This window comes from Apodemus sylvaticus, chromosome 3 (genome assembly GCF_947179515.1).
Source record: "Apodemus sylvaticus chromosome 3, mApoSyl1.1, whole genome shotgun sequence".
In the NCBI taxonomy this organism is placed as follows: domain Eukaryota; kingdom Metazoa; phylum Chordata; class Mammalia; order Rodentia; family Muridae; genus Apodemus; species Apodemus sylvaticus.
The window spans coordinates 137,552,761-137,624,414 of NC_067474.1; the positions used below are offsets into that span (position 1 = coordinate 137,552,761).

The window sequence follows — 71,654 nt, forward strand, 5'->3', positions numbered from 1 at the left end:
TCCTGGGCCATCCCAAGCTGATGAATTTCCCTGTCCTGGCTTTTAGCTTGAAATGATGGAGCATTTAAGAAACCCAGCCAGGTAAAAGGCCACAAGCACCATCCACATGCAGTTGGCCAAGAAGTGTGCCTGAGGCAGAGGTGGCTGTGGGTCAGTTCCACCCACCTCTATCATTGATCACCTGAAGCCAGGCCTCCGGCAGCTGTGCGGATGGAGGCCGCTCCTGTGATGGATGGATAAGGCAGTAGCAGGGCAGCCTCACAGTGAGGGGCAGAGGAAGGATGGGATGTGGATGCTGCTTGTTCCAGGAGGAAATTTTAAATTGCCATGGCCTGGCCATAGGGTGCCTCTTTTAAACAAGTAAGTCAACTCCTAAGTCTCTTAAGAGGCTGCTTACCCTTGGGGTGGGACTGGGGTTGACCCTACTTCTTTGCCTGTTACTTGTCTATGGCTTAGTTTGGAAGGTGTACTGGATCTCACAAGCATATTTTTGTATGCAATCATTGATGGGCAATTTTTAATATTACTTGGATATAGGACACACACACACACACACACACACACACACACACACACACACGGTTTTGCCACCCTAGTTACAGAGTGTAGTGAGTACCACGTGGGTGCTGGGAATTCAATGCAGGTTCTGGTAGAACAGCCAGTGCTTTGAACCACTGAGAGTCTTTCTAGCCCCCTCCCTACCAGTTATCGCTATGCTAACATAATTTTTTTGTTTTGTGTTTTAGGGGTAATAGATTGGACACACTGATTCCAGAGCAAAACCTGGACACGGTGGCTCGGTGGCATAGCTTTCTGTATGGACCTAGTACTTGATTAGAGGGCTTTTGATGAAATCTGCTTATACCCAGTCCTGAAATTTGTAGTCAGAAATTTATAATCAGATGTATAAAAATAATTTTCAGAATTTTTAATAAATAATTTTGAGTGTTAGTATGTAACAGTTTTGTCCTAGTATCAATTTCTTAGTGTTTAAAGGATAATTATTTTTCTGCTAACTCTTTTTTTTTTTCATTTTGATTCCTCTGTTAATTCTTTCTTCATGACAGGGTTCTATATAGCTTAGCCTGGCCTTGAACAGGATGTGTGTCCATGTAGCTGTAGATTACCCTCCTGCCTCTACCTAGTAAGCACTGAGACCCTAAGGTAAGCCACCCCGGCCACTTTCTCTGTGGTTCAGGGGATGGGACCCATATATGCCTGTACTCTTCCCACTAAGACACAGGCCTAGCCTCTTGTTTGGTAATTCTTGACTTTGCATTTACATGGTCACTAGGGGAAGAGCCTGGTTCCTGGCACCCTTAATCAACCAATCTACCAGGCCAACCTCAAACTCACAGAGATCTTGTAGATCTGCCTCTGCAGTCAAGTGCTGGGATTAGAGGTGTATGCCACCATTGCTTGGCTTGGACTGGTCACTTTTGAGCACATCCTGAAGATAGCCAATGTATGCTCCCTGGGTACAATCAGAGAGGCGACCATGCTTTGCTCATTGGAAATAAATAAATAAATAAATAAATAAATAAATAAATAAATAAAGGCAGAGAAACGAACGAAAGAGAAGAGAGCCATGCTCACAGGCTGACAAGCATCTTACAACTTACTCCCGTTGTCTAGCTATCTCCTGTCTAAGACTCCGCTCTTGAAAGAATTCCTATAGGATGTGGGTGATGACCCATCTAACTCCTTCCTGCTGGCTGGGGATGGTGGAAAAGGCTGGGAGTTGAGAATATCCCCTGGAACACTGTCTGGAGGCCCATGGAAGAAACTGGGAGGAATTTCTCTCTCTGGTTCCATCTGTCAAGCCTTCTACGATAGACAAAGCTAGTCCTCAGGTTGAACACAAACATATTCACCAGCAGGTCTAGGAAAGACAGGAACCCAAGTTTAGGGGTCAGTTGAGCTAGCAGCCTTTTCCTGGTTGAACATGTGTCTTTTATTGTAATATGAAGGGTCACCTATGAAGTTATTGCCTCAGTTTTAAATGTAATAAGGGAGAAGCCTTATCAGAGGGAGCTGGGAGGTCACATCAGAGCAACTATTCTAGAAAATCCACAAGATAAGCCACAAGTAACATCTCCAGGTGAAGACATCTCCTTAATCCTGTTTGAGGTAGGTATCCACACTAGAGGTAGGGAAAGAGAATAAAGAAATGTCAATATACTTGGGGCTGGAGTTATGAGTCAGTGGTTAAGAGTACTTGTTCTTATGGAAGACTTGGGGTTGATTCCTGGCACCTACATGGTAGCTCACACTGTTTATAGTTCAGTTCCAGGGGATCCTTCCTCATTGGAACCAGGCATGCACATGGTGCACATACATGCATGCACACAGAACATCCATATACATAGAATAAATACATTTTTTAAAAGAGTGACACTCAAACAAGGCCTTTCTATGCTTTCTGTGTAAGATATGGACACTTATCTTCTTGAAGAGGAATTTAATCCCTGGATAGGCTCAACAATTCTTGGTTATCTGGTTTGATATCTGTCTCTGGGTCTGGGACAACTAATTGACTCTGGGATGATGAATCGGGGAGTCATGTCTGTTGATCTTAATGAAGATGGGGTGGACAGGGCCACTGTGTATAACCCTCCAAGTCTGATTTCTAGAGATGGGGGTGATGAAGGAATAGGCTTTGCCAATATCAGATCCTAAGGTGAAGGGGCCTTTCAAACTTACATAGCCATGCCTCCCAGAGATGGTAGAGGGACTGCTGAGGTGAGGGGCAGTGAGGTCATCTGTTTTATCAGAGCTGAAGTCCGTGCATATAACAAGAGTCATTAGGGGAAGGGCCTTCCACGTGGCAATTCAAAGGGGCTCAAATCACTTACTGAGAGGGTTCTGAACGTGGAGCAAAGCCTGGGATGACAATGCAGTCTGTAGTAACTGACCACCAAGTATGTGTTTAGAGGTCTCCACAGGCACAGTGGAAGTGAGGTGCTACTTAACACCTGACACATTTGAGACTCTGTTTGTGGCAGTGTAGGCTTGTAGGAGTCTGACCCTTGCATAATAGCCATCATCTCATGAAGTAGACCTCTGATTACCTCTTGTGCCTCTTTGCTCTCTAAGACAAAACTTCTGTTTCTTCTAGAGGTTGAGCTTCCCTGTCCTGTAGTTGGTATGGTGGTCATGCCCTAGAACAGAAGAGCCAGTCACTATGGGATCACATCAGTTTCAATTTTATTTCTTAGGTTAATTTATGAATGTTTTGTCTGCATGTATATATGTGTACCACGTGTGTGCCTGGAACTCTCAGAGGCCAGAACAACATATTATATCCCCTGGAATTGGAAATACAGTTGTGAACTGACATGTGGCTGTTAGGAACTCAACTTGGGTCCTTTGCAAGAGCAGCAAGTGCTCATAACTACTGAGCCTATCTCTTCAGTCACAACCTGGTTCCAAAACAACAACCATAACCACAACAAAACCAATAAAAATCCAACCCCATATTTACATTTCTCCCCTCTCCCTTCCATTGTGAGTACACCACTCTGAGGAGACAGTTCTCCCCTCCTACCATAGGCGCCCAGGGACCTGTTCTTGGCCATGCTTGAGAAGAGATTGAGTGTTACTTATCCCTGGCCACATGGGCTCTATCACAATGATCCCTGGCTTCCTGCGGGGAGCTAACTCATGTCGTCTTTGTTCTGTTGGTGTTCAAATCGAGTTCTGGGAAACTTCCAGAGAAGAAAACATAGCACACGTAGAGACCCTGACACATTCAATTTGTAAGGAAGCCTTTGTCTGTCTTATCCATGCAAACTATTTCTAGAGTCCAGAATACATTATTAAAAAGAAATCATGAGAAAGGGAAGTGGGGACTGAAGTATGAATATTTTTAATAAATCCTGGTGTGGGATTACTACCTGTCTCAGTAGTTTATGTTCCTCACAGTAGTTTATGTTCCTGAGTGACAGACACACATACAGCCTTTATATTTAATATGCTGGGCAACCTGCTGTTAGAATCTACCTTCTATCCATAACCCTGTTACTACTTCATATTTTCTTTATTTTTTATTTTTTTTAAAGATTTATTATATGTTAGTACACTGTAGCTGTCTTCAGATATACCAAAAGAGGGTATCAGATCTCATTACGGATGGTTGTGAGCCACCATGTGGTTGCTATGGATTTGAACTCAGGACCTTCAGAAAAGTAGTTAGTGCTCTTACCCGCTGAGCCATCTCTCCAGCCCTGCTTACTAATTTCTATGTTCCATCTTGGTTGCTTTTGACTCAGTTGAGCAGCCTCTGGGCCAAGTACTTTGGTCCCTTTACCTGATGGCTCTGGTTCTCTCCCTCCTGCACTTCCTTCTTCCGTGACTGCTCTCCTTCCTCCACTCCTGCATGCTCTGTCCAGGGCTGAAGGCACTTCCCTTCCTCTCCTTCCTCCTTGAGGTCCCAAGCCCAGGAAACTTAAAACCCTTCTCTCTCTCTCTCTCTCTCTCTCTCTCTCTCTCTCTCTCTCTTCTCACCAGCTATTAGCTACTGGCATCTTTATTTGCCAATCAGAATTAATGAGGGGCAGGTTCCCTAAAACTAAGTGCAAATAGTTTGGGGGGACTCAAATAGTCATTAGAACATAAGCAGCTACAGGGGATTTACAGCTGTTTCCAGGTCTACTCCATATCCACTTTAAAAGGGACAAGTGAAAAAAAATTTTTTTTGACAGGGTTTCTCTTTGTGGCCCTGTCTGTCCTGGAACTTATTCTGTACCAGGCTGGCTTCGAACATACAGAGATCCACTTACCTTTGCCTCTCAAGTCTTACAGGTGTGCACCACCACTTCCCAGTTAAAGCAACTGAATTTAAATCAAGCCACAGGATGTTAAATCAAAACAGAGGTTGGAGGATAGAAATACGAACCTCATTTTTAGAAATGTTTTTGTCCTTTAAAAAATATTAGTATTCCCGGCCAGTGCCCTGAGCAGACAGACCTTGGGCGCAAACTCTGATCTCGGTCCCAGAGGCAGCTTGAATCCTAGGAGTTCGATACATCCAGGCTCTCAGGATCACAGGATCCCAGAATCCCAGGATCACAGAGACAGCTTGATTTTGAGGAGTTCTGACACAACCAGGATCACAGAAAGGACAGACTCCACTCAGATATAGCGAGAGCAGGCAGCACTAGAGATAACCAGATGGTGGGAGGCAAGCGTGAGAACATAAGCAACAGAAGTCAAGGTTACCTGGCATCATCAGAACCCAATTCTCCCACCATAGCAAGTCCTGGATACACCATCGCATCAGAAAAGCAAGATTTGGATCTAACATCACTTCTCATGATTGTGATAGAGGACTTTAGGAAGGACATAACCTCCTTAAAGAAATACAGGAGAACACAGGTAAACATGTAGAAGCCCTTAAAGAGTAAACACAAAAATCCCTTAAAGAATTATAGGAAAACACAATCAAGTAGGTGAAGGAAATGAACAAAACCATCCAAGGTCTAAAAATGGAAATAGAAACAATAAATCAGGGCTGGAGAGATAGCTCAGTGGTTAAGGGCACTGACTGCTCTTCCGAAGGTCCTGAGTTCAATTCCCAGCAACCACATGGTGCCTTACCACCATCCGTACTGAGATCTGATTCCCTCTTCTGGAGTGTCTGAAAACAGCGTATTCGCATATAATAAATACATCTTTAAAAAAAAAGAATAAATCACAAAGGGAGACAACCCTAGAGATAGAAAACCTAGGAAAGAGATCAGGAGTCATAGATGCAAGCATCACCAACAGAATACAAGACAAAGAAGAATCTCAGGTGCTGAAGATACCACAGAAAACACTGACACAACAGTCAAAAAAAAAAATACAATGAGAAGAGGAAACCTAAGGATAACAGGTATAGAAGAGAGTGAAGATTACCAACTTACAGGGCCAGTAAATACGAAGAAAACTTCCCTAACCTAAAGAAAGAGATGCCCATGAACATACAAGAAGCCTACAGAACTCCAAATAGACTAGACCAGAAAAGTAATTCCTTCCATTACATAACAATCAAAACACTAAATGCACTAAGCAAAGAATATTAAAAGCAGTAAGGGAAAAAGGTCAAGTAACATATAAAGGCAGACCTATCAGAATTACACTAGACTTCTCACCAGAGACTATGGAAGCTAGAAGATCTTGGGCAGATGTCATACAGACCCTAAGAGAACACAAATCCAGCCCAGGAGACTACACCCAGCAAAACTCTCAATTCCCATAGATGGAGAAAACAAGATATTCCATGACAAAAACAAATTTACACAATATCTTTCCACAAATCCAGTCCCTCAAAGGATAATAAATGGAAAACTCCAACACAAAGAGGGAAACAACACCCTAGAAAAAGCAAGAAAATAATATTCTTTTAACAGAAAGTGTTTAAAATAAAAATACTAGAGTTTTGCTTGGTACTTTCTAAAATGAACATGTAATATGTATAAAACTGAATTTATTATGAGTAAAATACAAGGTGAATGCTGAATGAGCTTAGGGAGGCTGGGAAAGCTCTTCAAATTTCTAAACCCACAAAGAATGGACACAGGTTTTATAAGAATATGGTTATGGTCATGCAACTCAGTCATGATGTTTGTATTTTCTCATGAAAGTTAATGAGGTTGAGAGCAAAATCTTTTGTGTACTGTATGTCAGCCTCACCTGTCAATAAAAACCTGTTGGCCTGTGAGCTGAGTTAGGAAGTGTAAAGTAGGAGTTCTAGTAGGGAGAGAGGAACCCTGGGATAGAGTTAGGTGCATGAAGAGATTCCATCAGAACTCTGAGAGACAGTCAGACAGATGAGGCTGAGGAGAGGTAACCAGGCATAGAAGAGAATGAATGGGGTGGCTAAGTTACGAGGTAGGTTAGGGGCAAGCCCACGCTTACAGCCTAGGAATTTATTCATAAAAGTCTCAGAGTCAGTATTTTGGGAGGTGGGACATGGATGGAAAAGCCTACATATATAGTTATTGATAGAACCAGTGTCCCTGTTCTTTTTTTCTGCTTTCTAGTGAGTTTGGTGGTTCTTTTTATTTCCTCACTCCAGTATTTCTGTTTAAAATTTCATTTTACTAGAACAAGAGAGTGTTAAGCAATTATTTATTCTCATGGGATCCAGTGAGAAGTTATCTCTTCCACTCGATGTAGACTAATAACAGACAGGGAACAACCAATTAAAGAGTGTTAAGGAGTAGCAGATTGAGAAAAAAAAGAAATGCATCCTGGTTGCCTCCACATCTGACCAATACTGAACAAAACTGCTATAAATGTTTATGAACAGGTTTTAATGTGGGCATACACTTTCAGCATCTTTGGAGCAAATGCTAGTTTCAATTACCGACAATGAATTACACAGTTCCTGTAACTCCATACCCTTGCCAGCAATTGTTACTGTCAACGTCCTGAATTTTCTATGTTCTAGTAGGTATGTGGTGTTATCTCCTTGCATATCCCTAATGGCATTATATGAGACATCTTTTTATATCCTTACTTGTGACTTGTATATTATTTTAAAGAAATGTAAGTACTTTGGTCTAAAAAAGAGTGAGAAAAAGTATTAGTATTCCCATGACAGGTGTGATGGTTCACACTTTTAATTCCAGTATCTGGAGGCGGATGGAAGCAGATGTCTGTGAGTTCAAGTCTCAGGTCTACATCCTGAGACTCTATCTTAACAAACAAAATAGTATTAGATTTTAGTAAGGGTTCCCATATATTTTATATTAATGTTTAGGAATACTGAACCAGGAGAGGACATCAGCACAGCTTCCTACATGGAAAACAGAATGGACTAGAGTCAAGGAACAAAAGCTTTAATTGCATGCTACACATGTCAGCATACATAGCATTTCATGACATATGCCAGAGGAACATTTTTTGTTTGTAAACATAAATTTTGAGTATAATTATCAAGGACCCTAAAGCTAACATTGCTCTTCAAGTTTTGGCAGGTAACATTTACATCCTATACACAACCACTACAACATAGGTAACATTTACATCCTATACACAACCATTACATCACATAGGTAACATTAACATCATATACACAACCATTATATCACATAGGTAACATTTACATCTTATACACAACCATTACATCATAGGTAACATTTACATCCTATACACAACCATTACATCACATAGGTAACATTAACATCATATACACAACCATTACATCACATAGGTAACATTAACATCATATACACAACCATTATATCACATAGGTAACATTTACATCATATACACAACCATTACATCACATAGGTAACATTTACATCCTATACACAACCATTATATCACATAGGCAACATTTACATCATATACACAACCATTACAACATATACAGAATTGTTAGGTAATTAGACTGGGAGACAGGCATTAGCAGAGGTGGAGGCTACTGAGGATGGACCCTATCTCAAATTTCCTTGGCAACAAACAGGGAAATGAATAGGGTGGTAGAGTATGCCCTTAATCCCAGCATTGGGAAGGCAGAGGCAGGAAGATCTACATAGTGAGCTAGAAGATCTACCAAGCCTGGTCTACATAGTGAGCTCCAGGACAGAGCTAGAGAGAAAATCTGAAAATACCCTGTTAAGTGACCCAGCAACCTGGTGTCTTAATGGGATGTGACATTCTAATTTGCTCTAATTGTATAGCATCACATAATGTCTTCTCTTCCCTTTGTTGTGGTTGTTTATAGATTTTAGCAGTTTCTCCTTGCGTCCCCACCCCCCTTTTAAGCTGTGTATGGATGTGTGATGTGTATGGATGTTTTTCGTGTTTGTATATCTCTGCACAATGCATGCTTATTGCCCATAGACCAGTAGGTGGCATTGGATTCCTTGGAACTAGAATTATGACAGTTGTGAGCTGCCACATGGGTGCTGGAAATCACAACTGGGTCCTCTCCAATTGCCAGTGCTTCTCCTCCACCTTTGGCCTTTTTGAGACAGAGTCACTCACTACAGAGCCCTTGTTGTCCTGGAATTCACTATACAGAACAGGCTGGCTTTGAACTCACAGAGATCTGTCTGCCTCTAAAGGTGTGTGCTACCTCACTGGACCAGACAGTGTTCTTACCTGCGGAGTCATTCTCCAGCCCTTTGCCTCTTTCTCTTAACTCAAAATGTCTAATATTTGGTATCACACCCACTTGATCTCTTCTTTGGAAGCAGCCAAAATCCTAAGCATGCATGTCTGCTGACTGGGCATTCTCAGTCTTTGTGAAGAGTATGTCCTGCCCTCCTACAGAATCCCTACAGCTCTCCATCACTTCCCCTGACTCTATGATTAGAATCTGACTCAAAAGGCACGCCCTTTCTCCTCCTTTCTGGCAGATGCCAAGACTCCCAGCAGCTTGCCTACCATGTCATTTTTCTCTCAAACTGTAACAAATGGTCCTTAATTTCTTCTGAGTCCATTTTATAATTCTTTAACAAGGAGACCAGCAACCCAGAAGCACCCAATTGTTTTTCTTTTTCTTTTTGAGACAGAGTTTCTCTGTGTAGGCCTGGCTGTCCTGGAACTTGCTCTATAGACCAGCTGGCCTCAAACTCATAGAGGTCTGTCTGTCTCTGCCTCCTGAGTGCTGGGATTAAAGGCATGTGCTACCATTGACTGGTTACCCAAATATCTTAGAACAAATGACATTATTAGCAATTATCTGGATCAGAAAATTATTCCATTTCAACACTGACAAAATGTATGTATAATTTCATGTGGCCCAAAGCTGGGAAACCATGCAAAGGTATCCCTGCATATGGGCCTCTCTACAATTCAATTTTGAAACTTAACTTTTCCTAGCTTAAGTAAGTTTAGGGAAAAAACTTTTAGAGTTTCTGAGTATCTGCTAAGATATCTTTAACAGCTTAAGCACTTTTATATTTTAGGTGGCCCTGTAAATCTCACAGGGTGTGTTTTGTGTGTTTTCTTGGTCTTAGTTTCTAGGATTAACACTTGACAGCACGGAGCCAGCCCATTTCACAAGGGGACTTCTCAAAACCAATACTTCAGTTAGTTAACATTTTAGATAGGCAAGCTTGAAGTAAAGTCCTATAAAACTGCTCCTTATTTTAGTTGCAAAGTCAAACACTCTAAATTCATCTTAGCTTACCACTTTTTCAGAGAAAAATACAGAAAAATACAGCTCTAGCTTATCAACAGTTCAACAATGTTTCTCAAAGAGCTACATTTATGCACACACATGATAACACATGATAACCTTTTAAACAAGCACACTGAGAATGAGAATATTGGTACATAGACATTTTTTTTTAAATCAAAACGCAAGTGGCCTGGGTTTACTAGTTCTCTGTAGGAACTTTGGGGAAGATTGTCTCTGTCTCAGGTTGCTTTAGAATGGATCCTGAGTTTACCAAAGGCTTGTCAGCTAGAACTCTCCCTAGGGGGCACCAAGAGAATAATGTTAATATTTTTCATGTTTACATCACTGAACAGAAATGTCCTTGTAACTCTTGTTTATCTATTTCAAATGCATTAAGGAAGGGAGTGGTGTGGGCTGCTTTGGGAAAGGGGTGGCCACAAAATTACCCTTCAGGAATGAGCTTTATCAGGAGAAAGGCTCTCCATCGCAAAGAAGCAGTAAGTTATATCAGATGGGCCTTACCTCCTTATCAGGGGAGGAGAAGCTGCCCTTTAAAACTTGAGAGGAGCGCTGTTAAAAGAACTTAAATTAAGAGAGTTATCATGGACAGGGTGATGGTGGGCTGCAGAACAAAGTTGTGAGAAATTCCCCCAAACAAAGAAAATGGGTGCTGGAAAGTTTTACCTGTGTGATTTAGTCTGGGTTAGCCCATGACTATTTAGTCTGGGATAGCTTCCTTTAGTATGGAAAAGCCAGGTATCTGGGGTAGGACCATGAATTAGGGGCTGTAAAAATTAAGTCCCAGCATAGCATGGGACTTTTTAACACTCAGTCCAGAGAGAACTGAAGGGAATGTGGTCTGAGATTTTTAGTCTGTGAGACTGGGCCAGCTTTGAGTGACTGGTACTTGCCCATGATCCAACATGAAGATTTGGAGAACCACAGTACTCTGAGCAGACCCCCTAAAGCCTTCTCTGTCCCACACCAAACACCTAAATGGTTTAAGGCCCTTCACACTAACAGCAAATCCGCCCAAACGTCTCCATAAAACAGAAACGGCTCAGGTGAACCAGGAAAGACAAAGCCACTCACCCCAAAGAGCCCCGACCTAAAGGAAAGCCAACCCTGACTGGGAGGGAGCACTTGGGGGATGCATGGTGAGGGCCAAGCTTTCTAAAATGAAGCCCAAATGAAGCTAGTTTCACTGCTTCACCTACTAGAGCAGATAACACTGTTAAAAATCAGGAAGCTGGAAAAAAAAAAAAAAAACCCTCCCCGGAATAAAATTCTAGGAGCTGTTTGGGACAGTTCAACCATTTGTTCTCCAGGCAGAGCCAGCTTGCTGCCAATGGCTGCCACTCAAAATGTGTATTTTCTCCAGGCAGTTTGACAGCTGTTACTGGAGTTATTAATGCTGCCTGGTCTGTAGCTGTGCTTGGCTTGGCCACCCACCCTCCGGCTCCCTGGAGAACTCCGTCTCTTGTCCCTAGCCTCTACTTGCCATGGCTTCCTCTACCCGTGCCTTTCCACATGCAGCTGTTGCTCATAGATGCTGCCATGCCTGCCAAGAGGCACAGGTGCCAAAGACCAGGTTATGGGCCTACCACAGCCCTCTTCCCCATCTCTGCCCACTGCATTGTAGACAGGCAGGGCGGCAAGAGCTAGGGCCCTGCAGGAAGCTCACCCGTTCCCAGACCAGGGCAATGGTGCAGTGTGGGTGCCAGAGGCTCGGGAAACTCTGATAATGAGTGGTGTGGGGGGAACATAACAGGGAGTGGGGGGAGGGTTGGGGGAGAGGGCTGCCAAGCTCCTGCTCAGAGAGCACAGGGGAGGCCTTGAGAAGGGAAAAGCTCTGGTCCTCAGGAGAGTGAGAGAAGGAAATGAGTTTCCAAGCACTGGGCTCCCACACCTGCAACACAGGAGCTATGGGGATGGGGTGGGCAAGCCTCTGGATAGCCACTACGGGTCCATTTGCTTCCCAAGGGGTCAAACTGCTTGTGCTGCTCCAGCCAACAGCAGGTGCCTGAGTGATCTACAGGTTAGCAAGGCAGGGCTTACTCACGGTATTAGCAGAAGTCAGGGAAAGCAGGACGTGCTCCGGACTTGCAGGCTCTGCTAGTGAGGGCCAGGGCTGGGCCTCTAGCAGCCTGCTCTCGTTTGTCACCACAGAGGTTCTGTAGACTGGCTCCTCAAAGCCACCCCTGCCACCCAAGAAAAGGCTGAGAGAGTGACAATAACAATTAAAACTACCTTAAATCTAAGGATCATGACCTTGCTTAGCAAAGCAAACAAGAAAAATAGAGAACCATCCAAGTTCACAAACTACCACATGAACAAAGGCTACTGGCAGAAGTCCGGACTATGTTCTGGCTAGAAAACCCAGCCAGAAATAAGAACAAATGTGACTAAGGAAACAGGTATGGAAAGACCTCTAGGGGGATGTAGTGACATAGTACAACCCTGAAGGCCACCAGTAATGCTTAGATACACCAAATTGTGGTGACCATAAAAGAAACACTGCAGAGCTGGCAATAGGAAGTATTACAGTCATCACAGCCAAGGTAGAATAGAAGTTAGCCTACTGGCCCAGGAAGGGAGGAGCTGCCCCAGTGGTTGCAGGAAAAGGTCTGGGAGCTTGACTCAAGGCCATGGAAGAGAATAAACCAAGTCTGCTGAAGAGGAGAAGTCTTGAAGATCTCTGCCAAACACCTCATGGCTACCACAAGGAGAAAGTTACAAGAAGCCTGTTAGAAAAGAAGTCTTGCTGGGTGGTGATGGTGCACGCCTGTAAACTCAGCATTCTGGGAGACAGAGACAGGCGGATTTCTGAGTTCGAGGCCAGCCTGGTCTACAGAGTTAGTTCCAGGACAGCCAAGGCTATACAGAGAAACCCTGTCTCAAAAAACAAAAACAAAACCAAAAAACCAAAAAACCCAAAATAAAATAAAAGGAAAAGAAAAGAAGTCTCTGGGGCAGCATGGGTGAGCTCCCACAGGCTGGGGCATAGGCTGATGGAGTGGGAGGGGGAGAGTACTGCTAGTCAGCTAGGCTTGAACAAACGAGGTGCCCCACAGATGCCAAGTGAGTGATCCCAACAAGACAATGGAATGATAATCGGCACAAACTTCCTAAGCTCTGAGCAGGTGGTGAGACTGGCTTGGGACCAAAGAGATGAGAATATGCCAAGTTCATGGAGGAGATGGTGAAGGGAGTACCAGCTTCTGAGGAAGAGGTAGACTTACCCAGTAAGGCAAGGAATCATGAAACTTGTTCTCAGGTAGCTCTGAGCTACATAGCCTCACCGCGCCCCACCCCCAAATTCCCAACCCCTGGAGACCAAGTGTCAGGTGGCCAAGGATGGACAGCCATCTTTGCTTTAAAGGTACTCATTTCTTTGAGAGCTGGTGCTATTCAAAAGCTATTCAATTTTATGAAATTAATGGTGTGGATCCTCTAATGAAATTCGTTTTTGACAACGGTGAGACTCCATTCGGCGAATACTCTGATGTCCAAGTACTAAAACAGTGGGTGTGGGAAAAGCAGTGTCCATCTGTGCTGTCCTGAGCATGAGGAGAGCCACATCATCCAGTCGGTCCTTGATCGAGGGTTGTGAGAGTGCCTGGTGGAAAGATCACAACGGAAGCCACCTGCCTGTGGCACCCATGCTTTTGGGCGTCACCATCCTCCCTTCCTCTGAAAACAAAATGCTTGTTTGCTACTAAAACCGGATCCTCTCCTAACCATTTCCACCGTGTGCTGGAAGGCTTCTTGCTCCAGTTTGATGGGACCCCTGGAGTGCGAGACTTTTCCGAGTCCCATGTTGCAGGCTCTGCCCCAGCGCTAGGCTCTGCTCTCTCCTAAGAGCGATTGTATGTCAGCCCCTTCAGCACTCAAGCTTCCGACTGGTCAGTCCCAGTGATGCTGGACATCATTAAATAGGGTTTTGCCAGGTCCGTAAACAGTGGCTTCCACGCTCTGGCCGCTGCACATCCCATTCCGCAGGTCCTTTCAAAAGGCTGGTCTTTATGAATGTCATGTCCTGTAGCTGCAGAGCCTGCCCTTGCTCCTAATTGAAGGTCCCGGCATCCCATTGGATGGGAAGGCTATTTTCAGAACCGCATCTCAAGTTTCTTGCAGGTGTCCTAGGAGGTCCTTTCCAGGGGAGGAATGTCCTATTCAATCCTGCTCTGTAGCCACTGGGGCCGGCACTGGGTCCCTCAGCTGTTCCATCTGTGTTTGTCCTTTCGAAGAGACCATTTTGAAAGTTGCAGCCTCAAGTCCCTGGAGGATGAACTTGTCCACAGCCCCAGAGGTCCTATTGAGAGGAAACTCCCCCCACCCTACCTTAAGCTGCATTTGAGTCACATCTTAGGAGCCGTTTCCTAGGAAAGAATGTCCGATAGGAATTTCCTTAACTCCCTCATCAAAGGCTCCTTCTGGTCCCTCAGATCCATCATTTTGACTTATTCTAAAGAATTTGGCTACAGTTAGTCCTCAGACACAAGGTTATTGATGTGTTGTTGCCTTTTTTTTGGCTCACAATTTGTTCAGGTCCAGCTTTTCTCGCTCCTTCCGGTCAGTCCCGGGCCCCTCCAGCAACCGCTGCTGTACCCGTGTGAGGTGAAGGGGTGAGGTGACGGAGCTTTAAGCAAGGGAGCGCCAACGGTGAAATGCTAGTTTGTGGGGTGGGGGATGGGAGGTGAGGGTGGGGCGTAGGAAGGATGGGGACGGGACAGGTAGGGCACATGCAGAATTGGGCGGAGCTGATGGATAATTCCCCGCTGTGTAAATTAGCCATCGGAAGTCTTAAGGCGCAGACCAGTGAGTCTGGTCTGAGCAGCTACTTTGAAGCCTTTAGGCTGAGACTTTAGCGCTCTGGCTGTTGAGGCTTGGTGATTAGTATGTGTGGAGGAGGCCAGCATCAGCCAAGCTGGGGGCGCTGCAGCAGGAAATGTCCAGGGTTATCAAGTGGAAGAAGCGTTCTATCCGGACTCTTAGGATGAATCAGAGTACTTTGTAAACTCCGCTGGTACAATTCCTGAGATTAGCGCCCACAAGCACTTGGGTAGGAATGGGCGACAGTGTGACAGGGCAGCTGCTCACAGCGGACCTCACAAAGGTCATGGCCAAGAGGGTGGATTGTACCGGAAAGGACAATTAAAATGCCATATAGCCATTGGGAGAGGTTTCTTTTTTTTCTTTCTGTTTAATTTTTTTCTTTTTAAGTTTCTTCATTCTATCTTTATGTGTATGGAGTATTGCTTACATGCATGTTTCTGTACCAAATGCTTTCAGTGTCTGTGGAAACCATTTACAGATGGTTGTGAGCCACCACATGGGCTGCAGGAATCAAACCTGTGTCATCTAGAAGAGCAGCCGGGTGCTTCCTCCCTGAGCCATCTCTCCAGCCCTCATCTGTTTATTTTTATTTATTTTAGGAAGTAAAAATGGAAGCTACTTTATTCAGTTATTAATAGCAGAAAATATTTATGTACACATTTTGTATTTGTAAGTCATCTTTACAATAGCTACTATATAAAATAGTTCTTTATAACTTTAAACATATACAGTTTTTATCTGTAAGAATTTAAGAGAAAAACTACTTTCCTGGTTGGTCAGAAACTGATGTTCCTATGACACAATGGAAATTCTGGACCTTTCATCCTACTGAGCAATTTCCCCCTCATCACTCTCAGGTAAAAAATTAATCCGACCTCAAAGATTCTAGATTCTCACATTCTCTCTGACACTAGCAATGAGTGCACTCCTTCCTCCTTAAAGGTCAGATTTGGTTATTTCTTATTGTATCACTCAAGGAGAGCCAATGCACAAGAGTCTAACTTTAACTTACTTATCAGAAACACCACAAACTGGGGGCTCCCAAAGACTGAACCACCAACCAAAGAGCATATAAGGGTTGAACCTAGCCCTCGCCCCTAATATGTAGTAGATGTACAGGCTGGTCTTCAATTGGAGCTGGTCTTACCCTGACTCTGTGGCCTGCCTGCCTGTGGATGCTGTTCCCCTAACTGGGCTGTCTTGTCTGACAGAAGAGGATGTACCTAGTTCTGTAGTGAATTGAGGTGCCAGGGTGGGCCAGTACCCAGGGGGGACCTCTCCCATCTAGAAATGAAGGGGAGGGGATAGGGAGAGGAGACATTTAAGTGGGGGGGGGGACTGGAAGCAAGGTGTCTATGATGTGGATATAAAGTGAATAAGTAAGTAAATAAATTTATAAAACACCTTAAGCATCAAGCAGTTTGTTCATCTTGACATAGCTGATCACCTTTTTTTTTTTTTTTTGAGGCAGGGCCACACCTTGGAGCTATGTAGGCTAGGCTAGCTTCTCACTCACAGAGATCTGCCTGCCTCTGTCTCCAAGTACTGGGATTAAACGTGTTTTACACCTAGACCACCACCACTTCTTCCTCCTCTTCGTTTTAATGAGAATTTACCTCAAAATTGTACTGTGTAGTTCTAAAAGAAATAATGGGAAAATAAAGTTTGTGTTTGTTTATTCATTTATATGAACTGCTTACATTTTTTCATATGACCTAGGCTTTATCTTTTATTTGGTTTATCTGTAATGACTTGTTACAAATAGTGGTTGCATTTTACCTTTAACACTAATTGCATGTTTGAAATACATGCTTTTTAATTTTTTGAGATTATAATTATCATTTCCCCCCTCCATTAGATGAATTTTATATTTTCAGAGCAGGTTTAAAAACTTGTTTCCTCCCACCCCCCACATACCTTCATCCCATCCCTACCCTAAACTACCCTAAAGTGCCATCTGCTGGCGAAACGGCATTATAGGTTCAGTGGTTCAAAGCACCTCTGTAGGACAATTGTTCTGGATTTGGCAGTTTTGTCATTGAAAATGCAAATTTGGGAGGGCTGGAGAGATGGCTCAGCTCTTAAGAGCACCTTCTGAAGGTCCTGAGTTCAAATCCCAGCAACCACATGGTGGCTAGCAACCATCTGTAATGAGATTGGATGCCCTCTTCTGGTGTGTCTGAAGACAGCTACAATGTATTTACATATAAATACATCTTATATAAATAAATCTTAAAAAGATAACAATAAATCTTAAAAAAAAGAAAATGCAACTTTGGAAGTAATGTACATATGCAAATGAAATGAGCTCCACAGAGATGCAGCCAGTCCTCATCATCTTTCTGCAGGAGGTGTGCAAATACAAGCTGCTATGCATGGCTTGGAAAGAGGCTCAGGTTGCTCTCATAAGCAATGAACTTACTATGTACATTTCAGATGTAATAAATCAAAATATCTGTGTGTTCTGCTTGGTTAGCATATTTTTACCTGTTTATGCAGGAGAATCCAAGGCCTCAAAACCTAACAGGAGAGAATGGCCTCCCAAGTAGACATACTGCGTAACACTTGTGGGCACTACGATTTGATTGAGGGCACCTCCTACAGTCTCAGGCATTGGAATCCTTAGTCCCAGCTGGAAGTGCTGTTGCTGAGGTTTAGGTGGACTAGCCTTGCTGGTAGGCGTGTCTCACTGGGGGTACTGCATGCTTCCAGCTCTCTGATTCACACTTGCAGCTGAGGGTGTGAAATCTCAGCTTCTTGCTGCTGCTTGGTACTATGCTTCTCCACCAGGGTGGCGTTTTATCCCTAGACTGTAAGCCCAGATACCCCCTTCTCACAAAACCAGTCATTCCCATTTCTCCTAACCTTAGCCCTGGACAACGGCTATATAGATTTCATTTGTGTGGGACTGTTTTTCAGTTGGCCTTGGTGTGTATAATTATTCTATTATATCTGACTTTCCTACTTCTCCTGCTCTGGTGAATTCTGTGAAACTAGATGTTCCCTGATGCAATGATTCTTTTTTTAAAGTCTTTTTTTTAAAAAATTGTTTATTATATATATATGAATACACTATAATTGTTTTCAGACACACCAGAAGAGGGCATCAGAATCTGTTACACATGGTTGTGAGCCACCATGTGGTTGGGAAATGAACTCAGGACCTCTGGAAAAGCAGTCAGTGCTCTTAACCACTGAGCCATCACTCCAGTCCTATGTAATGATTCTTAAAAAATTAAAAATTGAGGCACAGAGGCACAGCACAGCACAGCCCTGCACAGCACAGCACAGCCCTGCACAGCACAGCACAGCCCTGCACAGCACAGCACAGCACAGCCCCGCACAGCACAGCCCTGCACAGCACAGCACAGCCCTGCACAGCACAGCACAGCCCTGCACAGCACAGCACAGCCCTGCACAGCACAGCACAGCACAGCCCTGCACAGCACAGCACAGCCCTGCACAGCACAGCACAGCCCTGCACAGCACAGCACAGCCCTGCACAGCACAGCCCTGCACGGCACAGCACAGCAGGGCTGTGTGCTCTCATCTTGGAAACAATGCAATAACTGCACAATGGTAGTTCCAGATTAATGTGTGACTTGCAATGAAAGTTTGAAGAAATTATTAGAAAATGAAATAGAGCCAATATTGGTACTCCAGAAAGGAAAAAGCTATTAAAGTTATGAAATAAGTTTTGCACACTTCAGAGTGGTTCCTGGATAAGCAGTATAGAATACATAAAAATATATATTAATAAAACTAAGTCAAAACCCTGGGACTCTTAGGAGAGTCATTGTGTGCAATGTGCAGAAGCAGAAAGCTAGCGAGGGGAACTGCTGAGTTAGGAGTTAACTTGATTCTTTCTGGGCCCTGCCTGGCAGCTTTGCCCATGTCATTTTTCATTAGAGCATCACAGGAAAACACAAGTAGCTGACCTCAGAGCTCTGAGATCTGAAGTATAGTAAGCCAAAAGCTAAAGTTTAAATAATGGTAAGTTTGCAATTATTGTTATTTTGGCCATAGGCCTGGGAATAGGGGAAGCTTGAAACTTTGGGGAACAATTGTAATTCTTGATTCTTTGTGTGATGTGGTTATTCTTCTGAGTTGATTTGGCAATGATTATACAATGTCTTTTTCTTTCCTACCTGTTTTTGGAGTATCAATAAAAAACTGGGCAAGAAAAGGGCGAGAGAGCGAGTGGAGAGCGAGTGAGGTGAGAGTGAGGAACGCATGAGGTGACTGAAGAGTGAGTGAAGAGACTGTGGAGAGTGTATGGAGAGCATGTGTGAGCAAAAGGAGAGTGCATGTGGTGTGTGTGTGTGTGAGTGAAAGGGGAACACGCAGAGGTGTGTAGGAGTGTGTGAGTTCAAGAAAAGCACACAGGAGAGAGCAGAGCACACAGGAGAACACAGAGTATGTGCAGCCTCAAGCTGAGAGAGAGAGAGAGAGGAGGGCAGAGAGTGAGAGTGTGAGAGAGAGAGAGAGAGAGAGAGAGAGAGAGAGAGAGAGAGAGAGAAACTTTAAGCCTTGAAAAATTGCCTGTCAGTTTGTACTGGAAAAGTATTCTGTGTTGGTTTATGTGCCTCCCAGATATCTCCGCTTCTGACTGAGGACTCCAGTCTGTATAGAGGCTGGACCCTGACAGTAATGAAGCTTGACCATTTTATTAGTCTTTGAAAGAAAAGCCACAGGGCAGGCAAGTTATTATCTGTCAGTAAATGGGGGACAGGAAAAAGGGACTCATCCCATGTGGGCTCAACTCAGGAACTGGAGTACCAGAGGCCCACAGTCTCAGGAAGCATCCAGCCAGTAGGTGGCTCTGAGTCCTGGTCTGCAAGCTTGGCATTCATGATTGATAGAGGGGGATGGGTTTGTTCTTACAGTTTGAGACAGAATCTCAGCATGTGACTCCGGCTGGCCTTGAGCTCACAGAGATCTGCCTGCTTCTGGCTCTCAAATGCTAGGATTAAAGGCACATGTCCTCACTCTGAGTAGTGAAGGTTTTCTAATCACTATTCTATTTAAAAACTTTATTAGATTTATTGTGTGCATGCGTATGTGCTTGGGAGTACATGTGGAGGCCAGAGAGCGCTTTGCAAGGATTAGAAATCCTCTATATGATGGTTCCAGGATCAAACTCAGATCAGGCTTTCAAGCCAAGTGCCTCTGTCCACTGAGCCAGATCACTGATCTACCCAAAGGTGAGTTAAAAAAAAAAAAAAAAAGAGCTTGGGCCAGGCCGTGGTGGTGCACACTTTTAATCCCAGCACTCTGGGAGGCAGAGGCAGGCGGATTTCTGAGTTTGAGGCCAGCCTGGTCTACAGAGTGAGTTCCAGGACAGCCAGGGCTACACAGAGAAACCCTGTCTCGAAAAACAAACAAACAAACAAACAAAAAAGAGCTTGGGACAGGAGCCAGCACTCCAGAGAGGACCCAAGAGAGGGCTATGGAAAAGGTTAGATTGGCTCCAATATAGGAGGAAGTCCCAAGAAAGAAGGAAAAAATCCAGCGCTGCACCGTAGGGGCTTTGTACAGGACATAAGGCAGAATCTGGACAAACACCAAGGGAGTTTTATTGAGCGTGGTTAATTCTCTGAGCATCACATTCAGCCAGTGGAGAGCACACCTGCTCTGCACATATTCTTTGGTCCCAACCAAGGAGGTGAGTGTTCATTCACTGGCTCCTCATCTGGTGCTCAGCCAGGGTGGGGAGATGGGTGAGGGAGAAGCTCTCTGTCCAGCTCTGACTTGTCAGTTGACCGTGGCTCATCTACTGGCTACTATGCACTAGTTGCTGATTTTAAAGATGTTGGTGGTCTCAGGCCATGGCAGGGTCCACTAGTCATTAATTAAACTATATAACTTTGTTCTTACCTTTATGTGGCAAGCATGAAGTTTTATCAAAGAATTACCATGTACTTAGAGGGAGCTAACTTTTACGGGAGTTAATATGGTGTAGCTGCAGCTTTGGTTGGTTACCTCATATCCAGCTCCTTGTGTACAGGAGTTTGGAGTAGCCTCTTTCCGGGACAGGTGGAACCTGGAACCATTTTTTTTTTTTTTTTTTTTTTGGCCATAATTAAGTCTGTTACAACTGGCAGTATTAAAAGGAAACACTGTGAAAAGGTAACAGTGCCTTGCTTAGGTTCCTGGGAAGGAGCTGGGAGTTCACACATGGAGACCTGCCTCAAAACAACAAAATGCCCCCCACCCCCATGTAAAACCCCAAAAGCTCAACGAAGAAAACTGGAGGGAGGAAGGGCATTGCCAACAAGGACAAAGGGAGGCAAGCAGCACCGACCAGAAAAACTCCGCTCTGCACTTTTTCATTCAGTTTGTGGTTGAAGCTGGGTTCATGACTGAACAGTTCTTTCCACAAGAGTTTAAGTTCTGTGGCTTCTCATAACCAAATATGATGTTTTCTCTTAAGACCAACAGAAAAGACCGTATTTTCTGTGCAACCTAGAGCCATCATTTCGCTTTTCTTGAAACTTTCTAGAAATTTTGCAGCTAGGGGCCAGTAAAATGGCTCGGTAAATAAAGGCACTTGTTGCCAAGCCTGACAGTCTTAATTACTGAGACTCACATGGTGGAAGGAGAGAAAGTCCTAGGAGTCTGTCTTCCGGTCTCCAACTGCACGGTGGCAAGGATACCCTTCCCCAACTCCCAAGGAAAAAAAAATCACCTGATTTCAGAAAGATAAGGTTGGGGTAGGGTCTTAGGTTAAAACAAGAATACAAAGAAGCTGGGTGTGGTGGCGCATGCCTGTAATCCCAGCACTTGGGAGGCAGAGGCAGGCGGATTTCTGAGTTCAGGGCCAGCCTGGTCTACAGAGTGAGTTCCAGGACAGCCAGGGCTACACAGAGAAACCCTGTCTCAAACAAACAAACAAACAAACAAACAACCCAAAACAAACAAACAAACAAAACAAAAATACAATGAATTCTTTGTTTTGGAGACAGGGTTTCTCTGGCCATCTTGGACCAGGCTGCCTTCGAACTCAAGAGATTCATGAAGCCCCTACACTTTTCTTGAACTGAAATTAAATTCGTATGCCAACAGTGCCCGGTGAATAGAATGATTTCTATACAAAGAGGTCAAAACAAAATCTAGCCAAGGGTACAACTACAAATTCATTAATGGGCCCTCTTCTGCATCCAATTTTCACAGTAAACAAAACAAATCCAGCAGCATTGCCATGTTTTAAATTCATCTTCTGCATGTAGGGTGTCTACCGGATGGGTAAAGTGGGACAAACATTTTGAAAGAACGAAAGAGAAACTAAAAAGACATACACACTTAATACTACCTATAATTATTTTCAACATAAAAATAATATATATGGATGCTAACCACTAAGGGGGTTAAAAAAAAAAGAAAAAGAAAATTAATGACAAAGGCGGGAAAAAGAACCAAGACTTCAAAAGTCATTGCCCTAATCCGACATTGCTGTAGAGATAAGTTCTCTCCCAGCCAGATGTTATCTTCAACTACACCGGGCTTAAAGATTACTTGCGAGCCGGAACAAGGAGCCCAAGAGCTTCAAACTCTTTAAGTAGCTGAGGGTGACCTTGAATTTTTTCCAGTTCTGCTTTCACCTCCCCAGTGCTGGATTTCTTTTCTGAGAGCCAAGAAACTCAGCGTTAGTGGGTTCCCCACCAAAAACTCAAAGGACGAGTGTGTGCCCACTACCACGTGGGGAGATACTACGCCTAGAGCCTCTAAGCCCCGGCCACACCCATACAGGGCCCCACAGGACGTTCGCCCCGCTTTACCGAAGCCTCGCCTCTTGCTAAGCAACCGAATCTCCGCGGCAACCGGAACAGGAAGATGCGAGGCTGCCCGGAACCGCGGAGGGAGGGCGCACGCAGCCTCTCTGGGCTCCGAGGAGACAGGGATACACAGCGTCCTGGTCGCCATGAAAACAGGCCACACCCCGGCGATCCCGGCCCGTGCCTGCCCAGTGCGCAGACGCGCGCGCCGTTCCGCGCATGAGCAGTGAGGCTTGGAGCCCGCCAGCCCGTGTCTCCGGCGCCAGCTACGCCGCTGTGGCTGTCACTATGGCCCATTACAAAGTGAGGGGGGCGCGGCGTGGCTCGGGGCGTGCGGGCGGCGCCGGGTGGGAGTTGGGGCGCGTGCAGGGCTTGGGGCCGGCGGCAGGGCGCGCCGTCTTCCTGCTCCGGCCCCGGGCTCCGGTCCCTGACCCGCCGTGTCTCCTCAGGCCGCCGACTCGAAGCGCGAGCAGTTCCGGAGGTACTTGGAGAAGTCGGGGGTGCTGGACACGCTGACGAAAGGTGAGCCGAGGCGGGCGGCTGCAGCCCACGTCCGCGCGCTCTTGGCCAGGTGGGGCCGGCCCGGGGACCAGCAAGGCCTTGGGGTCCCGTGGGTCAGGCGCATGCCGGCCGCGGGACTTTGCCTCGCCCCGTGGTCGCTCTCTGCCCGGGACTGAAACTCTTGCAGCTGTTGCAAAGTCTCTCCAACTTCCGTTGCTTTCCCTCGAGCAGCCGCAGTGGACACGTTAGCAAGAGACTTTGAGATCCCAATTGCTCCCGCCGTATAGTGTGCGGGATTTTACAAATTTTTCTTTCGGACAAAGGCAACCAAAAAAATTACTGGATTTGAAAGTGGGTTATTAAGTGGCTCTAGTCATCGAAGCTGGAGATTCATAGTTTGTACTGTGGCTTTTTTTTTTTCCAATTCTTTCAGCCTGTAGTAATTCCTACTTTGTGTAGATATCATAATTAAAGTGGAATTACAATTTGAGAAGTGCTTTAGAGCACATAAAAAATGGCTATATTCTTTACTTTAAAATGGAAGCTTACTGTATCCTTTCTTTCTGGGTGTAGGGTTAGACAGAGAATATGGTGATTGAACCCAAGAATTCCCGGAGAGAATACAGCTACACTGGCCTTAACAGTATACTGAATACCTGCTACATGTTGAGTAAGAGCTCAGCATTGCTTGATGTTTTCAAGGGAATAGAATGGAATGGCTGGCAGGGATTGAAAACTTGGTTCTTTTGAGAATAGGAAGTGTCTGGGAAGTAATTTGTATCTGCTTTTTAGGGAAACAAAAGCTAGGGGGAAAATTGGGAGAACTTAGAAGAAAGCAGGGCTTTTACTTCTCTTACATGGATGAACTGACAAGTTAGAATTACTACTAATTTCCTTAGGTTGTTGCAAGTCAATGTGAGCAAAATATAAGGAACTACTCTGAGAGACCACTGTACTTTGTGGCATCAGAAGTGTCACAGATGGCTTGGAATTCTGGTAAAAAAAATTCCTCATGTTTCTTTCATGTAATGATCTTATTCCAGCCTTGTGTTCTAGGCACCAAGAATATAGCCATGGTAATGTCCCTACTTTTGGGAGCTTGTAGCTAAGTTAGGGACACACACACACACAGTGCCAGGTAGCGGTAAATGTATAACTTAAACCATAGCAAGGATAAAGATGGGACATTTTACATGGAGTGGCAGAGGGAAGACCTTGAGCAGATCCTAAAGTATGGATAAGTATCCTTAATCTGAAAAATTGAAACGTAAATTGCTCCCAAATCTGTAACTTATTGAGCACTGATGTGGAAAATCCCGTACTTGTCTGCATAAATTATATCAGTCAAAATTCAGGAGCCTAGGAATATGTACTTGTTCAAGATCATGTTCATATTATGTGAATAAGGTCCATATGGACTGTAAATATATTTCATGTTTAGTCTTGGATCTTATCCCCAAAACATCTCATTATGTATGAGTAGATATTCCAACCTCTGGAGATAAGCACTGATAAATTTTTAGTCCCCCAAAAATCTGTGTGGGTAGGGTAGGGTAGTTGACAGACGAACAGTGAAAGGCAGATGTCGTACAATTGGAGATGACTGAATGTAGAGCCAATGTGCAGCCTTCAGGCTGTGTAGAGAATGGAAACCAATTTTACAGAGTCAAACATAGATGCTTTATACACGTTTACATTTTCCTATCAGCAACATTTCAGAGAGGATTTAAAGTTGTTTTTAACATGAAAACATTGTAAAAGCCAGGCATGGTGACATGTTTTTAGTGCTCTTTCGAGGGGAGGCAGATCTGCATTCACTGCTTCGTGGAGCACATAATCAAGACCTGTCTCAAAAAAAAGTAAACTAGATCTAGGCTGGAGAGATGGCTTAGAGGTTAAGACTACTTGATACACAACTCTAGGGACTAGAATTCAGACAGCAGCACTCGTATAATAAGCCAGACAGGGTCTTCAAGTGTGAAATCCCAGAGCTGGGGTTGGAGAGACACGAGGATAATCCAGGCTTGCTGGCTGCTAGCTAGCATAGCTAAAAGGATGGAAGCTGGAAGCTGAGGGAGACCTTGCCTCAAAGGTTTTAGGCATGTGCAGAAGACCTAGACATCTTGTTTCATTTCTAATTGTTCCTGAGGAGCTGAAGTAGGAGGACTGCTTGAGTCTGAGACCAGCTTTATCAAAAGAGTAAAAACTACATCTTAAAAACAAAAAACCATACTTAACCAGTCAACAAACAACAAAAACAAAACGTTCAAGACAAAAACATCCATGAAGAAGGTGAAGGGAATAGTATTTTAGTTATTTTGAGCAGGGTAGCAAACTTTAAAATACCTGGCTTTAAATACCTAGTTGATAAAGGCCAGCAAGAAGGCTCAGCAGGTGAAGGTGCTTGCTGCCAAGCCAAATGGACCTGAGTTTGATTCCCAAAACTGATTAGTAGGGTATAGGTTCCTGAAATGTGTCCTTTGATTTCCACGCCCCACCCCAATATGTAACTAATAGCAGTAAATTTGGCTTCTAAAGCAAAAGGGAATATGATCTGGTTGAATTCTCTTCAGATAAAAAGCAAAATCATCCCAAAGAAAAGAACAAAAACCTTAACACTTCATAGCCGCAGCCCAGGCACTGCAGGCAGGACTTTGGAAGCTGAAGGGAATGGGGGTGCAGTAATGGAAGGGAAAGGCAAGAGCACTAGCAGTTGCATCCTGTCAAGGTTTAGATCCTGCCGGCCTGGGGCCTGTGGTCAATCCCAGCATGTGGGGGGCAGCACTCACGGAAGCTGGCAGTTTCTGTGAGTTCAAGGCCACCCTAGTTTACAGTTTCAGAACAGCAAGGACTGCACAGAGAGATGTCATCTTTAAAAGTAAGTCAATAAAGATTAAGACTCAGGGCAGATCAGTGGAAGTAAATGGAAGAAACACTTTGAAATGTATACTTTTTTTAAGCAAAAAGTATTAAGTAGGGATTTGAGATAATGTAACATTCTAAGAGATGATGGTTAGATAGTTGTGATATAAATGTGCAGATTTCTCAAAAAACTGTGTCCTTTGGTATAAAAGTACATGCTCACTTGATGTTGTTCATATTGTCTGTACTTTCTTAAAACTTAAAACCCAAGACATGTAAGTTGGTTTACAACAGGATTTCTTAATTTAAATTCTCAAGTTATGCACATTGAAGTTACATATTTTGCTTTTGTCAGATTTTTATAACACCTGTATGGGGGGACTGAGACAGGAGCACTGCCATTAGTTTGAGGCCAGTTACTTGTCTCAACTACACACTAGCTCAAGCACACACAGCCTTAGGAGATTTTTCAGAGTCCTCAGCACTAGTGTGGAGAGCTTGCCACCTGCATATTGAATCCTGGGAGGACTTGTTCAGTAGATGAGTGAGACAGTGTTGCCAGGAAGTGTTAGCACATTTTTAAATGTCAGAGCATGCTGACTGTGGTAATGGTTTTGCTTGGTCCTTAGCCTGTTATACATGAAACTTAATTCTCGAATATTCCAAATGGAATGCTGTTAATTACTTAAAATGTCTTAAGTTTCTTTAACTAGATTACATTAGCCCTTTTGTTTTTGAGGCAGAGCTCCTTGTAGCCCAGGTCTCCAGCTAATTGCTTTCCCAAGACTGGTCTTGAACTCCCTGCCCCCTTGCCTCACCTCTTTGGTACTCAGAATACAGGTGTGAGATTCCACACCCAGCTTCCTAAATCAGGCTTGAAGACTGCATTCAGGAGTAATCTGCCGCTTCCTTGCTTTCAAACTGTTGAAGAAATATGTTTGTATCTTTAGGATCAATATCCAACTAAGCTTTTCTCAGTTTTCTCAGTCTGGCCCTAGACTACCTTTCCATTCATTACTCAGAACATACTTGACATGTTAGTTCCCTTGTATGTGCTTTGAGTTTTCCCTTTTTTTTTTTTTTTTGGTATTTTTCGAGACAGGGTTTCTCTGTGTAGCCCTGGCTGTCCTGGAACTCACTCTGGAGACCAGGCTGGCCTCAAACTCAGAAATCTGCCTGCCTCTGCCTCCCAGAGTGCTGGGATTACAGGCGTGCGCCACCACTGCCCGGCCGAGTTTTCCCATTTTTATCTGAAACACAGCTAGGTCTCAGGTCAGCCTCTGATGCTAAATATTCCTCCAGTCTCATTCTGAAACTCACTAACCACTACTGCAGTTCAGTATTCTTGTAGTTCCTTATCTTTTACAATGGATTGTAAGTTTGTTGCTAGCAAGGACACTGTTTGGCTTGTTCACCACTGTATGGACAGTCTTAGCAATCTGTTCACCATACAGCAAGCAGGCAGTATTTTCTGAGTTTCAGAATATCTCAGCTGAAGACTTTATTGCTTCTCTCTCTTTGATTTGCAGTGTTGGTAGCCTTATATGAAGAACCGGAGAAGCCCACCAGTGCTCTGGAGTATCCTTTTCATCTCTGAAGTAAAAAAGCCATATTTTTGACATTTTTATTTATTCACATATATAATAAGCTTTAAGTAATTTTGTTTATTGAAAAAGTTCTTTTGAATCTTCACATGAGCTTGGATAACTACTGGCAGTGTGGTGGGTAACTGTCCCCCGGCCTCATTTCGCTCTTGAGTACTTTCTTAACACTAATGTTAGTTTTTTAAAGCATCACTTAGGAGCTGCTACCCCGGAAAACCCAGAAATAGAGCTGCTTCGCCTAGAATTGGCAGAAATGAAAGAGAAATATGAAGCTACTGTAGAAGAAAATAAAAAACTGAAAGCAAAGGTAAATTTAAGAAAGAAATTCAAATTAAAAAACAATCTTGTCTCTAATGATTATCTGACCAAATCCTTACTGCAGGCCAGGGATGTGTGTAGCTCCGTGGTAGAGCATCTGTCTGGCATGTGCAAAAGTCCTGGGTTCCATCTGCAGCATGATAAAATCAGAGTAAATAACTAAACCCCAAACCTTATTAATGGGCAGCAGGAAGGGACAATATCAGTTTCAACCAAATCCATGGCAAACTTAAACCTCATCTAGAAAAATCCCAAGAACAACAAAAAGTAGAATAGGCAAAGTATAATCACGAAAAGGGAGTTGAGAACCTGCATCAATAAAAAGGTGGGGATGTTGGTTAATACTGCTTAAAGTAAATGGGTAATTTTAAAGTTCTTATGCAGTTTAGGTCAGACTAGGTCACTGCTTTGTTAAGACACTGTCTGCATTGTCCGAAGCATGCTAGCTCCAGGTTCTCAAAAGGACACAAGTAAGTTGTACTTGATTTTATCTAGAGCTGAAATTTGCCTTTGTTCAAATTTCCATCAACTTGAGCATCAACTCAAAGTCTTTTAGGTTTATCACATTCTGAACTACATGATGTAATTCCAAGTCTGAAATTAACTGAATGAAGTCAAATCTTCTGAAGTCTACTTGTAAGGAACCACAAATTTCTATAAAAGAAAATGCAATGTCTTAAATTACCAAAGATGCTGAGATACATACTTGGTAGTTGCTATGTAGACGAGGATAGCTTCAAACTCAGAGACCCAGCCTTGCCTCTGCCTCCTCGATGCTGATTTAAAGGCCTCTGGTACTTTTAAAGTCAGGCAGTACTTTTAAAGTCAGTTACTTTTCATTGGCTGACCATACTATTAGAATCATGTAGTAACTGAACAGTTCAGTCATGAGTTGATGTAAATCTAGTTTCCTAGCACTGCTAAAGATTTATACAAAAAAGGCTTTTGTTAGGTTAATTGCACTCCATCTTAATAAGTAAGTGAATGGCTTAAGTTCAGAAATTGATTACTGACTCAACTAAGTTGAATATATTATCTAATTTCATTGTGTTACTAAGTTTTTTACCCAACTTAAATAAAATTCATCTAAATCCTCTGTCTTTGCCCCATAGCTTGTTCAGTATGAACCACCTCAGGAGGAGAAGCGTGCTGAATAGGATTCTTCTCAGTTGAAAAGACACTGAAAACTGGTTTTGTATCACTTGAATAGCTTGTATAGTATATGATCTTTCCTGAAAAGATGCTATAAACTTTTAATATGTTAAATTCACTCATCACACTTTAATGTTATAAACACATATACATAGAATCACCAATAAAAACTCAATATAACTTTCTTTGGGTCTTAAAGCAGGAGAATCCAAAGCAGATCTTGAAGAAAAGCTAAGAGCCACATACCTTTTCACCTTAAAAGACATTTTATTTATTATCCGATTAGGAATGATGGTACTGGTTGTATTTTATCTAGGATATTTAGCATGGAGCTATTCCTAGGTCCAGGACTTGAGCATAGTAGGTGCACTCATTCTTAAAAGCATATATTTCTTGTAGACAGCTGAACATATCTGTGGTGTACAACGCTTTCGCATGGGTTCCCATGCATCTTCTGCTTTTTTATAGAAATATAGAACAAATAACTCCTTTGCCACCACTTTGCCTTAGATAACTGTGTGTGCCAGTATGAACTCTGACACCACATCTGCTCTCTATGCACTCATGCCCACCTGATAATGCCGCCTTGCTGTGTGTGCTCTAGTGTGTTCTGGTTGCACATAGGTCTGTTGTTTTCAGTTTGTGTAATGCTGCAGCTACCTTGATTGTAATTTACATAGCTTCCAACAGGATTGCTGCTCTCACCCTGCCTTCCTTCCTTCCTTAGATGAGCACTGAAGAGAGAAAATTCTGGGTTCATACACAAACTGGGATGGGAAAGGAGATGAACTATTATGTCATAGATAATTATAGTATGTAATTATACAGTGATTTCTTTCCCCTCAAACATATTTTTTGAGCCTTGAATTCATTTTATCTTTATTATTCCTGTGAAGTAGGTAGGGCAAGTAAAGGGAAGGTTGGGTGTTGAATTTTTAGGCCAAAGACTGACATACAGATTTGTTGCTAACTGTAGAAACCTGGGCAGGTCAGTTAATGGTTTGGAGATTCACTATCCTCATCTGTACCATGAAAACATTTGCTGCCTACCTCACAGGGTTGTTGTGAGGTCAAATGAGAGAATGTATATGAAAGATTTGTAAATGGTAAAGTACTTGTTTTGTTAATCCTTTTCTTTTTGGTAGGGAACAGTCTCACGTACCAAAGGCTGGCCTTTAATTCCTGTCTTCAACTCCAACCCCACTACATCCGGCCCTTTCCCTTTTCTCTGGGAAGAATCCCAGTCAGATGTATTGTTGATTACTTGCTTTCTTCACTGACAGGCACATACGCCCTTATATGTTGCACCTTCTATCCTTATTGTTGGGCAGCTTGTCTTTAAATTTCGATCACAGCACATATCCAATCAAAGCTGGTTTAACCAGTCAAGGTACTGGCACCTGATGGAAACTCTGACCAAGCCATTTTCAAGGGCATTGTAATCAGTCATGTTGGCAGGATTGTGGCAATGGTCTACATTTCTTCTAGTCACAAGTTTGTTTCTGGAGGGTGGCCAGATACTACTGAAAGAACATTCAGCCGGGCAGAGTCTCTGTTTACCAATTTGGGTGCCTTCCTGATGCATATCACTGGTGTGGTAAAGTGCTGGTGTGGTAAAGACCAATTAATTATGAGACACATATGCAAACAACTACAAGGTGGGTTAGGATGTGCTAGGAATTGTAGGAATAAGGAAACAGGGACCCATGAGAATTTTGCAGAGAAGGGACTTGGCTTCTTCAGGTAGTTTGTATGGCCATCATGTTGTTGATACAGAAACATGATTTTGTTTGTTGGCTACTAGTCTTCTCCCACCCCCTCTCGTGGTACTATCATTCATTCATTCATCTCACTATATAAATTTAGCTGTGGTTGACCTGGAACTATGTAGCTGACAGTAGCCTCAAACTCATTCCTCTGCTTCCCAGGTGCTGGGAGTAAAGGTACCCACATGTACCATTATGCTTGGTTTAATGTTATATTTATGCCAATAGGTCTATGTGACTCTTGAACCATTCTGTTGCACATTAGTTACAGCATGTGGGCTAGATTACCACTTGTAGGTGGAACTGACTTGGGCCAGCCATTGATATTGAAGAATTCAAGGTCTGGGACTGGAAAGATCTCTAAGTAGTTAAGTGTACTGGCTGCTCTTCCAGAGGTCCTGAGTTCAATTCCCAGCATCTACATGGTGGCTCATAACTGCCTATATTGGTTGTGCCCTCTTCTGACATGCAGATGTCAGACGATAGAGCATTCATACATTTAAAAAAAAATCAATCAATAATAAAAAATTTAAAAAAAGTCTATTTTAGAGAAAAGATTTTGAGGTCACTGGGCATGGTTAGCCACCAAATTCAGGTCCACTCTAGGAACAGTGTGTGCTCTCACCATTGAATCTCCCTTCCAACATTTCTATCAAGGACTTGAATGAAGACTATACAAGATGACGCTAAATGGAATAGGAAATCTAAGCCATCAGTTCAGTTCCTGCTACACTTCAGCTACTTCATCTAGAAAATAAAAATTAGGGGCTATAGACATGGCTCATGGGTAGATGTGCTTGGGTGAAGGCCTGAAGAACTCAGTTCAATCCCTGAATCTCACAAGATGGCAGGAGATTCATCTGAGAGTTGTCTTTTGCATGTGCATACCTGCATGCACATAATATATAGAAAATTAAAATGTTCTGACAGACATGATGGTACATGCCCATAATCCTAGCACTTGAAGGCAAGAGGGTCAGGAATTTTAGAGTCATCTCTAACTATACAGTAAGTTAGAGGCCAGCCTTGGCTATATAAGACTGTCTCAGTAACCACTCCACAAAAGGTATGTGTGTATTTATGTATGTATGTGTCTTCACATCTTGCCTACCTTACATGGTTAATGTCAGGATCAGATTAAATACACTGGATATAAAAATGCCTTGCAAACTGTAAAGGACTACCTGCAGATCAGTCAGTAGTACTGACACATCTGTAAGTACCATAGAATTGGAAAGGTTGGTTGTAGACTACATTGGAACAGGTTTGAACATGAAGTTCCCATACTGCTGGGCACAAACAAATATCAAGTCCTATAGTGGGTAAAGTATATAGTTACACAAAGTGGGTAGGGTTCCTGATAAATACTGGTTCTGGTGATCTCTAATGTGAACCATTTATACTCCAAGGAAGCTTAAAAATCCATTTTGGAAAACAAATATTGTCCACTAAAATATTGCTAACTAAAAAAGTCTTTCTAAAAGTCCTATTGTTACTCTGTAGGTACCAGACATCTGAGGGATGCTGACAAGCATGAATGCATTTTAAGGAAGAATGATCAATAGGGAGAAGGGATGTGAAAGCATGGATGAGTTCAGTGTGGTTGTCACCAGCTATAAAACTCAGTTCCTCAATCACTCCCCTAGCACGTCTAGCATTCAGTGCACATGTGGCCAGTGGGCACTCTCCTGAACAGTATAAACACAAGACCTCAAAGTCTTACATAGAACAGTACCATAGAAGCAATGATCGAAGCAACTGGAGATAACGGAACAGAGAAGACTTTTTGGGGCCTGATACTCATGGTTCTATCAGGTTGAGAAGAATTGGTGTGTAATAAAGACTGCATTTGAATAGTAGAAGGACTGTTGCAAAGAACTGACTACTATTTTGTTCCACTTTAGTCTTTGAGGAGTTTGACTGTTGGCCTGAAGCTTTATTTTGAGACTGACTTTGATATTATAGCAGGAAATAACCTTGAACTTCTGGTCTTGCTTTTGCTTCCTTAGTGCTTTGATAACAAATGCTGCCAGGCCTGGAGTTAGGTAGTGCTGCCGATGGTGGCTAGGGTTTCCTGAAAACTAGACAAGCATTCTACCACCTGAGCTGTATCTACAACCCCTTGGATAAGAAACTTTATAAAAATTATTTTTATTTTATGCGTATGAGTGTTTTGCCTGCATGTATTTATGAGTACCACCTGTATGCCTGGCATCCTTAGAGGCTAGAAGAGGGCACTAGATCCCCTGACAATTGATGGTTGTAAGGCATCATATGGGTGCTAGGACTGAATGTGGGTCCTCTGCAAGACTACAAAGTGCTTTTAATCACTGAGCCATCTTTCGAGCACAGAATAAAAATTTAAATAGAACAGAGCTTTGAAGATGGCCTAGTGGGTAGGCACTTGTTAAATAAATGTGAGATCTTGAGTTTGAATCCCAACTCACATGAAGTTGAGCATACTTCTGTCAGTAATCCCAGTACTCCCTTTGTGAGATGAGAGGTGGACAGGAGTCAGCCCAGAAATTTATAGGCTAGCTAGCTCTGCATATGCAATGCTAAACAAAAAAGAAACTTTGTTCCAACAATCAAGGTGAAAGTTTAAGAAAAGATATCTGTGGTTGTCCTATGACCTCTGCTCATATATTTCACCCAAAACTGTTAAAACTTTTATCAAAGCTACCTTTAAATTTGACTTCCCCTGGCACAGCAGTTGGTTCTCTGAATCCACAGATGAGGCCAACAGGATTGGAAATATTTGGGGGAAATTGTATTGAGCATTTGTAGACTTTATTTTTATACTTATGCAATATAGTGCAACAACTATACACAAATCCCACTCTTTAAAAAGGATGTTTCTAGCTTAGGCTGTCAAGGATGTGTCAAGAGGCTGACTTAGAACTTTTCTGGGGGAATCTTACACCTGCCTCTAAAGTACTGAGATTTACATATGTGGGCCATCATGCTTGGCAAAGACACTATTTCATTTTTGATTGCACTGGTTATTATGATTATTTCAGAGATAATATAAAGTACATGGAGTGTGCATAGGTTGACATGCCAGTAGCCTATATTAGGAATCTGACGATCTTCAGTCGGTTACTGGGATTAAGGATGTTCTGAAAGCAGTCTCCCATTGACTCTGAGAGACATGTGCATTTAGGTGCATTCTGCCTATTAGGGACTATGTAGTTGATATTTCTTTAGGTGAGGTTGTGATGACCTCCGAGGATATATCCTGCCTTTAACTTCAAGAATCAGGTATAACCAAAATGCCAGATCTACTAGAACTTACTTTTCTCTCCACAATCAAATCTGAGTAGGAGATGACGCTATATAGTAGAATTTGCCTAGCATGTGCAAAAGACCCCGACTTTCATCCTCAGCCCTGCAAACAACACAGTCAGCTTGTAAAACCAGAACTCCTACCCCTACCCCAACTCCTTTTAAGTGTACAGAGCTGTACTTTAAGGGATGTCAAATTTCCACTTCTGGAGTCCAAGACATTTACAACTTTCTGAAACATACTTTGGCAGTAATCATTTGTCTTCATTATTCCTAATTCCTCTAGTCTTTAGTCACAAAGAAGTCAAGTACTCAGTTGCTGGATGGGATTCTGGAGGAGCACTTGACTAGGTGAGAGCGAAGATGGAGTCGTACAATATAAGGACAGCAGTATCCTATCAGTGATCTCCTTGCAGAATAAGATGTTTTAGCACGCTTGTATCAGTTTTCCTTACCGGGCTCCAATTACCAGCATAGGCAAGTTATCGCTGAGACTCCTAACTGCCTTTCCCACACGCGGAATCTATAGATCTGGTGGCTCACACGACCTCCTGTGGACTTCCTCACCCAATTCCAGAGCAATCCATCTGTCCTCATGGCCTTTTCACATAAAATCTGTACTGAGTCAACTTACAGTCCAATCTCTGTTAAGCTTCAAGCAACTTGAGGGCAGGGAGGGGCAATTCAGTTTCCAGTGCCTTCCTGGTACCCAGTACCTGGCAAGCATCACTAAATACCGGCAGGGCAGCTGCAACAAGAGGTAGGTGGGTGGGTGGGGGGACGACGACAATGAATTCTTACCCAGACGCCTAGAAGCATCTTCCCTGAGGTGCTCTCGGAGCCCGGAAAGAGACGGGGAGCGGGGAGCAGTCCAGCGCGCGCACGGAAGGCCGAGACGCGTGCGGGCTGCCCCCGGGGCGAAGGCCCGGAGACCGACGAGAGGCGCGGCCGGGCCGATCTCCTCGTGACTCCTCCCCCCCTCCCCACTTCAGCCGCTGCTTGTCAGGTGATTCCGGGCACGTGATACGCACCACTTACCCTGCAGTCCCGGAGTGGCAGCCCGCCCAGCCAATAATAAGCCGAAGTTTGGCGGCAGTCCAATCAGAGCTAGGTTTAGGGGCGGGCCCTGCGGCGGCTACTGCCGGGGGCGGCGGCAACAGCGGCGGCCTAGGGAGGCGGCGGCCTAACCTGGCCTGGCCTGTCAGGGCGCGGGCGGCGGTGGTCCAGCACCATGTCCCTGCAGTACGGGGCGGAGGAGACGCCCCTGGCCGGCAGTTACGGCGCAGCTGACTCGTTCCCCAAGGACTTTGGCTACGGCGTGGAGGAGGAGGAAGAGGAGGCAGCGGCGGGTGGCGGCGGAGGCGCGGGGGCCGGCGGCGGCTGCGGCCCGGGCGGCGCTGACAGCTCCAAGCCGAGGATCCTGCTTATGGGACTACGGCGCAGCGGCAAGTCCTCCATTCAGAAGGTAAGCGCCCCGCACCCGGCCTCCTGCCCTTGGTCTTGCTCGGCCCACGGCGCCTGAGAGGGTGGCGGCCTGGCGCCGCGTCCCGGGGCACTGTCCACACCTGTGAGCGCAGAGCCTACGCGGTCCGCCCAGGGTCCCCGGGCCTGGGCCTCCACGTTCGACTTCCTCGGCTCGGCTGAGGGCCGAGCGGGGCAAGGAGACTACGCTGGCTGGAGGGAGGAGGCAGGTGCCGGCCACCGCCCTAGAACTCCTCCCTTCTGGTCGCTGCCCTTGTGGCGTTGACGAAACCAACCCATCGTCCCCAGGTCTCACGTGGAGAACTTGGTGAGCGTGCTGTCCCGCCGCATCTCGCTTAGGTGACAGCAGTTTTCAGGGATCCCCTCCTGAGCTCTGAACCTTAGCGGCGCCAGAAAGTGTTGTGGCGAAGACACTAGGCATCTCAGTATTTTGTTGTCAGTCTGTTGGAGACTTCCGTAGCATTTCTTTTGGGGGGTGGGGTCCTATCGCTGCATCTACTTTATTTAGAACTTGTAGCCCCGTGGTTGCAGTTACAGGTGACAGTCCCCTGTAACTGGTCACAGCGATCTTTGGAGACTTTTGTAGGCAGGTAGACATCAGTGCGTTTGTTTTCACTTGTGTCTGTCGTGAACGAATAGAATGCCTAAGACTTTTTATTTTTAGTGAATAGGGAAATAGAGGCAGGGTTGACTTCTTTTCATCAGCCATCCCCGTTACAAACAGAGCGAACTTCTGGTAAAACTAGTGTCACAGGCAACCAGGCTTTTCCCCATTTCCATCCGTGACACAAAGGCCTGTCCAAAAAGAAATCTCTGGTATTTTGTAGTGATGGTGTTTTTAAAAAACACCACCACTGCCCCCCACCCCCTGCACTTGCTGGACTATTGTTTTATTTTCTGTTGTCCGTGTCAAAGTTAGACTTTAGGGGGAGCGCTTACACTAGGTAAGCAAACTACCACTCGAAACCTGTGAGGACCTTTTCTCTCTTACAAGTTAACACTGAGAGACAAATTTGCCGTATATTAGGATTGTATCGGGCAAGCCTTAAACTACATCTTCAGCCCTGCTTGTGTTTTGTTTTGTTTTCTTCCTGTATCCCAGGCAGGCCAAGGGTGACTTTGAACTTCTGATCCTGAGTGTATCTTCTCAAGTGCTGAGATTTCAGGTGTGAGCGCTCATGTTGGCTTTATTCGTGCAGGTGCTGGAAGCCAGGGTATTATGCTTGACAGGCAGGCGCTGTGACCACACTGATCTACACCTTTAGCTCTCTGCTGTGATGATTAGCAATTTATTGTCTTTACCATTTCTTGTCTTATGGAGCTGCCTCTTCCGTTGTCCTACAGGCCTCCCTACTTCTCACTCAGGACAGTTTTACTTACTCAGGATCCACTCTATTTTCTTTATTGTTCCTAAGAGCCTGAGGTAGGCATTTGTGTTATTTTTGAATAAACACAAAGTCTCAAACATTACCTAGAATAGTTCCATGATCCTAAAGCAGGTCTTGACAAGTTTAAATCTTTGATCACAATTGTAATGTTGGTGCCATGGGATTTCTATGTAACTTGTGTAGTTAAATAGTCACAAAGTTGCCTCTGTTTCTCCTAACAAAACTCAGTAGAACCTGGCAAGGTGGTACTGTAATTTCAGTACTGGAGGAGGCAGAGGGAAGAGAATTGGATTTTGAGGTTACTCTGGGCTATATAGCTCTTAAACAGCCCTCCAAAAAAAATTACAGACACTAAGAATAGAAAAGGCAAATACATGGAAACAGTATAGGCAGAGATGGTGGCACTAGAAAGCAGTTAAAGCAGATGAATTAAAAACTCATCTTCAAAGTGGACTGAGTGGAAGTTAACTTGGTGCCTTTTGTCAGAAGTAGAACAAATAGCACCAGTGATTCACCATCCAATTATTACCTTCCTTATTTATTTACGTGGCATCAAGGTCACAGGTATAAAGTTGGTGCTATGGGATTTCTAATATAACTTGTATAGTTAAATAGTCTCGAAGTTGTCTCTGTTTCTCCTCACAGGTGGTGTTTCATAAGATGTCACCCAATGAGACCCTCTTTTTGGAAAGTACCAACAAGATTTATAAAGACGACATTTCCAACAGCTCCTTTGTGAACTTCCAGATTTGGGATTTTCCTGGCCAGATGGACTTCTTTGATCCAACCTTTGACTATGAAATGATCTTCAGGGGCACAGGAGCATTGATATATGTCATTGATGCACAGGTACTTAGGCATGATGGTGTGTACTCCTCTCTGGTGGCAGAAAGACAAGAAACAGGAAAGCTGGTTGTCTCCATTGTCATGTGCTTGAAGCTACTATTGTTCCAAGAGATCCCCTTAGACTGTCTGCACCTGAGTCCAGACTCTCAGGTGTTTAGGAGATTCCATTTACATTTCTTGAGTCCCAGTTAATGAAAACTTACCATTGGCTTTCTACTTTTATTGGTTAATAGTAGATATTGTTGTATTTTATTAATTATTATAGTGGTCACTGTATCCCATCGATGGCCACAATATCAGGAAGAACATGAAAAATGAGTCCATTAAACAAACCTTCCTGATTTAAGTTGGATTTAATCTAGGAAGATGTACTGAGGCTCCACTGGGTGGTAGGTAGTCAGCTGATGGGCTCTACCCAAAACCTTTAGCTTACTTTCATACGCCAAAGCATGAGGAAAACTTTTTAGATGGTGCCGGCTTGGTAGTGAGTGCTGTCTCGTACGTGATCTGATTTACTTTCCAGAGCATGGTGTGGGTAGTTCTTCCCATTTATAGATACCTGAGTTGAGAGCAGGCTTTAAGCAACTTGCTTAGCGACACACACCTGATAAGTGGCAGAGCTGGGATTACTTTAACACTCCTATTTGGAGGGAATGTGTGTTTTGCCTTTTTGTTCTTAATAGTAACATTTAAAAATTCATGCATTGGTATTTGATTTTCTATGTTAAGAAAATGAAGAACTGTTTACTAGTTATATGTTAATATATCTGAATATTTATGAGTAATTGAAATAAGTATTTTCTATAGTTGGGGAAAGAGGTGGTTTGAAGCTTTCTTGACTTGTTACTTGTGTTTTATAAGATTTCTTGTTAAAAGCATCTTGTTCTGACTTTCAGGACGACTACATGGAGGCTTTAACTCGACTTCATATCACTGTTTCTAAGGCCTACAAAGTTAACCCAGACATGAATTTTGAGGTTTTTATTCACAAAGTTGATGGACTGTCTGATGATCACAAAATAGAAACACAGAGGGACATTCATCAAAGGGCCAATGATGACCTTGCAGATGCTGGGCTGGAAAAGCTCCATCTTAGGTAACAACATGAGTTTTGATATGAGAGCCCTAAATGTATTCCATCTGTCTTCACACACCCAGAGCCCTGACGCTGTGCTTTTCCCAGTTCTCTAACAGTTTGGATCTCTTCTTTGTTGACTTCTAAGCTGTTTTGTAAGCCTTGTTATTGAGAAGTTACTTTTCCCCTTTTTCATTTTCCTGATGATTGAAATCATGTGAAGTGTTTCCATTGGTGTTTTTGCAAACTCCTCTCAAGGGACTATTTCCTCATGCCATGAGTCTGCTTTCGGACTTCTCCTCTCTGGGTTTCTTCACTTATTAATCCCCATTGGCTTCTGTAAGAAATCTGCCATATTTTTTTTTTTTTTTTTTTTTTTTTGTGAAAGTAGAGTTTGGGTCTTAAAAGTGTATACTTCAAGTCTGGACTAACTCTAGTGTAGCTTAGCTTTTAAAATAGTTTATACTACTTAGAAACTCTGATGTTAGATTTGCCTTCTGCATTTACATAGTGTTGATGTTGACTTTGAAGGACTGCTGGTTTACAGTTAAGTATTAACTTACCTTACATACTGATTGATAGTGATGTATTTTGTGTATTTGTATTCTAAAAGTGTATGAGGAATATTATTGTATATCTTTTGTGATAATAGGGAGAAATGAATATAAGTACCAAGAAGATGTCACTTGATCATAAAAACAGCTCAAAGGGGAAGCAGAGAAGAGATGCGCATGTAATTTCCTTGCCCTTGGTCTGTTACAAAAACTTCCTTCTGTACTTAAGTCAGTTGTCCTGCTCCTAAGGTTTCCTGGGCTGTAGGCTGTAGAATCTTTCATGTAGTTTCTAGAAAATATTATATGGGAAATTTCATTGACACTCTTGGATTAAATTTTTAAAACATGAATAATTCATGTCTTTAAAAAATTGAGAAAGTTGAGTCTGCGTAAGAGTTGTACATAGTGTTGCATGTTAGTAATCTCAGCACTCAGAAGGCAGAGTCAGGAGGAGAGTTGCACATTTGAAGTCAGCTAACCAAGTCTACTTAGTAAGATCCTGTCTTGAAAAACAGAAGTAAATAAATGTTTATAAGAGAAAGTAAAAGTACCATCCCATAAAATTCCTTAATCTTAAGGATCTGTTAATATTTTTTTGCTGCAGTTTTTAAACATGCTTCCTTGTACTGGTGAGGAACCATTATGATTTTCTCTATTCCTGTTTGTTGAGCACTTCAGGGCATTTTATGATTTCCCCATAACAGAAGGGCCCTAAACTAAGCCTGCTACCTTCAGTAGAGTTTTGCATCAAGCTTTTACTACTTCTGTGCATTGGGGATTGAACACAGGACCTTTTATATTGTCTGCAAGCATTCTACTACACCAGCACATCCCAAACCTCTCTTGAGTACTAGCATGACGAGGCGCAGTTTGCTTTTCCACATTAGGAACTTGGCTTATGAACATGCTCTGTGTTTGGGGTTCTCTCTGTCCCCATCCATCTCCAATCCTGAGGACCCTAACCTTGCTGAAGTTTTGCCTAAAGGAAATACTGAAATGTCCCTTCCTTGCTAGTGTCAGGTCATGTTGCCTTATTTGCCGTGGTGCCCTCACCTCTAGAATAGAGCTCCTGCTTGGTTAGGTTCTTAGGTCACTTCCTTGACATTTTCTTTAAATCACCTGTAAAGTATAAACAGTTTCTCATTTCTGATGTGATAATTTGTACATAAAATATATCATAGATACAACTAAATGATGAAAAAGAGTCCTCAATGAAACAAGCAGAATTGTCCACAGTATTGAAGGGGCCCCTTTCTAAGATTTGTGTTTGGCTAAATCTACATTTGATTTCACTGTAATCTATTTAGAGTCCAACCCCTGCTCATTGTAGGTCTTCATCTTCAGGTTAATTGCCTAATCTAAGCACCTGCACAGTCATTTATTCAGAGGAGGTCAGGTGTGTAGGGTGTTGTGGCTGTGACTGAATCTTTACTCAGTAAATTCTCAGGGACACAGTCGAGGGCAGTGGGCTTGCAGCTGTGAGGGAAACGACACAGCTGCTTCCTCCTGGGCTTACAGTCGAGAAGGACACAGCTCATAAGAAATGTGTGGTGGAATTTTAAGTACTTAACCAATGCTATGAGGAACAAAATGGCAAAAAGGGTAGCAGGTACACACATTTACTATTTACATAGGTTGGTCAGGAAAGAACTTTTTGATTTAGGAAATACCTGGTGCTCTGCTATGTAGACCAGGCTGCCCTCAAACTCACAGGATTCACTTGCCTCTTCCCAGGTGCTGGGTTATATGTTTACACCACTGTGTGGGGCAGAAAAGGAGGTTTTGAGGTGACATTTTTTTAGAAATGTGAATGATATTTAATAAATACCACATTCCTCTGCTGAGTGTGGTGACAAAATCCTGTAATCCTAGCTTCACTCGGGGAAGTAGAAACTTGAGGATTAGATATTCAGGGTCATTCTCCACTATATAGTGAGTTTGAGGCCAGACTGGGCTCCATACCACTGTGCCAAAAAAAAAAAAAATAAAAAATAAAAAGTAAAACATTAAACAAATGACCATGTCTCTACCTTGAATTTTGATCTTGGCTTTTTTTTTCTCTCTCTCTGTTTTGTGCTTGGGAAGTAAGCTTTAAAGGGTGGTTTGCTTATGTTACCCTTTGTGTTTCTCTTACCCTTTCCATTACCCTTTGTGTAATATAGCAAGCACACATCCAGACTGGGAAATGGTCTTACAATCAGAAATGATGTGGGTAGTAGACAGGGTACATTTGAATGTTAAAATCTTTGAACTTTAAGAGGTAATGACAGTAGTTACTGGACTTCTTTTATGAATAACCATCCTGTGTTGTATTTTTCAGTTTTTATTTGACTAGCATCTATGACCATTCAATATTTGAGGCCTTCAGTAAGGTGGTACAGAAGCTCATTCCACAACTGCCCACTTTGGAAAACCTATTAAATATCTTTATATCAGTAAGTAAATTATTTACTTTGATTTAATTTTCAGTTCTGCTGTTGTTAAATGTATTTGTATTTAATTCTCCTAAAAAGAAGACTTGAACTAAAGATCAGTGATTCAACATGAAATATAAATAGCATAAAGTATAGCTTGAGTTGTTATATTCTGATTGTATGTGTGTGTTTTAGGTAAAGTTCCCCGTACTTCCTTAATTAAAAGCATCTTCATGAAGATTAGATAAGAGTACTGCTTAGCAAATGAAAGGCCTTAGGATCAGTTTTTAGCACCACACACACACACACACACACACACACACACACACACATAAGTAATCATAAATCTTGCTGGATGTGGTGGTGCTCACATGTAAGCCCATCACTTAAGAGGCAGAAGGACTGCGAGTTTAGGTCATTCTCATCCTAAGATTGCCTAGTCAGGCTCTGTCTAAGGTCTCCCAGCCAAGCATTTTTTTATTTTGGGGGTCTAATTGCACACTTAAAAGTGATATGAAGAGGGTTGGAGAGATGGCTCAGTGGTTAAGAGCACTGACTGCTCTTCCGAAGGTCCTGAGTTCAAATCCCAGTAACTACATGGTGGTTCACAACCATCTGTAATGAGATCTGATGCCCTCTTCTGGTGTGTCTGAAGACAGCTACAGTGTACTCACATATATCAATAAATAAATCTTTAAAAAAAAGGGGGGGGTTTTAAGAGTTGGGGGTTGAGTTCAGTGGTAGAGCATTTATTGAACCCTGCATTCAGTATCCCAGAACCATAGAAAAAATAAAACAAACCATGGGAAAATTCCTTTTAAAATTAAGATTGTTTTTCAGTAATTTAAGGTCTTTGAAAAAATTGTAAATTGTGATTCTTAAAAGAAACACTTACCCAATTTTGTTTTTCCCAAGAATTCAGGTATTGAAAAAGCTTTTCTCTTTGATGTTGTCAGCAAAATCTACATTGCAACAGACAGCTCCCCTGTGGATATGCAGTCTTATGAACTTTGCTGTGACATGATTGATGTTGTAATTGATGTGTCTTGTATATACGGGTGAGTGCTTACACATTTCTGCAAGATCCCAGATAGGTGGAAAACTTACCTAATTCTTACCTCTGGCTTATACTGAATAAAATGAGAATCTTTTCTTATTTTTGAAATAACATTTATGTAATTGCTGTGTATGTGAGTACAGGTGTGTGGGTGTGTGTGTCATGTCACCTGTGTGGTCAGAGGACAGCTTTTGGGAATCGATTCTTTCACTGTGTGAGTCTGGGCCATTACTCAGGTCAGGGTTGGTGACAAGTACCCTTACATACTGAGCCATGTTACCAGCCTGAAGAGGGACTGTTTAGAACATGTGTGTCACCTTAGAACACGATGTTTCTTGTTTCTGTGAGCTGGACCTTCAGACAGGATAGCAGAGAACACTTGAAAAGTCTTTTTGTACTTGGAGAGTTTGTATTATCTTCTGTCTCCTAGGACTTGGCAAGGTTTAAACAAGAACCTAATAAGATTATTTAAAGTGATCTGGGGACCAGGTGTGGAGGCAAAGGCAGACAGATCTCTGAGCTTGAAGCCAGCCTAGTCTACATAGTGAGTTCCAGGCTATCCAGGGTACAAAATATCTCAAATCCGGCTCCAAAATGGTCTGAAGAGCCAGGTGAGGTTGCTCATCTATAGAATCTCAGCACATAGTAGGAGAGTCAGAAGTCGTGCCCTGTCTAACCAACCAACAGTAAGTAAAGTACATTAAAAATGTCTGGGTAAATGCTACTGCCGAAATGAAACTCAGGTTTCATGGAGTGAGGGACTTTTTGTTCATTTATTTGGGTTTTATAATGTAGCCTCGGCTGGCTCTCTATAAAGACCAGACTGGCCTTGACTGATAGAGATCCTCCTACCTCTGTCTTCTGAGTGCTGGGACTAAAGGTGTGTGCTCCATACCTGGTACATCGAGGGATTCTTTTTGTTGTTATTGTTGTTGCTTTTTAAAAAATTGTAATGATTTATTTTTATTTTATGTTCTTTGGTATTTTCTCTGCATAAATGTCTGTGTTATATCCCTTGATCTGGGGTTTTCAGTCAAGTATGAGCAGCCATGTTGCTGCTAGGAATTGAACCCACCTCCTTTGGAAGAGCAACCAGTGCTCTTAACCATTGAACCATCTCTTCAGTCCAAATGAGGGATTCTTAATCTTGCAGCGTATTTAAAACAACAATCAGAATTTCTCATTGGGGTCTGGTGGATAATCCCAGCCCTTGGGAGGCAGGAGTAGTCAGAGTTCCAGGACAACCAAGTTTACATCATTAATGAGACAGAATTTTAATTATTAGAAAGATTACAGGACAGCTTAGCGAGGCTGCAGTGGTCCACACTACTCTCTGAGCTTTGCCATGCTGCCCAAGGACAACAACAAGAAAGATGCCAGAAAGTCGGCTAAAAAAGACAAAGACCCAGTAAATAAATCTGGTGGCAAGGCCAAAAGGAAGTGGTGCAAAGGCAGTAGTTGGGACCAGTTGAACAGTCTCATCCTCTTTGACAAAGCTACATATGACAAACTCTATAAGGAAGTTCCCGACTATAAGCTCTGGCCGTGGTCTCTCAGAGACTGAAGATTCGAGGTTCTTGGCTAGGGCAGCCCTTCAGGAGCTACTTAGTAAAGTACTGATCAAACTGGTTTCAAAGCACAGAGCCCAAGTCATTTACACCAGAAACACAAAGGGTGGAGACACCCCAGCTGCTGGTGAAGATGCATGAACAGGTTCAATCAGCTGTATATTTGGGCAAATAAAACTTTATTGAATCAAAAAAATTACACATAAAATATTTGACAGATACATCTGAGTTTTCACAAGTTTCTCAAATATAGACTCTTACCATATGAACATTCCTTAAAATATGAAGAAATTTATAAAATACTAAGACCCAAAAGATTTTATAGAGTAGGCCAGAGGAAGAATGAAAACTTTCTGGCCAGTAACATTTTCTGTAGCATCTCACTTAGCCCTCATTCTTCCTAGTATCAAGACTAGAATACCCAGGGTACTTTTAGCCCATGTGCTTTCTAATGCACCTCCCCTCTTCTGTCTGTGGGCCTGCTTTGTCAGTGCCCTCCTTGGCTCCCTGTGAGTAGAGCACCTTACCTTACCCTACCTTACCTTGTCTGTTTCTGTTTCAGTGGTTACATGCTGTCCTTTGTGGTACTGCCTACTGTTAGAAAAATAAGATGGTCTGTTCCTCAGCAAACTTTTGTATTTTCTATTCTTAAAAGTATATCAGTAGAACACACTGCTTTAAAAAAAGAAAAAGCTAATGAAAAGTTTATAAGCTAGTTTCACATTTCTCAAACTGTCATTTATTTTGTGTGCTCATCCTCCATGATGCTCATGTGAAGATAAGACAACTTTCAGGAGTGTGTTCCCGCCTGCTGCCTTGTTGAGACAGTCTCACTTGTTTGTTGTGTTGTGTGGGCTCCAGGCACACTGGCCCTGCTATGCTGAGCCTCCTGTCTCCACGTTTGCACTCGCATCGTGCAGCTGTGATGTCAGGCTTGTGTAACCATAGGTTTTATCTGCTGAGACCTCTCTCTGGCCCTGTCACTTGGAACTCATACCAGCTTCTTTATTATAGATCTTTCACTTGCAGGCTATGTCAGTACAGATAAATGTGAGGGAAGGTTTGAAGGTGCTGTATTCTCTGCATCCCACATCAGCGTGATAGTAGGAATGCAGGAATATGCAGGATACTGTGGGTCACAGAGTAGTGTATGTGCTTGATATTTGGCATGCCCTTTATCTGAGGCTTTTTTTTATCTGCAAGCTTTTCTCATTGAGAATTTCAGCAGTAACCAGGTTCCTTTTCCTTTCACTTGAATCTGTTTCCTCTTGGCTTTAATCTTCCTGCTTTTGCTTGGACTTATTTTGTCTAAAATTCAGATAAACATACTTGCTTTGGATTTTTTTTTTTTTTTTGAGAGAGAGAGGGTCTCAAGTAGCCCAAGCTTTGAACTTTGAACTTCCGATCTTCCTAAGCACTAGGATTACCGGTATTGGTATTTATTACCACACCCAGTTTTATATGGTCCTGGGGATGGAAGCTAGCTATATCCCCAATTCAAGCACCTTAAAATCTTGCAGAGAGTTTTGACCCAAAACAAAACAAACAAAAAACCTGAGTCTACTTTTTAAAGTCATCAGTATATTTTATTTCTTAACTTTATTAGCAATCAAATCTGTTTTATCACCATGCATGAATAGCTATCTAGATGTCTCTCTTGTTCTTTCTGTCCTTTATAGTCTTGCATTTGCTCGCTGTGTCCCCAGCCAAGATTGTGCCTTTAAGTTTTTTTTAATTAAAAATGTGTGTGTGTGTGTGTGTGTGTGTGTGTGTGTGTGTGTGTGTGAGAGAGAGAGAGAGAGAGAGAGAGAGAGAGAGAGAGAGAGAGAGAGAGTACCATGGCCAAAGGACAATTTTTTTACTTCTTGCTTTCATTTTTATGCAGATTCTGGGGATTGAACTCAGCTCATCAAGCTTGCATGACATAATGTTCTCCTGTTAGTATATGACTCGAGATCATGTAGCTCAACACCAGAAACTGCAGCTGTTTACAGCTGCTGGCTGTAGGTCCAGCCATAGATATTCCCGTATGGCTGTGTTGCTTGTCTGCTGGGGCCTGCTCTCACTTCCTGTGTGGGTACAGAATAGGATCCCCATGACCTCTGGCTATCAGCTGACAGACAGCACAGTGCACTTGCATTTCCTCTTCTTCCATCAGGAGGAAGCTGTTTTCTTTTATACTCTTAAAGCACATGGTTCGTTCACTCTTCCCGACCACTATGATATTGGAAACTGCTTAGGATTGAATTAAAATCCTAAATTTGAGTCCAGATCTTGCCAGACATCTTTTTAGTTTTTATACATTAGAGTTTTATGACTTTAAAGTTGGCATAGTTCTCTTATTTGTGTTTAGATTACTATGTTTTGCTCCCTTTGCCTTCATGCCTCCCAAAGTTAAGTGGTTAAACAGGTTAATAGTAGTAATTCTCTTGAGTTGTTGTGGGGATCAAATTAATAAAAGGTAACCTGTAAAATTTAGTGCAGTTTAAACTATAAGCTCTCTGTCATGAAAATAGTACATGAGATTGTAAAGACTAAACAGGAGGAAACATTGTTTTCTACCAGATGCCTGTTACAGCATTTCCTTCTTAGTATGGTTTCCTTTCCTTTTTTTCTTTATAAACAGTTTTTTTGAAATCCTTTTTTTCTGTCCTTGAAACAGTCTTACTTTAGGCCAGGCTGTCTGTTCTCATCCCTCAAACTCATGAGTGCCTGTGACTATCACCCTCATTTGGAAGGCAAATACTTTTTTTTAAGATTTATTTTGTGTATTATGGGTATATGTCTGTCTGTGTGCCTGCATGAGTTTATGTTTCTTGTGATATATAAGCCCTTGGAGGCCAGAGAGCATAGCAGATTGCTGACACTGGGATGTCAGGGTTCTGAGCTGTCTTGGTGTGTGTGCTGGGAACCAAGCACGGTCCTCTAGCGGAGCAGTAAATGCCTTTAGCCAGTGGGCCATCTTCTCAGCCCTGAACACCTCTGCTAAAGAGGCAGTTTTGGCAACTTTTAATTCCTAGCAGGTGCAGGCATAGGCATACTATGGTACCACATTAGAAAGTTAGAGAAAACTTGTGGCGGTCATTTCTGTGTTTCCACTTGTGGATCAAACTAGTTGTCAGACTTGGCAGTACATTCCTTTACCTGACAAGCTACCTTGTCAGCACTCAAAGTCTTCAAAAGTTGTTGATTTTTTAGCATAATTCCTGTCTCTCTCTGGCTGGGATTGATCTTTTATATATTTTCTTGATTCCATTTGTTTGTTTGTTTGTTTATTTTGTAAGGGAACAACAAAAGAAGTCTGAGAAAAAATGTAATTGGTTTGGCACATAGAATATACCCTGCAGTAGCTGCTGAGGCTGTGGCAGGTCCTAGGTGGTCATGTAACTCAAGGGAAGGGGGGAGAGTAGGCCCTCAGCACAGTCTGGGCAGGTGAGTGGCAGGGTCAGCGGTTCAGAGCCACATCACTGTCTGTCACCCTTGTCTCCGAATGGCCGATTACAGAGGTGATGGAGCGGTGTGCTGAACTTTGCTGTTAACCATACCCTAAATGATGGCTGTCCCGGTGTATTTCAGGCAGGACTATTCCTTCTCAAAAGATGTTTGGGGATCAGGGTGGAAAAGTTTGCTCCTGTACAAAATGCCTAGTTGGGAAACTTGTAATAAATGGTGCTTTCTTTTAAAATAGATTAAAGGAAGATGGAAGTGGAAGTGCTTATGACAAAGAATCGATGGCCATTATCAAGCTGAATAACACAACTGTCCTTTATTTAAAGGAAGTCACTAAATTTTTGGCACTGGTTTGCATTCTTAGGGAAGAGAGCTTTGAACGAAAAGGTAATGAAGTTTTTTTTTTTTTTTTAAAGCTGCTCATATGATTGTTTTGATTTTATTCCATTTTTATTTTGTGTATGTGTGCACATGTGCAACTGAGTGTATGTCTATGTACCATGTGAATGTAGTGCCAGTGGAGGCCAGCAGAAGGCACTGGAACTGGAGGTACAAGGCATTGTGAGTCATCATTAAAAAGAAAAAAAGCTAGGCCGTGGTGGCTCACGCTTTTAATTCTAGCATGTGGGAGGCAGAGGCAGGTAGATCTCTAAGTTCAAGGCCAGCCTGGTCTGCAGAGAACAGCCAGGGCTACACAGAGAAATGCTAATTAGAAAACAAATACAACGTAAAAAGACTTCTTTATTTTATATGTGTGTACCTGAGTGTATATACACCACATGGATGCAGGACCCTGATAAGGTCAGAAGAGGACTTTAGATTCCTGGAACACAAGAACTGCAGGTGCCTGTGAGCTGCCTCTGGGTGCTGGGACCCAAACCTGGGTCCCCTGCAACAGCAGCAAACACCCTTAATTGTTGAACCATTTCTCCATTTGTTCTTTCTTTATTTCTAATTTTTATTATTTTATGTGTATGAGTTCTTTTTGCTTGCATGTGTGTCTGTGTACTATTTATATATAGGTCCCATGGAAGCCAGAAGAAGGTATCAGATGCTCTAGAACTGGAGTTGTAGATGGTTGTGAGCCACCATGTCTGGGCTGGAAAGCAAATCATGGTCTTCTGGAGGAGAAGCCAGAGCTCTTAACTACTTAACTACTTAGAGAGGGCCATCTCTCTAGCCTAAAGAGCTATTCTTTGGTTTGTTGTGGTTGTGGTTTGGTATTGAGACAGGATCTCTATTATGTAGCTGGCTGTTCCGGAACTTGCTATATGGATCAGACCAGCCTTGAACTCAGAGAGATCCATCCGCCTCTTGAATGCTGGGATTAAAGCTGTGGGCCGCCACACCTAGCTAAATGTTCTTATGTTACATTTTTTGTTTGATTTTTCAGATTCTTGAAAACAGTGCTCTACTAAATGGCTATCTTAGAAGCAAACAAATACACCTGTGCCTCCTGTCTGTGTGTAGCTTAGACATTCTCTTTCCTTTTAATCTCGTGCTTTAATTCAAATTTTTTTTATCCCATGTCCTCTCCCTCCATATCCTTTTATTGGCTCTTCTTTCACAGAGTTTGTTTTTTCTCTGAACCAGTCTGTGGCTCTCCCCTCAGGCATATCCAGTGAGCTTTAGTCTTTGGAGCCTGCGACTGTCAGTCCATCCTTGATCACAACTTTCTTCTTTGGACCACCTTGAATATTTTTTTTTTTGCTTCCTATTTCCTTCTGGCTCGTTTTCTTTTTTCGAATCCCAGGTTCTTTAGAGTCAAATCTTTCTGCTTGCTTCTTTCTTGTAATGTCAGCTCCTCCAGTTCATGGTTGGCTGTTTGTTCTTTCCTATTGTGAGTTCCAGGGATCGACCTCATGTTGTTAGGTTCACATAGGAAGTACTTTTGCTCACCAAGTCGGCTCTCCAGCCCTTGCTCATGGCTTGGGTTAATCAGTTTGTGACTGAAAGTCTACACCTACAGCTCTTCTTAGAGTTCGTGTTCTAGTACCATACTTGGGGCTATTAGTGAGACATCCTCACTTCAGTATTTGCTGGTGTTCTGGCCATTGTGGGCAAGTATTATTGATTGATGATGACCCACCTCCTCCCCCACTACGTAAAAATCTGTTCCACTTTGACACTTTTTTTTTTTTTTCAAGACAGGGTTTCCTCTGTGTAGCCCTGGCTGTCCTGGAACTCACTTTGTAGACCAGGCTGGCCTTGAACTCTGAAATCTGCCTGCCTCTGCCTCCCAGAGTGCTGGGATTACAGGCGTGCTCCACTCTGACTCTTGCCTACCCTGCTTCTTTTACAAGTTATGCTGTTTTTCTCATGTTTAAACCTTGATGTGGTATGATAAATGATTTTTTTTAAGTTTTTAAATTTTTTTCTTTATTTTTTTTACTGAGACATAGGCTTTATTAAGATTTTCACATGTAATTGAGCACAGTTTCCATTTGAAGCAGCAATCGGGAATGGCAGCATGTCGTTTAGTAACAACTGACACTGTGATTTTTCAATTCTGGTTTGCAGAAACCTTATCCTCAGTTAAAACTAGTCATGCTGAGCTGGGCGTGGTGGCGCACGCCTGTAATCTCAGCACTTGGGAGGCAGAGGCAGGTGGATTTCTGAGTTTGAGGCCAGCCTGGTCTACAGAGTGAATTCCAGGACAGCCAGGACTACACAGAGAAACCCTGTCTCAAAAAACAAAACAAAACAAAAAAAACCCCAAAAAACAAAAAACAAAAACCAAAAAAAAAAAAAACCAAAAAACTAGTCATGCTTTTGCTTTAGGTCGCTCCAAGCTTGGCAATTAACATTTGGCATGGACAGTGGTAAAACCACCACAATAGATAAGTAACAGATACAACCTCACAATAGATATGTAACAGACATATACAGTAAAGGAAACAGCGGTGGATCAGTAGTAACCACAGTTAACAGAGGAACTTAGCGGACACATCTGGAAGCTTTGATTCACAAGCCCCGACAGTTCTCAAAGTGGGAACGAACACACTGAAAACAAGTACAGGCTGACAAGCTCATTTGTATTAACTCCTTACAGCCTTTGGAGTTATCAACAATGCCTTAGTATAAAAAAAAATAGTCAAGTTGTATTTCTCATAGAACTTTCTGTGCTTCCTAAAGGGTGTTAAATGGGTTTAATGGAGGCAGTAATTTCCCCTAAGGTGATTTTTTTTTTTTTTTTTTTTTGGTTTTTCGAGACAGGGTTTCTCTGTGTAGCCCTGGCTGTCCTGGAACTCACTCTGTAGACCAGGCTGGCCTCGAACTCAGAAATCCACCTGCCTCTGCCTCCCAAGTACTGGGATTAAAGGTGTGCGCCACCACTGCCCGGCTTAAGGTGAATTTTTTTAAGCATTTTTATAGCTGTATAGACCTAAAGACTTTTTGGTCTAAAGACTTTTGGAATTATCAGCGCTGAGTGTGGGAACATTCCAACGTACTGTAATATCATATACTAGACTCACAATGATATTCTGTCAATTTATCTGAAATTGAATTTTAATCTTGTAATAAATGCGTAAGAATGATACAATAAATAACCGATATGCTGAAATAGATGCAGCTACAGAAGACAGTAATCACTGTACGTCTGGATTCTAGTTTGATCTTTCTTTACTATCTACATGAGTCATTCTTTTGGGTCTCTGTACACTTAATCAATTTCTAACTAAACTGATCTTTTCTGAATTCTGGTTATTAAAAGTCTTGGAAATATTTCATTACTTTCAAAGGAGATACTACCTGCTAATTTTTTTTTTTTTTGGATAAACAGTTATGTGAGGACCCTGTCTTGGGTTTCTGAAGACACCAGACTAAAGTATGCAGGTGTGTTCGCAGTTCAGTAGTCTTGTAAATTAAAAACATGCAGACACCCAAACTTGCAGTGGAGAGAGTGTGGGTCCTGTCCTGCCTTGATAATTGATGGTTTTTTTTTTTTTTATTTATTATATGTAAGTACACTGTAGCTGTCTTCAGACACTAGAAGAGGGTGTCAGATCTTTTTACAGATGGTTGTAAGCCACCATGTGGGTGCTGGGATTTGAACTCATGACCTTTGGAAAAGCAGTCAGTGCTCTTACCCACAGAGCCATCTCTCCAGCCCCGATAATTGATGTTTTAAGATGTCTTTGTATATTGGTCCATAGATGGGATTTCATTTTCTCCTTTTCATTCTTCTATTTTTAAAGGTATGATTAATTTTATGACAAATACTCATGAATAAGCTGTGTATAAAGGCTCATAACTTTAGTGCCAGCACTTGAAAGGCAGAGGCAGGATTGTTTTGTGTTTGAGGCCATCTAGGTGTTTTAGTGAGGCCATTTAGGTGTTTTGCTATGACCAAACACCATGATCATTAGCAACTTTGGGAGCAAATAGTTTCAACTTACAGTGCCAATTAAAGCCGATCACTGAGGGATGTAAGGTGAGAGAATCAAACAGGGCAGGATCCTGGAAGCAGGAGCTGATGCAGAGGCCATAGAGAAGTGCTGTTTACATGCTTGTCCTCCATGGCTTGTTCAGCCTGCTTTCTTAAAGAACCCAGGACCACCTACTTGCTCACAGGATTGGTACCATCCACAAAGGCTGAGCCCTCCCTATATCAATCATCCAAGAAGAAAACTCTATACACTTACCTACTGGCTGATACTATGGTAGCATTTTCTTGATTCCTTCTTTCCAGATAACCTACCTTGGGTCAGGTTGACATGAAACTAGCCAGCAAACTAGGACTGCAAAACAAGATGCCATCTCAAAACAAGACAAATGGGCTGGAGCTGTGGGTCCATTGTTAGAGTGCCTGTGTAGCATGCAGGAGGCTCTGGGTTCACAATCCCCAGCAATACATAAACTGGGTATGACAGTACACGGCTGTAATCCTGGCACTTGGGAGGTGGAGGCAGGATCAGGAGTTTAAGGTCATCCATGGCTACCTAATGGATTTGAGGCCAGACCGGGCTGCATGAGGCTGCCTCAAATATGAACAAACAACAGTAACATCAGCAACTCCTAAACCAAAGCCATTTGTGAATGCCTCCTCTGTCTCTAGGCTGAGTATGTGAGAATGGGATGTATACACACAGTAACACAGGACTCTTCTAGGTGGTTCTACAGTCCTCACCTCAGAGCACTGTGAGAGTGTTCTCCTCATGTTGTCTCCCTGAGAATGCTGGATACTGTGGGACTCTCATATTCTCAGTCTGTAGGTGTGAAGTGGTATCTCATTTTTACATATTTAATTGCTAATTAGGACTCTTTTTTTATTAAAGCACTCATTTGTAGACATTCAGGTTCCTTCCATAACTTGTTTTTGTTTTTATATAATTTATATAATTTCAGTACATTTACTTTATTTGTGTGCACGTGTGCATATGTACAAAAGTGCAAGGATTTATCGAAATCTAACCAGTATACTTAAAGTTCAGCCTCATCCATGAAGTTTCCATTTCCAGCTTTGCTCTGCCTGCATTTAGCTCTACCTTCTGTGGACTTCTTTCGCATTTGTAGTTAGTTGGCAGATTATTTTGATTTGTTGCATTTTGGCTTTCTGCCCCAGCTAGCATATGCTTGAAAATGTGGACCTGATGCTGCTGCTTTTGACACATTGCATCCCCTCTCAGGCTGTTAATAAGTGTTCAATGACTTATCTAATCTGCTCTAAGTTACTGAAAAGTCACATGACAATCGGGTGGGCTGCACAGTGATTCTGGTGTTTGCTGTGGACAAGTACAGGTGGGGTGGTCTTGCCATGCCAGTGAGTATGGAGGATGGTTCTTACCATGGGAGAACTTGCTATCCAGTTTAGGCATTTCATAATTTTAAGCCAAGTGCCTGTATCCAGCTCAGGGGAGGCTCGGGAATGGAATTTCTAAAGTTGTATCTCAGTTGCTCATTCAGAATTGGGGTTCCACATATAAAGGTGAAGGGGGAAAATGGCAACCCACCTTTTCTGTCATAAGAGAAACCTTTGTTCATCCAAAGTCTCAAGTTGGATGTTCAGTTCCTAAAACAGAGTAACTCTTCCCCTCTCAAAATTGGGCTGCTTGTGCCCTGCTGAGCTGCCTGCCTGCTTCCTGCAGACCTCATTAGCTGCTCTACAGGGTCATTGGAAGTAGAAAGAATGCTACCCTCACTTTAGGGTTTCTTTTTTTTTAATAATTTATTTTTTTACACTCTATATTCCCCCCACCTGCCCCCTGTCTACTCTCCCGATATTCCACATCCCATTCCTCCTCCCTAAACCTCTGTCTCCATGTCAATGTCCCCACTCCCTACCCCACCTGACCTCTAAACTCCCTGGGGCTTCCAGTCTCTTGAGGGTTAGGTGCATCCTTTCTTAATGAAGACAGACCCAGAAGTCCTCTACTGTATGTGTGTTGGGGGCCTCATATCAGTTGGTGTATACTGCCCGTTTGGTGGTCCAGTGTTTGAGAGATCTCAGGGATCTAAATTAATTGAGATTGCTGATCCTCCTACAGGGTCTCCCTTCTCAGCTTTTTTGAGCCTTCCCTAATACAACAACAGGGGTCAGCCACTTCTGTCCATAGGTTGGGTGCAAATATCTGCATCTGATTCTTTCAGCTGCTTGTTGGGTCTTCCGGAGTGTAGTCATGCTAGGTCCCTTTTTGTGAGTGCTCCATAGCCTCAGTAATAGTGTCAGGCCTTGGGACCTCTCCTTGAGCTGGATCCCACTTTGGGCCTGTCACTGGATCTTCTTTTCCTCAGCCTCCTCTCCATTTCCATCCCTGTAATTCTTTTGGACAGGACCACTTATGGGTCAGAGTTGTGACTGTGGGATGGCCCCCCTCTCCCTCATTTGATGCCCTGTCTTCCTGCTGGAGGTGGGCTCTATAAGTTCTCTCTCCCTACTCTCTGGCATTTCATCTAAGGTCCTACCCTTTGAGTCCTGAGAGTCTCTCACTTCCCAGGTCTCTGGTGTATTCTGGAAGGTCCCCAACCTCCTATCTCCTGAGGTTGTCTGCTTCCATTCTTTCTGCTGGCCCTCAGGGCTTCAGTCCTTTTCCCTCACCCAATACCAGATCAGGTCCCCCCTCCTCACTTCCCTCCCTCATCCACTTACCCTCCCAGATCCCTCCCTCCCCACTTGTGATTGCTTTGCATTCTTCTCTCTCCCCCAAGTGGGACTGAGGTGTCCTTACTTGGCCACTTTAGCTTATTGAGCTTTTTGGACTGTATCTTGGGTATTCTGTACTTTTCCCCCCTAATATCCACTTATTAGTGAGTACATACTATGCATGTTGTTTTGGATCTGAGTTGCTTCACTCAGGATGATATTTTCTAGTTCCATCCATTTGCCTACAAAACTCAGGATGTCCTCGTTCTTAATAGCTGAGTAGAATTCCATTGTGTAAATGAACCACATTTTCTGTATCCATTCTAATGTCATGGGACATCTAGGTTGTTTCCAACTTCTGGCTATCACAACTAAGGCTGCTATGAACATAGTGGAACACGTACTCCTGTGGCATGGTGGGGCATCTTTTGGGTATATTCCCAAGAGTGGTATAGCTGGGTCTTCAGGTAGATCTATTTCCAATTTTCTGAGGAACCTTCAGATTGATTTCCAGAGTGGTTGTACCAGTTTGCAATCCCACCAGCAATGGAGGAGTGTTTCTCTTTCTCCACATCCTCTCCAACATGTGCTGTCACCCAAGTTTTGATCTTAGCCATTCTGATTGGTGTAAAGTGGAATCTCAAGATCGTTTTGATTTGCATTTCTCTGATCACTGAGGACTTTGAACATTTCTTTAGCTGCTTCTCAGCCATTCAAGATTCCTCAGTTGTGAAATCTCTGTTTAGTTCTATACCCCATTTTTTGATTGGGTTGTTTGGTTTTTTGGTGATTATCTTCTTGAGTTCTTGATATAATTTGGATATTAGCCCTCTATTGGATGTGGGGTTAGTAAAGATTTTTTTCCCCAATCTGTGGGTTGCTGATTTGTTTTATTGACTATGTCTTTTGCCTTATAGAAGCTTTCCAGTTTCATGAGGTCCCATTTATCAATTCTTGATCCTAGAGCATGAACCATTGGAGTTCTGTTTAGGAAATTTCCCCCTGTGCCAATGAGTTCAAGGCTCTTTTCCACTTTCTCTTCTGTTAGATTCAGTGTACCTGGTTTTATGTTGAGGTCCTTGATCCACTTGGACTTGAACTTTGTGTGGGTGACTTTAGGGTTTCTTATCACATTTGTCTTCCCACTTGATTTGTTAGATTACCAGCTTTCACTGTTCACCTCTGCACTAGAGGTGACGGTGTTAGCTGCTGGGTTCTCAGCTTTACAGTGATTTCAGTGTGAAGAATTTGAGAGAGCGGGAAGCTTCACAGTTGACATTTAAATAGACAGGCTCTTTCTCTCTCTTGTAGGTTTGATAGACTACAACTTCCACTGTTTCCGAAAAGCTATCCATGAAGTGTTTGAGGTGGGTGTGACTTCTCACAGAAGCTGCAGTCACCAGACCAGTGCTCCAAGCCTGAAAGCCTTGGCGCATAACGGCACGCCTCGGAACGCCATCTAGTCTGATGGCATCCATCTCAGCGGTGGAGGCTCAGTGCTGGCTTCCTCCTCACTCCAGCGTCAGAAGCCATGTGCTGCAGGGCATGGGAGCTGCTGCCTGTGGGAGTCTGGAGGCAATGGCGGAGCTTCTCTTGTGATGAAAGCCCCTCAGCTGGCTGCGCAACTGAAGCTACTCTCTAAATACATCGCAAAAGAATTACAGAGACCTCAGAACTCAGTGTGTCTTTTCTTCTCTTTTGAGTCCTACTTTAAATAGTTGGAATATTTTGGACCTGGAGATGATAACCAGTTATCCATCTTTACCAGTGAATGTCGCTGTCAATTCCAGCCTAAAACAGTAGGAAACTGAGTTTTATATGCTTCCCCTAGGCCTTCACTTGAGTAGTGTCTAAAGACTTGCTTTGCTTACGTTCTAACACTGCCTTTCAGAGCTCAGACCTCACTGTACCTCTAAGACCTTGGAAGTGCATTAGCTTGCTGACTCAGAAGACGAAGCAAAGGATGTTTCTGTATTTGTCCTGAAGAAGAGGAAGTTTCTGTGCGACATGGGGAGAGCCAGGATCGTCAAGGGCAGCATCAGTTCCCTGGATGTGTTGAAAAAAACTTTGAAACAGAAGTGATTTTCCACACCTGTGGCTCGGGTAGCAGATGGATGAGCTCTCCTCATTTGATCATGATCATGCACAATGTAACAAGGGGAACTGAAGACAGAGAGGCTTTCCCCGCAGGGCCCCCACAGTGAAGGGACAACCTCATTATGTCACTGAAGTACTTAGCTCACTTTTCTTTAATCTTGATGCCATGGCTTTTATTCTATGCTATGTAGGCTCTTTAAGAATTGTTTTTGACCATAGATGACCCTAAGGCTCTGGTGGACTGTCCTCTGGGGGTTGGAGGACGCATGCAGTGGTACAGCCTGTGCTACTTCACATACCCTGCGGTCTTCTGACACCAAGTGTCAGCTGTGGTACTTTCCTTTGCCTGAGCTATGAATCATAATTGTTCCCTATTGTTCATGGCTGATACCCTTCCCATTGATTTTTGGCTTTCACATTTTCTTTACTACACATGCCCAGTAGTCACATTCCAAAGCCACTGGGCCCCTTGAGTGCATCAGTGCCGCTGGTGAGTGAAATGTACTCAGGTCTGTAACCTAGCAGTGAGACTTGGAGCACTTCCTGCAGATGACTGACTGTTGAGTATTTACATGGACCACGGTGATATCCAAAGGAAAAATGCTTTTATATTTATAGATTATTTCATTGAACTATATGTAAAATGGGTATCAATAAATGTATTTACTCCAAAGCTAGTGTTTGTTGTGTGATGTATGAGCATGGTTGTGGTTCTTCTCACCATTCCTCCGTCCTTTGCTACTGTGAGCACTCACCATTCCTTCTGTTTAGCATGTCTGCTTTTGTCTTGAGATCCTTTTCATGGTCCATTACTACTGTGGAAAATAGGTGTAAGATCAGGTGAGAACATGCTTGAATTGGTGGTTTTGTGTTAACAGACCTCACTGGTGTGAGGAGCATCCAGAGCCTGGCATGTACATTGCATCCAGGCAGAAGAGTAAGGAGGCTGACGTGGAACACAAGTAGAGCATGGTGGGTGGGCTGGCTCAGATGGTGAAAGTGCTTGTCGCCAAGCTGGTGACCTAAGTCCAATCCCTAGGATCCACATGGTGAAAGGCAAGAACAGATCCCAACAAGTTGTCTTCTGACCTCTACAGATACATTGCAGCTCATGGTTGCCCCTACCCCTAACCTTGTAAAAAACCCTAAAATCATGGAACTAAGTTTCCTAGGCACTTAATATTAACCTTTGGATTTCAGTGTTTAAGTTGAGTCTAAACTTATGGAAGAACTAACTATTCATTAACTAGAGGAGGTATTGTTTGAAGGATGTTTCATTTCATAATTGGACTATAGAAGTGAAACTCAGAAATGACAGAAACTGTTTGAAAAAGATCTGTAAGTGTATCTAACCTGTAAGTTTTCACACGATGGAACCAGGTCAGGATGGGTAAAGAGCCTTGCTGAGCGCTGCAGATAGGATGGAGCGGACCTTAAACTTCAAGCCAAGGGAGTTCTCAGGCTGAAGCAACAGCTGTAAAGCTGTGCTGTGGGTAAACTGAGGTGGCCAAGCATCATAGATGTGGTTGATGGCCGTGGAGGGCGTGTCTTCCACTCTAACACCTGTACTCCTGATTTGCCTCCTGCCTCAGACCCAGGCTTGGCCATGCTGCTTCATGGCATCATAGATTTGCATAGCCCAGCTGTTGTGACATACACCTGTGGCCTTAGCTACTCAGCATCAGCACAGAAGTCACTTAATCACCCAGCTGTGAGATAACTTTTTAAAAGAAAAATGCAACCAAAGGACAAAAAACATAAGTATGATGTTAAGCTCCAGAGACAGGAGAATCAATGAGTTTGAAGCATAGTGCTTAAATCTAGTACACAGGGGCCTGGAAAGATAGCTTAGCGGTTAAGAACACTGGCTGCTCTTCCGAAGGTCCTGAGTTCAAATCCCAGCAACCACATGGTGGCTCACAACTATCTGTAATGGGATCTGATGCCCTCTTCTGGTGTGTCTGAAGACAGTTACAGTGTACTTACATATAAATAAATAAACCTTAAAGACAAACAAACAAACTAGTACACAGTTACACAGTTCTAGGCCAACCTGAATTACAGAGTGGAGACCCTGTCTTTAAAAAAAAACAAAACAAGACAAAAATAATAATGCATGTTTCAGAGGAGCTCAAGATGACAAAATTATACCCTGACAAAATAAGTGCAGGAATGATTAAGAAAGGCAAAAAGCCAGGTGGTGATATACCTTAATCCTAGCAGATAGGGAGACAGGTAGGTAGGTCTCTGAGTTCAAGGTCAGCCTGGTCTACAGTGAGTTCCAGGATGGCAAGGCTACACAGGGAAACCCTGTCTCAAAAAACAACTGCCAAACGGCTCTGCAGTGAGGCTGTAGCTGGTTCTCAAAGCACTGCCTTTCCTATGCCCTACATTCATAGGTGCACACATATAAATGCATGGTCTACACAGACTATAAACATGCTATAGATATTTTTGCACACAGAGATGCACACAGATTATAAAGTATAAATGTATACAAGATATACATGTGCTTTGCATACACGTGCATATATATCAATATCATTTGCAACTTGATTTTACATGAGCTCTGGACTATACAGAGAAAGGTGATTTAAAAGATAGCATCATTCTCACACCTTGTTGGGAAAAAGCCCTGTGATTCATAGATGTCAGTAAGGTTCTCTGTCCTTGTTTTGCTTAGACCAGCTTGTCTTGAATGCAGAGAGATCTGCTTGCGTAGGCCTCCCAAATGCTGGTGTATTTCTCTTAAGGCAGCTTCTCTGAGCGGCCTCACCAGAATTACAAGACACCCAAGGACATGAGGAGCAACTACTATCAATTGTCTTACATGGTTAATATTGCGGTCTTCAGAATGTGACGTAGCTGCTCCATTCCTGGTGTGCAGATGAGGAAACTGAGGCACACAGAAAGTAAGTTGAAGTGGAGTTAGAATTGGAAGTCAAAACCTTGCACTAACACTTGATCTTGCTGGTTTAGGAGGGAGGGTTTGTTCAAGTGTGTAGGGCAGAAGATGATTCTACAATTAAATCTGGAAGCACACACCCGGTCATCACTTGGGATTTTTTTACAGTCAGACACTGAAGGATCTGAGTTGATCTGCAATAAAGAAGCCTGCTCATCTTGGTGCATATTTCATATGCTTGTTTATTTGACCCTTTAGGAGACACCTACATAGCCACGGGTGAAAAACACACAAGGCCACATAGAAACATTTCGGTGGGATTGGAATTTGACTTTCATTTTCAGTGCTGGGGTGTGGGTAGCAAACTCAGGAAGGCAAATGCTTGCGCTCTAACTTTGTTCTGTATTCCTGATCTAGAACTGGTCTTTTAATACAATTTTCCAAGTATCTTGACTGAAACAAACTGGTTTCTTGGTTGGGTAGCTCTGTACCAATCCTTGTAGGTAATGATGGCATAGACTTATTTGACTAGCTTTTTCTCAGCATGCCCACGTTGGAGAACAGTCTTTGCATGTGTGAACTGCCTCACATCCTGGCTTGGCTGGTGCTGGTTTGGGCAGTAATAATTACATGTCTAGTTTATTTGTCAAGTCCAGTGTCTCAGCATTTGGCCTCTAGGTGGTGCTGTTGCACTATGGTAGTACATAGTTTCTTGTCTGCGCATTTGCTTAGTTCTGAAAGTTTTTATTGTCTGTGCCACTCAAGGGCTCATCTAAGTTAGAGAACCACAGGTTTTCTGAAGTTGTACCTCTGGGAAGATATTCAGGAATTATCTGAGAAATTTTATTGGAAGTGGAGTGGTTTGCAACTTTCTCTTTTTAACAAGGGTTAGCTAGGATGAAGAGCACAACAGATTGTGTGTTGAGTTACAAAGGGTCCTTAAGGAGATAGCTTTCTCCAAATTCCCATAAGGACCAGGACCTTCTGCTCCCTAAGCCATTTGCTGTAGATGTGTTCTGAGTGCCCTTAAAGACTCCCATGGGAGGAAATGCTACACATTTAAATTAAAATGCCAGCTTTCATCACTTTCCTTTGCCTGAAATGAGCTTTATTGAAATTATTTCACACTTGAACTTGAGAGATAAGAATTCTGTAAAGAAAAAGCCCAGCATCACATGATCCTCCAGCACCATCACTGCTGCAGCTTTATTTTGCAAAGACAAACACTGCAAAAGGAAAGAGATACATCAATGCACCTCCAGATCTGTTTAAAATGTAACTCATAATATTGCATATGCAATATTAAACACAACGGGCCATATATATACATATATATGTATATATATATATATATATATATATATATATATGAAATTGCCAGAAAATATTAATTTTAAACAAATCACAAAGGACAGAATGGGGAACTGAATGATAGGAAATTCCCCACCCACCAGCCCTGACTTCAAAGTGTCTGCATCTACCAACCACAGCTCTCACAGTGTCACAACTTTCTCCAGAAGTTTCTTACACTTAAGAAAGTAGCATCATCTGAACTGTAATGACAAAACATCAGGAAGGCATCTGGGAGATAATTGATTCAGTTTCTCATAACGTACCCTATATAACGGACAGAAGTGTGGCCTATAAAAACAGAACATTAATATTCTGCAATGTTCTTTTTCTGTTCATTTACTTTAAAATTATCAATTTATTTTGTGTATGTTCCTGAGTGTGTGTACATGCATCATATACGTGCACGAGTCTGAGGAGGTCAGGAGAGGTGTCGGATAACCCGGAACAAGTTAGATAGATGGTTGAGAGTACCATTTGGGTGCTGGGAAACTAAACCTTGGTCCCCTGCAAGAGCAGTAAGTGCTCTTAACTGCGGAACCATCTCTCCACCTCCTTGCCTTTCTTTCAAAACTAGGCTGGGGCACATCCAGTTTGGGTAAGTTGCATGCATCTCTTTCAGTGTCCTCTCCTGTCTCCATTCAAGTTGGCATGCACACTTTGCATTTCAGATAATGGGTCAGCTCAGAAGAGAATGTTTATTTGAGCAGATGAGGCCTATATTATTCCAAAATTCAGTGCTGGAATGTTCTGTATAGAGACTTTTGTTCTGAAAAGGCCCTGGCCTGACAGCTTTGGGAGACGTATAGAGAAACAGCCCAGAGCTCCACCGGCCCTTTCCCTAATACCTGTCTTGAGTTTGGAGATGGAGCAGTTTGTAATTTCCATGCACAGAGGTTGTTTTTTGTGCTCTACCATTGCCCTTTCTGGGTCAATGTTGAAGACTGAGTGAGCTCTTGGACTCTGTGTCCCTACTATCTGCCCCCTCTGGTAGCCTCTTGGGAGAAATGAGAAAGGCAGGCTGTTTGGCAAAAGGGAACTTAGGTGGGACTTGGGCTAGAAATGTCCTCTGACAACCAGGGCGATGGGGAGGAGGCTAGAATCGACGGTGGGCTGTTGGACTGAGCAAGGGGCCAGGCACGTGCAAGGAGGCTTCGGGAGGACCGTGCTCAACTGGTTGAAGAAGTATAGCTGATAGGACGCTCTTGGCAGACAGAGAGGGAAATCAGATGCCCGGGAAGGAATGCTTACCAGCAAGGTTCAGCATCCAAACCTGGGGGGTTAGGGAATGTGAAACAAATAATAGCCCCTGATTTGCCTAGGGATACTAGTGACCTCAAAGCCTTTCCAGCTGCAGACATGGCTGCCTTATACCTCTGGAGGTCTGACTCTTCTCTTCCAATGCATCATTAGATCATGAGTTATTTATTTTTTACTTTTTTCAGATCCAAGATAATGGTCAGAGAGATGTTTCTTGACATTGTATTTTTCTCCACCCAACCCCCCCCAGTCTAGCCCCAATACTCCTTTCTTAGGTTACTTTTTAGATTACTTTCAATTGCAGAGTTGGGTTTGAGAAGTAGCCAAGGTGGTAGAGCACTGGCCTAGTGTGCATGAGGCCCTGGAGTCTGGGCGTGGTGGTGCACATCTGCACCCTCACCACGAGGGAGGCAGAGGCAGGCAGATCTCTGAGTTCAAGGCTAGCCTGGTCTACATAATGAGTTCCAGGTCAGCTAGGGCTACATAGTGATATCCTGTCTCAAGGTGGGGGTAAAATCCATGTTAGGGTCTAATGACAGTCACACTGTTTTCATTATTATAAGAAATACTATTGAGAGTTCAACTCACGTCTCTTCTCCACTCCATCCAACTGAAACTTGTTAGGGTCTAGATTACAGATGGGAGAACTAAGGCACCTAGAGAAAGGAATTTTTAAGAATGTATTTCCATGTGTGTCAGTATGTGTGTATGTCTGTGTGTGTCTGTCTGTGTATGTCTGTGTGTTTGCCTGTGTGTGTATTTATGTATGTATGTGTGTGTATGTATGTGTGTGTGTCTGTGCATGTATGTGTGTCTCTGTGTATGACGGTGTGTATGTGTGTGTCTGTGTGTGTGACTGTATATGTATGTATGTATGTGTGTGTGTCTGTGTGTGTGTGTGTGTTTAGACATGAACTCATGTATCTCCCTTAGTGCTAAGGGAACAAGCATGTGCCACCCAAACCAGCTTCATGTTTCTTTTCTTTTTTCCATATTGGTAATTCTATTGGTAGAGATTGGATGTGAAGTCTCCTCTCTCTAATGCCAGAGCAAGCTCCGCCTTCTTGGTGGCAGAAGGGCTACATATGGACCCTGAACAGTGTATTTTAGAACTCTTTGAGGAAGCTGCATCACCCAGGGCCCAGTACCTGGTCAGTAGACAAGCTCTCTCTTCATGGCCATCAAGGACGTTCTCAACCTCTCTTGTAATTAGGGGTTGTTGTGCAACTTGTAGCCACACAGCAGGGATGAAGCAACACAGACACAGAGGGCTTGAAGGTTCAATCCTAAGTCCTCCCATGGCTCATCCCTCTGCCCAGAGGATCACTGATAAGCACAAAACACCCAAGCTTCAGTCTCCACATAGAAAGAAATCTGGATCTACTGGATATCTGGATAGCTAGATATCTGGATCTACTGTGGAAGGCAGGCTCACCCCAAACCCTCGCCCTGGATGCACATGGATGCATGGCCGATTTCTCTGGTATGACACTGAAGGTTCTGTTACAGCAGCTGGTCTTTTCCTGACAGATACACCTGCACACTGTCCCCGTGTGGGGCATGTTCCTTGGTTAGGAACTCAGGTAGGTGGTTGGAGGGAAAGGAAATAATCACGGCAGAGAACTAGGCATGGTTGTGCCTGTGTATAATCCAGGTTTTCAGGAGGTGGAGGCAGGGGGATTATGAGTTTGTGGACAGCTTAGAGTATACAGACCTTGTTGCTTCAAGTTCTTCTTCTTCTTCTTCTTCTTCTTCTTCTTCTTCTTCTTATTATTATTATTATTATTATTATTATTATTATTACTACTACTACTACTACTACTACTTTGCAAAGAAATAAGCTGGAAAGATCTAATTTTTATGTCAAGTTAAAAAATTCCAACAACATAATTCCTTGGCTAGAACCAGTTTCTCAGACCACATAATTTGAAGTCTGAGGTCAGGAACATGCTTTTTAAGGTAAAGTCCTAGTGCAGGGAGTTCAGCACATGAGCATAGGAGTCAGGAGTTGGGGCACAGGACTTCTGTAAGCCCCTCAATTGCGCACAGCATCCTGTGGACCAGCTAGACTGAGCCTGCCTGTCCTCCCATGCACTCGGGAACATGGAGAGCTAATGAAGAGCTAGCTGTGTAGGCACGAGCCATTTAGGAAGCGTCTCTGGACCAGATCTGGCTGCACATTCAGGACTTTACCCCCCTCCCCCTTGAGGTTGCCAATTCTGTCCCCATCTATGTAAAATTTATAAAAGGAGAGCTTTTCTTGAAACTGATACATTCGTACTTGGCACAAGTGTCATCAAGCAAGCACAATAGTCTGGACAAGGGAAGTGTTGAATCTAAAACCAACTGTCCTGTGGTTAAGTGGAGCATTAACTCTTAGGAGTGGAAGCAAATCCCTGTCGCTGGTTCCTACCTCTACATAGCCAAAAGCCTCTTCCTCTCTGGATGTTCGAGGTCCTTTGTTTGCTCAGATCCCTGGCTGGGTTCCTACTCTAGTGAGCCTTCAGACTCTGCTTTTCCCTTCTTGATTTCTCTTTTCAACAAGTCTCCTACCTCCCCTCCCTCACTGTCCCACTCCATGTTCGTGACACATATTATTCTCTTTCCCCTCACCATTGAGGAGGACTGTCACTGAGCCGTTGAGGAGCACTGTCACTGAGCCTGGAGCCCACTGATTCTGCCTGACCAGTACTTCTCAGCCACCCTTCAGTACAGTTCCTCATGTTCCTCATGTTGGGGTGACACCTGGCCATAACATTATTTTCATTGCTACTTCATAACTGTAATTTTGCTACCTTATGAATGGAAATGTAAACACTTGTGTTTTCTGATGGTCTTGGGAGGCTCTTTTGACCTCCAAAAAGGTCCATGACCCATAGGTTGGCAACCACCAAGCTAGGCTATCTGGTCAGCGAGCCTCGGCACCTGCCTGTCTCTTCTTCTCCAGTGTTGACACTACAGGTGCATGCTGCCACATCTGGACTTTTATATGAGTGTTGTGAAGCCAAGCTTAGATCTTCATTCTTGCAAAGCAAGCACTGCCCACCGGGTCATTCCCTAGTTCCTATTAGGCAGCCCATGTTCCCTTGCACCTGCAGTCTTCCTGCCTCAGCCTCCCAAATGCTACGATTGCAAGTGTGCACTACCGCGCCTGTCTCGTCTCCTCTGTTGACAGTGTTGATGTTTTTATTTAAAAAAAAACTATTTTATTAGCCTATGCTAATTACACATAATAAGGGGTTTCATTACAACATTCTCATACATATGTGTAATGTATTTTGATCATATTCCACCGTTTTCTCTCTTTCTGTTCTCACTGCTTCCCCTCCCCATCTCAACCAGACTCCTTTGTACTTTATGTGTATGTGTGCACTCATGTGTGTGTGAGTGTATGTGTGTGTGTGTGTGTGTGTGAGTGTCCGTCCATGAAGTTAATCAGGATTACATACAGGAACCTGGCTGAGGGGCTCTCACAGCAGCATGGGCACCTTACTAGTGACCACATCACTGAAGAAAGTATCTTCCCCTCCTGTAGGAGGTTTATAACTGCTTATAAGTCCTCAGGGAGGGTGGATCTTCACCGAGCGCACCCTTTTCCCTGACAGGATATCAGCGGAATCTTGTGCAGGTGATAACTGCTGTGGAGATGTCACGCTCAGATGTCTCCAGTCTACAGCATGCCTCCTCTTCCTCTGGCTCTTACATTCTTTCTGTTTCTGAATCCCTAGAGTGTCATGAGCCTTGGAGGAGGTGATCAGTGTCCCATTCAACTGTCACTTCTGGTGCTCTGGTGCTGTGTGTCTAGTGGAGTCCTAGAAGGTTTATCGCTTGGTGGAAGGCCTGGCCTGGCCACTGGTTTCCCTCTGTGCTGACCTCAGAGTTAGGCTCCACTGTGCATTCAGTGTAGATTTCACTTTCCTGAGCTTGGGCACGATGGGACCACTGTGAACAGAGGAGGCATGCTGTAGACTGGAGACATCTGAGCGTGACATCTCCACAGCAGTTATCACCTGCACAAGATTCCGCCAGAGGTGGCTCCTGATTGGTGGAAGACTGCTCAGGGCCTGATTTCTAGGCTCTGCTGTGGCCTGGGGTAAAGCCAGATACTTATTCACACACCCATCATGTATTTATGGAGTGCCTACTGGTTGCAGAGCTCTGGAGATGTATCAGTGAGCAATATGTATACATTACAGTGTTGATTGAATTTCATCGTGAGGAAAGTTAGGACACAGTGGGGAAAGGCAGAGACTCTGGGGAAGTGACATGACGTCCCCTAAATCACACAGCTGGTGAGAGAGTGAGGGTCTTCTGATTCTAAGTTGCACAGGCTTGCCAGCCAAGCGGGGTAGGGGAGGCAAGCTGGGAGAGGCTATAGAAGAACCGTGTTTATTGTGTGTTTGTGTTTATGTAAGAACGAAAGCTTCTTTCTGTCAGGATATGCTATAAACAAAACAGGGAAAACTGGGGGGGGGGAATGTTTGCTGCGCATAATAGACAAAGTTAATATTTTTATACACTTTCACAAATCAGTAAGAATTACACTCCAAAAATAAAACAGGGAAGGGTATTAGTATGTGATATGCATGGATAAAGTAGAAGAGGCCAAAAATACGAAGAACCATAAACTCACTAGTGATAGAAGAAAAGCTAATTAAAATAATGAGCTTTCGTGCCCCTTTATCACATAGGCACTTTTTCAAAGGACGAGACTCTGCCGATGAGAGCGCAGGACAGGATCCTATGGACAAGCGTAAGCAGCCAATTTTAGGACATTCTTAAATAGATCGATTCTTCTACTTTTTTTAAAAATAACATAGATCTGAAAGCTTTATAACTTTTGGTTTTTTTAAAGACCATATTAACAGCATCTCCCAGTTTTTCTAGAGTAAATGAATATGTATCCCTTTTATAATTAACAATATACATATATTCATTTTGTAAAAAGACTATAAAAATAGAAGAGAAAATGAAGAGATGTTTATTGCTTTTATATGTTTCAGAGTAAGGCTGTCAGCTCAGCAGGGGTCAGAGTTCATCATCTGCACTCTCTGAAGTGTCACACTACCGTACCTTTGGGTGCTCTTGCCTATCCCTCTGTGATGGTCACCCTTTCGGTTCCAGCTTGGAGCCTGGTCATCAGAGCCTGGCGGCCTGTGACCCTACCTTAGACTTCCCCATCTCTTGAGGTGGCTAAGATATAGTGATAGGAGGCCCATCCCCTCCAGCTAAACAAAGCTGCTGCTGCTGTGTTACCTGTCATTTAGCACTGAGGACTACTAACCTCGAAATCTGGTCATTTTTCTGTGCCCAGGCCTCAGTCGTGGGACAGATTGTAGACTTCTTGAAATAACTAGGTTTGGCCTCCTAGTGTTTCAAACATAAAGAATCGATCTCTCTCTCTGTCTCTCTCTGTCTCTTGTCTCTTTCTGTCTCTTGTCACTCTCTGTCTCTTCTCTCTGTCTCTCCTCTCCTCTCTGTCTCTGTCTCTGTCTCTGTCTCTCTCTCTCTCTCTCTGTGTGTGTGTGTGTGTGTAAGACTCCAAAGTGCTAAGCAGATGCATGTGACATGTCACATGTACATCTGCTAATTGGTACATTGTTCTGTTTTCTTCTACATTCCTGGGTTGTGACAGTTCAGAGTACCAGGAATTAGTACAAGGGTTATTGTGAGAATTTCAGGGCAAGATGAATTTTGACTCACTTAATTGAGCAAAGGGGTATGTTCCATGGCACTATATTGGCAGAAACAATAATTACCCTACAGGGGTGGTGACCTGCCCCATGGCTGGTCCGACATAAGTAACCAGTTAACACGGGATAGGTGAGCACACACGGAAATCTCTGAGGCAGGGCAGGGCGGGGCAGGGCGGGGCAGGGTAGGGATGGGCTGGGCAGGATCTCTCACTTTCTCCTTGTCTGTGTTAGACTCTCCAGCCTCTCAGTGACTCCAGCTCCTCTTGATACCATTCTGCTTCTACTTGGGACATATAAGTTGAATGTCACTGTTTAGGGGGATGTTGTACCCAAGCAACTGGCAAATACTAAATCATCTTGAAGGTAACCAACTTGTGGGCTTGGAAAATGGTCAAGGACGTTCAGTAAAGAACCTGGGTCCATGGAGAAGGGCAGTGTCATCCTTCCATGGGTGTGTGTGTGTGTGTGTGTGTGTGTGTATGTGTGTGTCTGAGCACTTGTGTGTGTTGTTTGTTTGTGGATTTTTGGAGGGCAGGGTCTCCTGTATTCTAGGCTGGCCTTAAACTCCAATGCAGCAAAGGATGACCTTGATGTTTTAGTTCTTTTGCCTCTACATTTGAGTACTACCTAGTGAAGACATGGGGGTTAAAGGCGTCCCACCCAGTTCATGCAACGCTGGTGACCCAACATCCATGCATCCCAGGCAGACACCCTATCGATGGAAGCACCTTCCCTGCTTCTCCTAGTGACTTCTAACTGTTTTTCTCTGCTACCTACCGTACAGTTATCCACAATAGTCCCCCCACTCCCCTTCTTCTCTGCCTGAGGGTCCGGGGACACAGGTGGGAGCTTCCATAACTTTTCTGGTCGCATCTGCTCTGTAGGCAGGCATGGCGGTATGAAAGCAAATGTCACTGCTGCAGCCATAATTTAAGACGTCCTGTTTAAAAAAAAAATTCCAATTTCATCATTTCACAGAAGAATAGATCAATATTTCTACAGTTAAGAGTTTAGTTAAAAACCCCGCTGTGCAGTGAAATAATGCATCTGCTATTGGCGTAGAGCGACTGGGATGTTAATTCCTTGGTTTTGTGTCAGTTAAGGGCAAATTAGCCTTCCAGCGCCAGTCATGAGTCATTATGTCATTATGTAGAAGGCACTTACTGTACCTCCACTACTATGCAATTTAGATCCAATAAAAATTGTGACAGCGTTTTTATCCACTTCATTAAGCTACTAATTTCTTGTAAAAAAATGTACATTAATCTTTTTATAGCTTCATGCAGAGTGGCATATTTTTAGACTCTAACATTGATTAGGTCCTGGTTAAGAATAATTTTCACAGTACTTTTAAGAAATGTAAATAAAGTTACAATAATTTAATTTTTCAACATAGTTATGACAGTATTGATCTTCAAATGAACATGTTGGCTGAATTAAATGTGTAGCCCAAATGAAATACAGACTGAATACTTTAGGCACGCAACAAATTACAAGGCAGGGCTGAACAATGCCCTGCAAACAGAACGAAGGAGGGAGCGTGAACCTCTGCAGAAAATATTAATTGCTCATATTTTAAGAGATGTAAATGGGGACTTTCTTCTTTGACATCTGACTTTTCTTACCCAAATGTTTAAAAAATACAGTGAAGAAAGTCTTCCCCCTTTGATTTTTCATTCCTTGTCAAGTATTAATGGAGCTTCTGTCTTACTGCATTAAGGAAAGTATGCTGGGTTCAGAGGGACAGTGTCCAGGGTGTCCAGAGGGCACTGCAGGTGGTCAAGGGGTCAAGAGCAGAGTTGGGGACACTCGAGATTGGTGTCAGAGCTGTTTCTCTTTGCTCCAAGGACACGCCCTCCCCAGTCTGTTTGCACAGTGCTGACAAAGCCATGAGTCACTTGCTCACTGCCAGAAAGGTGAGCTTGGGCGGGTGCTCACTGCGTCTGACTCGCTCACTCATTTCTCAGCCCCTGATCAGCCTCTCTCTACCTGTAACCTCGCTCTCAAGATGCGAGCTGGGCTCTGCCTTCCCAGGCCAGGGAAACCCAGCTCTGACTTATTCTAGGCAGCTCAAGTCTGCCGCAGGGCTCTAAGGCCATACTAGTTGTTACTACAGGGGATGAAGGCTGGTTAGACGTTACAGTAGGAGACACTGTATGAATAGTACAGTATTGAATTCCAAGACCTAGGGTCCCTGAGGGTAGAGTATCTCCTTCCTCAGCCTGTTGCTGACTTCTCTAGGAAGACTTTGGGCAGGGCCATCACCAAGGGCCACTAGAATCTGATTCTAGGCTCAGAGACCTGCTGTCTTCCTGGAGGGGATGGCTGCCTCTCTGGGAGTCTCTGCCTCCAACGCTGCAGGGCTCAGTCCTTTTAATCTTCGGAGCTCTGTGTGCTTCCAGAGGGGGTTTAAGGTGAGGGTAAAAAGCAGTTCCTGCCCCATAGCATCTTTGCTTCTGCTGACCCAGTGTTTAAGTCTCCACAGTGTGGAACCAGTCAGTCTTGTCTCACTATGAAAGACCCTGCAAGGGCAGTGACAGTAACTGGTTTCCGTATTCACGGTTCAGGTGCCTGGTTCTAAAGCGTGGGTTTATTTAGGGGCAGAGGCCTCTCCTCGGCCCAGAGCCCAAGCATTTCTTTGACCCCAGAGTAGTTTCTTGAGAGTCTTTTGGCCAATTGGTCTTGCCCCAGAGCCTTGTTTACACTGAATTTCTGTCCCTGGCGTTGTCTAAAGCCACCTGTCTTTGCCACCACCTGTCCTGTTTATAGCTGTGCCACATTTCTGTGTGTGGAGTCAGATACAACTGGTATACTCATTTGTAAAGCTTGGCTTTTTAAAAGGCAGTCTCGTGTAGCCCAGCCTCAGATTCTCTGTGTAGCCGAGGATGACCCCTAACTTTCTGATTCTCTTGCCTCTGTCTCAAGAGCTGGGATCGGGCATGAGCTACCACACATGGTCTGTGCACTCCTTGGGACTGAATCCACGTTTCTGTGCATGCTAGTCAAGCTTCGGACCAACCAAGCCCCAGGCCCAGCCCTCGTCTGTACCTGTTAGGAGGCACAGGCTGTCTCAGCCTTCAGTGAAGAAGAGCATCCTCCCTGCTGAGAAGCAGAGGTGACCCAACTAAAATTATGCAGGTGGAAGGAACGCAGTAGAGCCAGAGCCAGGGGCTTGGGCTCAGAGCCTCAGAGTTTACAAAATGCTC

General features: G+C 43.3%; 2 protein-coding genes and 1 pseudogene across 2 annotated transcripts; all 3 read left to right on the forward strand.

Moving 5' to 3' along the window:
• The first annotated feature begins 22,921 nt into the window (after positions 1-22,921).
• On the forward strand, positions 22,922-30,285 carry Mycbp (MYC binding protein). The gene is made up of 5 exons (XM_052177295.1): positions 22,922-23,037; positions 23,184-23,256; positions 27,627-27,675; positions 27,879-28,008; positions 29,132-30,285. Exons 1-5 carry the CDS (start codon positions 22,954-22,956, stop codon positions 29,174-29,176), a joined length of 381 nt encoding a protein of 126 aa, XP_052033255.1. The 5' UTR covers positions 22,922-22,953; the 3' UTR covers positions 29,177-30,285.
• A 5,069-nt stretch (positions 30,286-35,354) lies between these two features.
• Rragc (Ras related GTP binding C) lies at positions 35,355-57,910 on the forward strand. Its single transcript, XM_052177294.1, has 7 exons — positions 35,355-35,687; positions 37,738-37,941; positions 38,835-39,034; positions 41,888-42,002; positions 42,897-43,039; positions 48,295-48,443; positions 56,452-57,910. Exons 1-7 carry the CDS (start codon positions 35,454-35,456, stop codon positions 56,601-56,603), a joined length of 1,197 nt encoding a protein of 398 aa, XP_052033254.1. The 5' UTR covers positions 35,355-35,453; the 3' UTR covers positions 56,604-57,910.
• Positions 44,016-46,319, forward strand: LOC127681242 (40S ribosomal protein S25-like; annotated as a pseudogene).
• Positions 57,911-71,654: the final 13,744 nt, after the last annotated feature.

Excerpts from the sequence above, each read along its gene's own strand:
- Mycbp (XM_052177295.1), top strand. The coding sequence starts at position 22,954 with ATGAGCAGTGAGGCTTGGAGCCCGCCAGCCCGTGTCTCCGGCGCCAGC. Across the intron at positions 23,038-23,183 it reads TCACTATGGCCCATTACAAA|GCCGCCGACTCGAAGCGCGA; the intron begins GTGAGGGGGGCG and ends GTGTCTCCTCAG. Across the intron at positions 23,257-27,626 it reads GCTGGACACGCTGACGAAAG|TGTTGGTAGCCTTATATGAA; the intron begins GTGAGCCGAGGC and ends TTTGATTTGCAG.
- Rragc (XM_052177294.1), top strand. The coding sequence starts at position 35,454 with ATGTCCCTGCAGTACGGGGCGGAGGAGACGCCCCTGGCCGGCAGTTAC. Across the intron at positions 39,035-41,887 it reads CTGGAAAAGCTCCATCTTAG|TTTTTATTTGACTAGCATCT; the intron begins GTAACAACATGA and ends TGTATTTTTCAG. Across the intron at positions 42,003-42,896 it reads TATTAAATATCTTTATATCA|AATTCAGGTATTGAAAAAGC; the intron begins GTAAGTAAATTA and ends GTTTTTCCCAAG.